This window comes from Paramacrobiotus metropolitanus, unplaced genomic scaffold (assembly GCF_019649055.1).
Source record: "Paramacrobiotus metropolitanus isolate TYO unplaced genomic scaffold, Prichtersi_v1.0 Parri_scaffold0000019, whole genome shotgun sequence".
Lineage (NCBI taxonomy): Eukaryota > Metazoa > Tardigrada > Eutardigrada > Parachela > Macrobiotidae > Paramacrobiotus > Paramacrobiotus metropolitanus.
Window position 1 is genome coordinate 1,060,299 of NW_026570239.1, and position 71,260 is coordinate 1,131,558.

Here is a 71,260-nt window from a genome sequence, read left to right on the forward strand (position 1 = left end):
GCATATTGGTTACGTTAATGAGTGCGCTCATTATGGGTACATCATGTGCATAAACATAAGGATACATTAACGCTTTTATCGCTGTAATGATTTGTTGATGTTGCAGGATCACCCTTGCGGCAAAAACTCAACGTCATCGTCAATCAGCTGCAAGACGACGGAACACTGGACACGTTGTTATATAAACACTTTCCTTTTTCCAACTTCCATTGTCAGTAATAGCACTCGAATAAAGCCGAATTGTTTGATATTAAAGCGTTACGTAACCGGCTATACGATGAATGCATGCGGCGTATCGACTGACTCGGACAAGTACGTGTGTAGCCGCGAGCCATTGGCTGCGCTAACTGGACACACACTCACACAGAGAGACGGATTTAAAAACTCAACCGCGTACGACTTTGTACGAGTACCTCGTATAATAAGTGACAAAATTTGCAGCTGAGCAGAGAAACACGAATAGACAGGAAAAAAACTACGCGTACGATTAATCCGCTGCAATTAAAATGCGTGACAAATAGGCGCCGTGTATTACTGACCTGTACACGCGGTGCAGCATGGCTGATGAAGCGAATCATGCCATGAGAAAACGGTTATGTAGTAGAGCGTTCTTCGCTGCCAGATCGAGGCCTTTCAAGATCAGAACAGTGTTGGCCAGCGATACAGTCATTAAGAATCCGACAAACGGCATCGAACGGATTTGTGTCGGAACAATAAGATTCGCATAGGTTTTGCTGGGGAAATTTGTTTTCCGTGTTTGGCGGACGCTGTGCACCCGATCAACGAGCGAAATGTGCGGAAGTCCGTGTGGTCAACGTGGTTGAGAGTCTGATCGTTATTCCTTCAACACGGTGAGAATAATTATTTTATCTGTTTAATTTCCTGTTTAGGTTTCTTAGTGTTTCTGCACTTTGTTAATGTTCGTTTATTTATTATTTAAAAGTTTTAAATATTTTGGCCATTCTTTCCATTACTTTTTTATTTTTTTGCATCATAATTTCATAAGTTTCAATTTTATTCTGTTTTTTTAGAGCGATTATTCACTTGCTCGTTTAGTCAGGAAATTAAATTCAACGATAAAAAATAAAAATTCGCCATATTAAAATTAAAATTAATTAATTTATTCATCTGGGTTGTTCGTTGTATCGAAGCGTACTCGTGCATAAAAAAGAAAAAAATATTTTTTTATAATGAGTGGGCAGTATTGCCAATAAAAATCTCGAGCAGTAAAAGTTTTCTATGTTTACCACGTGACATCTTTATGAAATTTAACAAAACAGTCGCCATTGTTGTTTTGCCAAGTAGGTTCACAAGCGTCGTAAACCGCGCCGGTTATTACATAATAATCATAATTAACGGGAAAATGTTGCGACTACACGCATGCGCGATAAAAAACCGTTTCTGCTCAGGCGAAAGTGTTGATGAGAAACCGGTAGGGTATTATTAATTTTGCGATGCAGATGGCGCGCGTCCGCCCGCGTCCGCACGCCGCACTGTGCGCCGGCGTCGTCCATCTGATTGGCCTACTTTGCCTGCCAACTGCACTACATGCTGCCGCGGAGGCGGTGGAGCGCTTTCGCTTGGATGACGTTATTCGAAGATCTGATCCTCTGGATTGCAAGCATCCCGCGGTGCGCTTCGAGGAGCCCTGCGATTGCTACAAGTACGTTAGAAAGAACTGACCGAGAAGATTTTTTTAATTTACACTCTACATTTTCTTGTAACTCTTTTCTTTTTTATTATTAAAATTCGTAATAATTTTTATCTTACATGCTTGACAGTGACAACGTTTTTTAATCGCAGATTTTTTCAGAATTTTTTCATCGAATTTCTGACTCATGTAGCATTCGTACGAGCAGTTTCCAGCCTTAATATTTATTTAAGGGGGGATCCATAAATTACGTACGCAGCGAACCAGGGAGGGAGGGGTCCAAAAAGCGTGACAAGCTGTGACGGCCTCGACGAACCCAGGGGGGAGGGGGTGGTCAGCTCCATATATTACGATTGAACGAACCAGGGGGGAGGGGTCAAGCAAATGTGACGGACCGCTACGAAGGGGGAGGGAGGGGTGAAAAAATCGTGGTTTTCTGCGTACGTAATTTATGGATGCCCCTTAAATGTGCTTCGTGCCGTAGAAATGCCCATAAATCGGCGATGCACGCAGCAACACTAATAGTGTATTAAGTTATCGAAGGAACCGTAGTGTAAGGGCGGTGCTGGGAGGCAAATTGAGTAACTGTTTATGATTTAAGACGATATTGGCCGCAAGAATAAATTAATCAACAATATTATCCATTTTTTTATCTTAGAAATACTACTCCAAACGAATAATTTTCAGCACGCAATAGACAGATAAAAATGTATATATGTAAGTCTGGTGCACGTGCTGCTTATAATAAACAAGAGCATTTCAGTAAAAGATTGTACGCAACATTATAGCGAGTTTTTTTATAGCGCAAACATTATAGCGTTACATTTGCGCAGCACTTTTATAAATTTATTCAACCATGATAGATTTTACGCAGTACTTTGTGTCTGGGATTTTTATTCTGAAATTATGCAAAATCTAATTAAGAGCGTTTCGCTTTAAATAAATTGGATTTTTTAATATATTTTCGATTCTTTGAACAGTTTGTTTCTTTTAGTTTCTTTTAGTCTTAATGGATACGTAAGTTTCCAGAGGAAGGTTTCAAATGTCACGTATTTGGCCATTTTCAGTCGTGATTACCGCATTTTAAACCGTGGAGTTGCTCCGAACTCGTCGTCCGAATATCACACTGCCGATAAAGCTGCTACGTAGAGCAAAGAAACGTAGTGCAATGGCTTTAAAAGGCTGGTAGACAATACAAAGGAACAATACGGACTTCAATTTTGCCAGCGTAATAACGAATTTGTAATGATACACCAAATTTTTTAGGTCTTTGCAAAGTAAGCCAAAATTAGGGCAAAAAAAGGATCAGGGAGTTCAAATACCGAATCTAAAAACTTTTTGTATACAGTAATCTTAGTGTAGTTATTATTTGTGTATTTATTCATTAAAACACTCTAGAGTCGTCATTGATTATTCGGTATTTACGTTATGAATTCTGTAAAACCCCACATTATACTGACTTGAGTAATTTATTCACTTGTATACAACAGGTTGCGCGATGTGACGCCGCTCACGGCTGTGATCCACTGCGACCGTGTGGCCTTCCGCTTCTTCCCGCCGCTCCCGCTGGACGTCCCCCTACATCTAGCTGTCTTCCGGCACACCGGTTATCAATCCCTCCCGCCGGAGCTCTTCACCGCCGGCTTCCGCCACGCCCACCTCACCGCCCTGGATCTCGCGCACAATGCTCTGCTTTCCCTCCCCAGCCACGCCTTCTCCGGGCTGGAAGACAGCCTCCTCTTCCTCAACCTCTCCAACAACAACCTCGGCTCCAGTTTCCAGCCGCAACTCGATCTCCCGGAACTAAAAACCTTAACCAACCTCCAGTTCCTGGATTTATCCGGAAACGGGATTAAGATCCTGTCGGACGGTTTCTTCCAGGGATTGCGCCAGCTCCGGGAAGTGTACTTCCGGGATAATGAACTCATGGATCTATCTGCGTTCGCCGGACGCGATTTGGCTGGACTGGAGGTTCTAGATGTGACCGGAAACCGGGTGTTCCGGGTGGAGTCCCGGAAGTTATCCCAATTAATCGGGTTGACGCGGCTGGTGTTGCGGGATAATTTTATCGGGCAGCTGGGAGGTGGAGCGTTCGCCGGGACAAAGTTGCGTAGTTTAGATTTGAGCGGTAACCGGTTGGCTTTCTTGGAGGATGACGTCATGGCGGGCGTGGAAAGCACTCTGGAGGAACTGGATGTGTCCGGGAATGCACTGCGGACCCTGCCGAATTTCAGTCAGTTGGGGAAATTGCGTATGTTGAACTTGTCGAATAACCAACTGGAAGATTTGGAAACCGGTATGTTAATCAAAATCATATCTAATTTACTTTTGTAATAATATCTTTTTACGCATTTACGTTTTTTTGAACGGCTGAACTGCGCATATTTCTTCATTGAATTATTTCTGTAACGGTTTCGTATTTTACTTGAATGATTTTAATAGCGGATGTGTCAATCAAAATATTCCAGCTAATTTTATAAGTTTATTGTCTTGCGTACCTTTTACGCGACTGGATTTTATATTTCTATCTTGATCCACTTATATTAAAATTACGGGTTTTCATGTGTTTTATTTGATAAAGTTTTGAATCGGTACGTTAATCAAATTATTGCTGCTAATTTTATAATAACTTTTTCTGTATTTAAGATTTTCTCAGGGACTGGATTATCTATCAGTATATTTATTTCTGGTTTAAACTACGTTATTCTAAATCACTGGTTTTAACTAATTCCACCTGGGAAATTTCGAAACCGGTATGTCAATAAAAATTAATTCTTACTACAAATTGAATTTTGACGTGTCCAGATTAAGCTTTCCAGAGTCAACAATAATCGTGTACGTCGTACGAGTAGATATCAACTAGCTAAGCAGAAAAATATGTTTAAACCCAGAACGTAGTATAACGGCTCAAAATGGCGACGATAAAGATTGGAATTATAGCCGATGGTTTCTTCATAAATTTGGAATTCTTAAGAAAATTTTTTTTCTACATATCCTGTAATAAGAAGGGTTTATTGCAGCGAAAGTGAACATACCATTATCTCTGCATATTTTGGACATTTCCGGCAACTTTTTCACCAGACTGTCCGTCAGTGATTTCTCCGCCCTTTCCGGATTAACGGAATTTTATCTTTCCCGCAATTTTCTCGGCGTTCTGCAAATTCAATCGGGCAACACTTTCCCGAATCTCAAAATCCTCGATCTCACCGCCACAAATATTTCCACATTATCTTCCAATTTTTGGACGGCATTCCCTAATATTACCGATTTGGAACTGAGCTACAACAATTTTCCTAGCGGATTTGCAGGGCAATCATCCAGTCTCCAACGGTTATCCTTACGGAAATGCAAAATTCAAAAACTGGATAAAAAATTCTTCGAAAATTTCCGTTTATCCAGTCTTGACCTTTCCGGCAATTTCCTGGACAATTTACCAAATCTTCCAACAAACATTTCGGATTTAAATTTATCATGGAATAAATTTATTGTAATTCCATCTCTAGCGCAGACTCCACTGATTAATCTGGATGTAAGCGGGAATTTTATTAACAACGTTTCTCTGGATAATCTTCCCATGGCGTCCCTGGTGACCTTTAACATTAGCCGCAATAAATTGGACACTTTGCCCTTATTAACGTCGGAAGAGCAGCACCGTGATTTCCTGGGCGACACACGCTCGATGCCGGCGCAGAATAGCGCCGTGACCTTTCCGTTGCAAATTCTTGATGCTTCGTTTAATCAGATTCAGAGTTTAGACCGTGTGTTGACCGGATGGTCACAATTGCGGAAATTGTATTTAGCCGGCAATCGGATCCAAATGATCACGAGCTTTTTTCTGAGTGACCTTTCCAATTTAGAAGAGGTGGATTTGGCGGGAAATGGGCTGAGTATGCTGGAGAATCGGACGTTTTTACGCTTAGCGAGTCTGCAACGGATTAATTTGCGGAACAACCAGATAAAGGTCATAATGTGTTTAGTTGATAAAGTGTAAACTGAATTAAAAAATACGACTTTTCATGATAAGCGATAAAACGGAATAAAACAGCATGCGCCGAGCGATAATAATAATGGATTATTATTCATTTTTTCTAATAATAATCGTTGTAATTTTGTTGTATTTGGTTTATTCGATTTATTGCAGTTTAAGTTTATAAATATTAGATTGTTCATACCTCGTATAGCGATACATGAAATCAGCTAGAAACGTGTTTAATTAGCAAGGAAACGATGCGCTATTGCGTTAGCTGGAATTATTCGGATATGGTGATAAGAGCAGCAGTCAAGTTACGTAGTGCACGGGCATTATACCCATTTTTCTGAACGCTGTTCGATCACGAACTTCGATCCTTAAGCGCAATCATAATTATGCGTTTAATTGCTGGACTAGGACTAGGAATACTTGATCTTTTTTTACAACATGTTTTTATGCACGCTGAAAGATCCAATTATGGCTTTAAATTCTAATTAAGTTTATTATTGATGCAATAATTAAAATAAGAAAACGCACTGACCGATTTACATTTATTGAATAAAAATTGTTATTTATTTTTGCAATAATAAATGACTGTTTCTTAAAACTTAATAAATAACTGGTTTTCAAAGCTGATTAAGCAAGTTTTTATGTGCATTACTTATTCTTTTGCGTTTCGCTTCCACAGGTATTCAATGGTTTCGCGTTCGATATGTTGACCAAACTACAACACCTTGACCTTTCGTCTAACCAACTCCAGTCGGTCCATCCCAAAAATCCCTTCGAAAAATTTCCCTCTTTAAAAACTGTAATTTTATCGGACAACAACCTGAAAGAATTCGCGCTTCGCGATTTTGTCGCTAACAGCAGCATCGTCCGTCTGATAATGGAACACTGTCACCTCCTCCGGCTTTCGATCGGCACCTTCGACAATATGGAGCATCTACGCGAGCTGCGATTAAACGACAATAATATCGCCGAAATGCAGGAAGGATTATTCAGCAGCACGCCGCAGCTGCAAATCATCGATCTGCAGCGAAACGATATCAGTTCCCTGTCGGAGAATGTGTTCCGGCAAATACGAAGGCTCGAGTTGCTGGATTTGGGATACAATAAACTGGAGAGTTTAAAAAGGAATACCTTCGCGAAGGAGAAAATCGACCGGTTGGAAAATCTGAATTTGGAAGGAAATCGGTTAACGGTGAAACACAATCGAGATTAGCTACTAATTTACCTCTGTTACATATGCAAATTTTAAGTAACTGCAAAAGCTCGCATTGACCGAATTTAGAAAGGCAATCAAATAATGGATTAATTATGATTAGATTGTTTATAATTTTTCAAAAAATATGGGTAAATAAACTGCATAATTGTAAAGTAACGAGAACGAAATTAAAAATTGAGGATTTAAAAAATATGTATAGAAATATCACAGTTACCTAATGATTATTTGTTATGAATAAATTTTAAATTAAATATCATTTTTTCCGTACTGCTTTAATTATGACAGTCAAATTTTCAATCGGCAGTGTTTCCTGATTTCTTAGGATTGTTAATTTTTCTGGGTGTAATTATTTTCACAATTATCTTTTTAATAAACTAAATATAATTATTTTTAAATTGATAAATTATTTTTTAGGCGGTTAAGAAATTCTGAGCCCCTTTATTGTTACAGGAAATCCCGATCAATGCCCTGTCTGACCAGGAATTCAACCTGATTTCGTTGAACCTAAAATCCAACAATATCGCAATCATCCCTTCCGGTTCCCTCATCAGCACCAAACACTTGAACATCGCGTTCAACCCATTAAAAGCCGACAGCATCCGGCTGCTGCTCTCCGAACCGAAGTTGACCTTTGCGCTGGACCTATCCGGTACCGGCTTGAGCGATCTGCCGCCGCTGCAACTGCAGTTTTTATCGGCACTGAACCTCTCGCATAACCGACTGACCAGCTGCGGCGATCCCGTGTCCTGGGATCGCGCGGCGCTGTTAACCGTCCTTGACCTTTCCTTCAACTGGATCTCCAGTATGCAAGAATCACAGTTAACGGTGGTCTTACCGAAACTGGCGTTTTTAAAGGTCAGTTGACAAATATTCCGCATCATGATGAAATCCTGCATACAAAAAAATAAATCATGCAAAATTGTCTGGTTGAGAACACAAAATGGTGCAGTACTAATAACGTGGCGCAATAACCAAGAGCTTAAATAATCTTATATACTTCGCTTTGCCCATTATTTTAATCAGTACCGCTTTAGGGATCAATATATTAATCACTTTTACTGCATAGATGCAGTGCTGGTCTTACTGCATAGATTGCAAACTGATAAGCTGCGTAGGCTGTATAGACACTGAATGGTAATGCATAGACTGCATTTCAGTCAGCCGTGGTTGTTCATGTAGCCGCCCGCCACAAAGGCTCTCAATTCGGTAAAGTGATTAATATATTGATCCCTAAAGCGGTACTGATTGAAATAATGGGCAAGGCGAAGTATATATTGACTGTGAGAATTTTGTTTATCGAAACCGCGTTTTTCCAGTTTTTGAAATTAGTTAATTCATCAGACAGACCGCAAGAAGCAAAAATAAAGAATATATAAACATTTTATCATAGGTAGAAAATCCAATGAATTTTCTGCATCCATTTTGAGAATGTGCTATAAAAATTACAAGATATGATGCTCATACGAAAGCTTTTTAATCGTTCGTGCCAAAGCGCTTCATGATAACAGCTCGTGTGAATGAAGAGAAACGTAGTGTACTGGCTTTATCTTATTGCAGAGTTCCGTGGCCCAGTGTTGATAGAGACAGTTAGTTATTGGAGGGATACTGTAAACAGAAGTACAATAATAATTATCAGAAAATTGTTTTCTTTTTAAATTCTAAAATATTGAAGGATAAAATCCGAAAGAAAAACATTTGAGTATTCAAATACTTATTCAAGTATTCAACAATTGAATAATAACTAGGAAACCGTTATAGGCACCCCCTAAAACTAAAACTTCAGTTTATTATAGGCACCCCTTTTAACACCCCGTTTATTATAGGCATCCTTTTTGATTTAATATATATCTGTATGTATGTACACACCACAAGGTCATCTTTCGCGGTAGTCAGATCATTCACTTTCTTCCAAGCCGTTTTGGACACCGTCTAATTTTCTCAGCCTGTAACACTTCGGCCAACCATTCCCTGTGAGCTGAGGCTTTCGCAATACAGAGCTCGCCGGCGATACTCCAGAGATCAGTTCAGCAATGTAGGAACACACCATCGGGCGGACCCCGGCAACTGAAGCTGGACAATCGGAAACACTGCGGTGACCGGATTCTGTTCGCCACCGTACAGCATAGGCAGCTGCAGTTGGACGTGCGGCGACAGCGGAGCATTCATACTGTTATACAGGCGAACATACTGTTGTACGGTACGGTGGCGAACAGAATCCGGTCACCGCAGTGTTTCAGAACTGTGTTCTGGGATGGCCTTTTGTGCGACAATACAAAATGGTTTGAGCCATACAGGGCCTGGATACATTCCATTCCTGCCGCGGATCATTCTGTATGCGCCTTATCTCCTCCGCATTTTTTGGAATATGTAAATGATATTCCGTTCAAAAAAATATTACACCTATTAATTCAAAAGGGGTGCCTATAATAAACGGGGGTTTTAGGGGGTGCCTATAAGGGTACCCTATTAAATATATTTATTTGCGTTTTGATCGATTGTTTAGTAAATGATTTCTAACAGAAAAAATTATAACGGCGACGTAATCCCGGTGACCTTTAGATTTAAATATTTTTTAATGTAGCTTGTTGTGTAGGTTCTGAATTTAAGCAACAACCTCTTACGCAACATCCGCGAGAACGACTTCGCCGGCCTGATCAACCTGGACACCCTGGACGTCTCCAACCAGCCGCGCCTGGAGACTTTCGACATCAGCAATTTCATGCAGCTACCACGTCTGCAATCGCTCTTCATCTACAACTACCCGCGTCTAATCAACTTCCCGTTGGAAGATATCTCCTACCAACCGCTCTTCCTCCGCACCCTCCACGTCGAAATCAAGAAACCCCTTCTCAAAGACGACCTTGACGGTTTCCTCACCCCCGGACTCCGGAGCCTCACCATCACCGGGAAGTCGCTCCGGGAGGTGTCCCCGCGGGCGTTCCGTTCCCTAAACCCGAGCACTATCTCCATGTCCTTTGAGAACACCTCCCTGGAGACCCTTCCGGCGGCGGCAGTGTTCGGGCGCTTCCCTAGGAATTCTATGGTGGACTTCCGGTTATCCGGGAGCCAGTTGGCCGGGATGGAGCTGGCGGGGCTGCTGCAGAACGCCGAGGTGGAGCGCGGGGCGTGGCTGGTTGAGGGGAACCAGCTGGATTGCACGTGCAATGTCAGTCTGTTGCAGCCAGTGTGGAGGAGTGTCCGGGAGGCGGGGCCGGGTGTTCCGAATGTGGTTTGTGATGCGCCAGCGGGATTTAGAGGGAAAAACGTCCTGTTTGTGGAGACAACGGAGGAGACGTGTGCGCAGATGACAGAGCCGACGGAAAGGTCACCGGTGATAAAGAATGCGGCGAACGGGAACCGCGCGTCGAAATCAGGTGAGCAAACTTAATACATTCTTACATTTTCGACATTAATTAATAACAAGTAAATGTTACAATTACTAACGGGCAATAACTGCGGCTGTTATTTTATTTTTGTTTAAGGATAACTTAACGGTTGCTAGTTTTAAATTACTCGTACATGCTTTAAATTATTCTGGATATACAGCATAACAGAATAAAAACCCTAAGTTTAACTTTAAACATTCTAAATTTAATGCACTATTACACGTCTGAGTTCGGTAAAAATACTGTTAGCTACTATAATTACTCACCGATAATCACTGTTATTTTTCGTTCAATAATAAATTTCGGTTTGTTATTAATTTTTTATGAGGATTTTCAAAATGCATAAAAATACACAACCAGGCAACAGTGAAGGAAATTGTAGTTAAATGGCTCTGGCATTCCAGGTAAAAGTGTGCCTATAAACCAGAATGAATCCGAGCAAAACATTTATTTGGTCTATCCACATAAATTTACAGTACAAAATATCGCCAGGTACATTTTTCCTCCAGAAACAAATAAATAAACAGATGCGACGGAATATTATTTTGACCATTATCTGTAGTAATTGGTTTATATTTTTTGTTCTTGTATTCAACAAAAAATTGCTCTCGGAATCAACATTGCAGCGGCGTAATTATGGTGACCTTTAAAATTTTCAATAATGAAAACGTTTTTAGGTAATAAATTAAAGCAACATTTTCTGAAGTTTTCCTTTTTTTAGAAAGGTTATCGTTCGTATCGTAATATAGAAGCTTTATCCTCTTATAAATTTTCTTTCTTAATTTTTAATGTATTTCCTAACTACTGCACTTGTGCGGCTGTGCCGTACATCTTGTTCACAGTATTATGTAAATTATTTTCTTTTACTTCACTTTAACTTTTTCTTTGTAAATTTTTGCATGCCCTTGTGCTAATTCTTGCCACCGGTAAAATGAACACGACAAACTGAGAAGTTAAACAGTAAACAATTCATCGTCACTAACATCCGGCGGCGAATTCTCCGCCATTGTTTTATAAATCCACTCTAAATAATACCCCACATCCACAAACACCGAGGGATAGTTCTTCTGCGCACACAACATAGCCCATGACACCAACCCTCCTAACACCTCTTCCCCCTCCCTACACCCCTCCTCCCCCTGACCACACCTCCAGGTCACCGGGCCCCCGCTATCCCCGCCGCAACTGGACTTCCCGGGAGCGGCGGCGCAGAACATCCCGGGCAACACCTTTCCGTTGTACGATTCCCAGCGGTTGCACTCCGCCGTGTCGACGATCTGCAGGTCTACCGCCCGCAGCCGGGTGCTGCCGGCACTCCCGTAGTAACCGCTCCCCCACCCGCTGACCGTCACCTTTCGGGAGGCGGTTGGACGGTCGGTGGGGGCGGGGAGGGGCAGGGGTTGGATGTAGGGGGTGAAGGTGATGGGGTGGCGCGTGCGCAGGAGGGCGATGTCGTCGGCGAAGGTGGCGCTGGTGTAGTTGGGGTGCGGGAGGATGGTGGAGATGGCGTAGTCGACGGCGTGTTTTTCCGCCACGGTGGTATCGTGCTGGCCGGCTCTGACTAAGAGGGCACCCGCTTCGAAGGCCCTGCGAAATTCAGTTCTGGCTTATATAGCAAAAATTGTTATAATAATAAAAAAAATATACTTTAAAAAATTTGAATACAAAACAGTTAAAAACATCCATAAATAAAAAATGAAAGAAAGTTTTATGAAGATTTTTATAAACTGGTAAAGGAAATGCTTTGGAAATAAAAATAAAAGATACAGACAGTTCAAAAAAAGTTGTATTAAATAGCCATGAATTGAGTCATTAAAATAAATTTTTACAAGATGCAACGCTACTTGTAAACGACTGGAACAAATACAGGATGCGCCCCTATTCTACGAATTTCCATACTGTTTTTCATCCGTGGCGCTATGCACGCAGTGTGCCGCTGTTAAAATCCAACGCTCTCCGATTATCACTCCGCCACATCCCCAAATAGGCGCGACATTGCCGTCGTTGTACACAAAAGGGAAGCGGATGTGTACTTGGTAGGGTCGGGACGCTTTCGCCACCACAGCGCCACCGACAATCCGGAATGTCGGCGAGGCGGCCGTTAACTGGAGGGCCGCTAAAAGTGCCGGTCATTAGCGACATTTTTTTAGCAAGTTGCTATACTTCGCTTTGCCCATTATTTTAATCAGTACCGCTTTAGGGATCAATATATTAATCACTTTTACTGCATAGATGCAGTGCTGGTCTTACTGCATAGATTGCACACTGATAAGCTGCGTAGGCTGCATAGACTGAATGGTAATGCATAGACTGCATTTCAGTCAGCCGTGGTTGTTCATGTAGCCGCCCGCCACAAAGGCTCTCAATTCGGTAAAGTGACTAATATATTGATCCCCACAGCGGTACTGATTGAAATAATGGGCAAGGCGAAGTATAATAATAAGAGACTTAAGAAATCTAAGAATCCTAAGCATATCCAAAGAATTTTAGGAAGTCATTAAGAAACCCATGAGAAACGTAAGAAACCATAAGAAAGCACGAGAAAAGAAATCGCACATTTGTTTGCAACACGAAAACCATAAAAACATAAGAAAATTTGAAAATTTTTAGAAATCTAAGAAGTCAAAGAAATCTGAAAAACTTAAGAATACATAAGAAAGTATAATGAAAACATAAAAAGGCTTAAGAATACACAAGAAACCTACGAAACCTAAGGATCCTTAGAATGCATGAGAAACTTAGGGAATCTAAGAAACATCAATGCGTACCCGACAAAACGACAACAACGGATAATACAGACATTTCCGGTTCCGATATGCGACATCCGCCGATACTCGCGCCAGCTACGAAGTCCAACGCAGCGTGTGCATCGTGACAGTAATTGCGGCTTTAAGTAGGGTAACCAGTCTAGTGTTTTGTGGTTGTTATTTCCGTATCCGGCATTCCGTGTTTCACACGCTAAGTTGCATTGTGGGAATCAGCCGATAAGCAGCGATACCGGCGGAGAATAGACAGATTGTTTCGGAAAACGGAGGTTTTATGTGTTTATCATACGTCCGATAATGTTTACCTTGCGGTATTTATACGCTGAATTATTACACGGCTGATCAAAAATTAATAGAAATAGTTATTTGCTAATATGTGACGAAACAAGTGAGCAAGCAAAAACCTAGAATACTGCTAAGTTGTATGTATAAAAAAATTCGGAAAAGCTTGAACAACCGTTTACAGCTTCAACAAAACAACAGAAAAGGACGAAACAAATTCCGATCTTTTACCAAGATCATATCGTTTTTTTAGAAACTATCATTAACGGAATACTAATTGTAAAAAACCATGAAAGAAACATATCGGTAAAATTATTAAGCTGTTAAATAACAAAATGTTGAAAATACATTTATTATAAAATAAATTTTCAAGGTCCGTAAACAAAATTTAAAAAATTTTGATTCCAAAATATAAATGTTTTAAAAACATTTTTACAAATATTTTTAATTTTAAAGATGTAGTTTTTTTTAATATTTTATAAACATATATTTGCGAAATATTTTCAAAAAATTATTACAGTAACGTATCAAGCGAGCGAATATAATTGTGTTTCCAGGCTGTTAATTATTTTTTTTACAATTTTACAATTTTTAGGCGGCAATCGCGACGATCGTCGACACTTTCAGCCGAGCGTCACCGAGCCGGAGATCATCTTCGAGGTGACCAGCCCCGCCTCCACCACTCCGGCCCCTCCCACCTACCGCATGGAGGGCATGATCGCCGGCATCATTCTGGCTACCCTCCTCTTAACCGGCGCCATCATCCTAGCCATCGTCTGCTGGAACCGCCGGGAGAAACAGCGGCGCCGGGCCCTCCTTCTCCAATCCTCCCGCCACGGCTTAGCCTGCGAGTCGCAGTACGCCGTCTTCTCCAACCCCGACATCGTGGCCCACCCCACCTGGTACCCCCCGCCCAAACCGGTGTTCGTCGTCCCGCTGTCCCCTAGCTTCGACCCCCACGGGGTGGCGGGCGGTGCGCTGTACCTGGCGCCGGACAGCGTCAGCAGCGCCCCCTCGGTGGACTATACCGTGGAGCTGGGGGAGCCGACCAGTGAGTCGGAATTCGGGGTGATCGACGCCGGGGAAGTGGAGATGGATAGTCGGATTACGTACTCGTATATGGAGGCCGGGGACACGACGGATGAGGGGCCGTATAGTGAGGATTACTTCCCGGATGATGATAGTGTGGAGGCGTCGTACAGGCAGGAACAAGCCTATACGCGACGTTACCAAATGCCATAAAACATTTTATATCGATTACCAATGTCGGTTGTATGTTCATGTAAAACTAACGATTCTTGCGTGTAGAGTTTCCTATGGTGACCTTTAGTCCTTTACTGCTCGTAGATGTTGAACTGACCATTCTGTGATAACTGTGTTGTGGGTTTGATACTCGTGTAATTTTAATGGAGGTAGTAATTAACAACATTACCGGTAAATTGTTGGTTCCATTCGCGTACTGCGTGTGCACATTATTGCGGACGTTGCAGTGCATTAATTACGATACGCCTATATGCCGGTATAAGTACTCTAATTTCCAAGCGGCGGTGATCGCCGAGCCGGTTGTTATACCAACATGTACGCGCGATACTTTCTTTTACATTTAAACGTATACAAGCGTGTAGTTGCTGTTTGGCAGTTTGTTTGTGAAATGTGATAAGGATCATTTGTTGATTATCGCCCATGTGAATCTTCAGCGGCCAAGGCGCAAAACCGCGGACCCGGCTGCAGTTGCAGTAAGTACCATACGTTGATCCGGCTGACTTCCGGTAGACTGGTAATACATCCACCGCCACATTAACGGTTGGTTAGTCGCTCTGGAAAGCCCTGCGTAGACAGAGTCATTAAAAGATCAATTTGCCGACAATTTCAAATTCATCAAGCAGTAACGCTTATGTGCAGACTGCAGAATAATTTTCATTGAGCTTGACAAGTCTGTTGTCTGTTCGAAACGGGATTTGTTAAACGTATATTCAACGCGTAAAACCACAATAATGCGACTGATGTTGTGTGCCTTGTTAGCGGCAGTCCTGTTGATACTCCCGCATCCGATGGCATCCCTTCCTTTGTCGCGACAAGTGCGCGATGTTGTGGACACGGTAGGCATTAATTACGTCTTCTACAACATGATCATGACGTCCATAGCTTGGTAATTTTAATTACGTGCATCGTGCACCATAGGAGATTTTTCTTGCGTATTCTTCCAATATTCAAAACTGTTTTCCGCGAGGGCGCTCTTCGATAGCACGGATACATATAAATAAGTTATTTTATTCCCGTATATAAAATTAAAACGTTTCGTACAATATGAGCTGCAGTGCTGATGTAATCGGAATGCGCTTTTCTCCGGACGTGCGATTTCTAACAAGGCGATTTGAACATTATGCAATATTGATGCTTAATGATTTCCTTGTTACCGGTAAATAAGAACAATAATTTGAAAATATTCATTCTTTTATTTTTTTTAATTTAGTTGTTATCACGGAAATTTACCATTTAAACTTTAATTTTCGCACCGGTAATGGATAAAATGTTGCACTCTGTACTTAATAATTTTGACGTTGTTTTACAACCACCTCAATTTTTGCTTAAGTACAGAGTACTGCAACATAGCAGCTGGGCAAAATTGTATAAAAATAATTGAATCAGGGACAAAATTGGTAAGTGTCCTGCTGACCGTGTTGTCAAATCTGCGCTGCTAAGCTAACATGTGAAAAAATTAATTTAAATGTAGCTAGAATCACTAAATTATGTCTAATGTGTACGACGTGCTGGTAAACAGGTGAAAAACGTGTACCAGACGGTGGCGAAGGGGACGAAGGCCGTCTTCCACGACATGATCGGCAACAGTCACGTGGCGGCCGAGAGCTACCGGCAGGCGGCCGACGCCAGCCAGCGCGTGGCGCCCTCCTTCCAGGACATCTTTGTCAACCAGCACAAGACCCCCATCCCCGTCCTGCCGCCCACTCAGCCGACGCCCGCCTGGGAAGCCCACTAGCGCGCTTCGACACTGTACTGCAATGTACTTCCTGTACTGCTTGACATAGAATATACTGTCTAATCTTTTGGAATCAAGCTGCCTACAAAAAATTTAGTTGTGGTGAAACTTTACTATATTGTATGTATTCCGCCGTTTTATTGCAATCCGATCGTGTTGTATTATCCCTACATTATAGTCCCTTCAGTTGCCTTATTGTACCGCCTTACTGCAGTTGCTTTATCGGTACACAAAATTTCGGAAGAGATATCAGTAAAGGTATAATATTATACAGAGTCGGAATATTATTAGTGTTTACCAGCGCAGGCTTTTTGTTACGTTAATAGGCAATTGCCTGAATAAAAATTATACAGAGTAGTCTAGATATCGTAGTGCAGCGGCATTTCCATTTCACTACACTATAGGGCTGAATTCTGCCTAGCTCTTAATATAGTTAAAGCAATTCGTATTTACTCTGCGCATTGAGCAAGGGTGAACTTTTTTTCATTGGGCATGACCACAGTTCCAGCAAAAAAGAAGTAGAAAATCCATTTGTTTTAAGATATTTCGGCGACTGGGAATCCCTGTACACGAATTTAATTAATGCATAAAAAAAGCTGTTACATTGGTCAAAATAGCGTTGAATCGTTTTATGTTGTTGATAACTTTATAATAATTATGAAGCAATAATTATAGGAAACCGTTACAGGCACCCCCTTAAACCCCGCTTGTTATAGACACCCCTTTGCGTACCCTGTTTATTATATGCACCCATTTTTGGTAATACGGTACTTATACGTACATAGTACTACATTGTACGAGTATATGACCCGAGCCGTTCAAGCTCTGGAGCCTTCCCTTAGGTACAAAAAAATTTTACGAATGTGTGCACTATAGAGAAAACGAAAAGAACGGCTCTGGAGCTCGCATATGTTCACTCATAGCCGACAAAACCAGTGTCCATCTCGCATCAGCCTTGCAGCTCGGGCCACGCCCTCGAAGTTCCCCTGAAAAGGGAAAGCAGAGATTTTAAAAATCACTTTCGTGTTAACGCTTGGAGTAATTAATTCTCTATGCCGAAATTGTGGTGTTGCCTAACACCGGAGCACTGACATGTGCTCCGGTGTCGCCACATGTCCAACTGCAGCAACACTTAGCTTGCTGCACGGTGCGGTCACTGTATAAATCCAATTGTCGAGCTTCTGTTGCCGGAGTCCAACCAGTGCGGCCCGATGGTTTTTGTTCTACATTGCTGAAACGATCTCTGTAGTATCACCTGCGAATACCGTATTCACAAAAGCCGCGGCTCAAAAGTCTTACCAGCTGAGAAAATCCAAGGTGATAACGGCTTGGAAGGAAACTATTCGTACAGACTGAGCTGAATAACGCGAAAGATGGCCTTGCAGAATAATTTATGGTACAGTACGTATAAGCTTTCTAAACCTTCAAAGCAAAATTGGACATCTTAATATCTGGGCATTATTATGGAACAATTTATTATTTGATAAATGCGGAAGTCATATATTTTTCTTTTTAGCCTTATTTCCACAAAACCCTAACTGCGACGAAACTGAAGTGCACTTGTAATTTTGCAGGTTATATTTACCGCTGAAGAATGACCACATTTTGGGAAGGGTTTTTAACTGCAGATCCCGCTAACGCTTTTTTAACTAAGCAGATTTTGCGTATAAAATGGCTATGCTGTTCTTTCGTTTGCAAGAGGGGTTGGTAAAGAGGTACTTTTCGTATTCGACTGCATACCCGTATTTTACAAGATAATTATTAGCTGTAGAAATAAGTACACAGAGTGGTGATGAACCTTCAATAAGTATCATGGTACGAGTACTAACTATGCACCAGAACAAAACGGCATTTACAAAAGAAACACTTCCTCTATGCTATCCTGATCGGGGATCGTACCCATGACTCACAAATCGCGTTTCCCCGTTGTACTTGCATAGATATTCGCTGTTTAAAAAACACGTTTGCCCGCTTTTGCCCAGTTGAAGTCGCTATGCCGTTTCCAACCGTTTCCACTATCTTTTTAGTACCGTCTCCATAAGGTCCGTAAATTTCGAAGACTGCCGCAACAAAATCGTATCTTGTTTGCATCCAAGTGTGTTTCGCTAGTTTCTTCCTTTCAGCGAGTTCGGCTGCTGTGCCGGCGTTCACGGAAGTGCGCTCGATATAGGAGGCCGCCAGCGTATCCACGCAGGTAACGTCTATGGCCAGCGGTTTTCCGCGCGCCCACGGTATTAGTGTGATCAGAGTACACAGAGTTCATATATCAATTATCGGCGGCCTGTGTTTAGTGAGGTACAGAGTACGAGTACCTTGAGTTTTACTAAGCTTAACCCGTCGATAACCTTTCCATCGAATACAATCCTTTGTATGGAATGTTTTGTACCTTAATACTTCGCTCATAGGAATTTACTTTCTAGCAGTGTCATTTGCCTTTAATAATGCGATTTTCAGAGCGACTTGCCAGGGCATTTTTGACACCAGGCAGCATTAGAAGTAGCCAGTTATCTGAAGCTTGCTGGAATTTTGTGCCAACATACATCCGGCAGAATCTCCTAAGGGATGACATAACGGCTTAACGTTCAGTAGGCACTAAGCAGTATCGCTTGCGTGTCTGGCACAATTAATTGCCTGAGGATGTCCTAGTTCCTTAAATTGAAATATCACGAAACATCATCGATGTGGAAATGATTTCTGATGATGAAAAAAATGGAAGTCATTTCGTATAATGTTTCATCATTTCGTATAATACGAGGAGGAGCTACCTTGGCCCGATCAAAGGCATACGCACGACCGTAAACCGATCACTGCTTTCATGTGTGTGCAGCAGCCTGCGAAGCAGCCCGTAAATACTTATGTAATTTAATCAGATGTTAGTTATCCGATTCGAACGCCCTTTCTCCTTTGTCTCTTTTGAAACTTTTCAACTAAATATTTCAAAATTTTGGAAAAAAAAGGACACTTACAGGTATTTTTATATTTTTCTGCAAGTGGACCACGTGAGGTTTTCGTAAATGCAGGCTAGCGTTGTTGTTGGCTGCGCCATGTCTGCGAGAAATTCCACCATCCAAAAGTTTCTTGGTTTACAATGGAATAGCTCCTAAAAATGCCTACAAATTTCTGCTTTCTTAATATTTTAAACATTGGTTGGAACTTGGAAAGTTTAAAAAAGGGTGCAATAGCACGGGGTGTAAAAGGTTGAATGATCGGCAGATGTGCGTGCTGCTGAGTCGTTGACTCCCGTACGCTGCCATCCTTGGGCGGCCAGCCGTGATACATAACATTAACCACGTGGCTCAGCGTTTACATGCACGGGCACAGTGATCGCCTTTATGGTCAGGCATACGCCTTTGATCGGGCCAAGGTAGATCCTCCTCGTACTGAAGGGAGTGAAGTACTACGGTATCACAATAATTATCAGTAGGTTCCACTAATCAACTGCCGGAATATAGCAGTACTGTAGCGATGCGTACGTAAAACGATGGTTTTATTCTACTTTTATTCGCTTGTACATTCTAGAACTTTCTTTTTTGTGTGCATAGGTTTTCTTATGTATACATAAATGCGCTTCGCGCCTATAAGTCCGTGCTTGGCGATACTTTGGGAATCAGTTCTCGCGTTATCAATTTGGCAGGTTAAGAGTTTATAATAAATTATCGTTGAGATTCAGTTTCTCGTTCGCGTAGATTCGTGGATTTAGCTATGTCACATAAAGATATTAGCTCACACTTTGTCGTTGTGTAAGGTCGGTAGGATAGATTATTGCGATAATTATTCCTATCGTACTGGTCTCTCCGTCACCATTAACGTTGATACTGGTAGCCATAAGCCAGTGCAAAAAAATTTCGTTCTCGCAATAATACATTTTAAACATGCGTTTAATTCCTCGTCCAAAGCTTCCAGAGTTGCCAATTACGAGGATTCCGGCGGTGATGTCTTCGTGTTTCGACGCAGACTGACAATATACACTAACGGATCGAAGAGCGCCTGAACGGAGTGCAGAAAGGAACAAGTTTCAAAAACAATTGTCGCCGGTCGTGCATTGAAATGCCACATTAGAAAACATATTTGTAAAGGTAGCCAACACACCAGAATACTAAAGCATGTCAGTGTTAGCACAAGAAACGGCTTCACTCGGTCTTTGGGTCCCTGGTTTCTACCCGGATGAGGCTGATGAAACGGAGCAGCGGGGAAGTTTGTAGGGATTGAATTTACGGTCGCTGCACCAACTCCAGGCTTTCTGACTTTTTTCTTGTACCATCGCTTCTTTGCCAAGACTGCATATATGACAGTGATACTCAATATGGGGATGAGACGATCAACGATGTTTTCGGCACGGTTCCAGTCGAGCATAACACCTGTGCAAAACAGTATTACAGGCTTTGCAAAACGTTCTTTTAATCAAGTGCAATTACTGTTAATATCCGTTACTTTATTTATTAGTGTCATTTTTGTTACGGATTTTTATTTCGTTTTCAGAATTTCGAGAATTAAAGTTTGGAACGTCAAAGGTCGTCCCTAGGCTGTGGACGTAATATCGAAACTAACGTTGCTAACACTTATTCGCTTACTGTATTACTACATTACTACAGTAACGACTTGTACTATACAAAATACTGGACATATGAAGTTTTATGTACGGTACATGTATAAAAAAATTTCAGCCACATTTAATTTTCCGAAGTACGAGCTAAATACGTTAGCGGCACGCATAATGTGGCTGGTTTAATGTTTTTACTTTTTTTACAAAATGAATGAGCCAGCGTATTTATGTTTCATGTTTTGTGCTTTCTTATGTTTCATTCTTATATTCTCTTTTTTAAAGCTAAAGATAACATCAGAATGAAACATAAGAATAAAACATAAGGAAACACAAAACAGGAAAAATAAGAAGGGTGAGACTATAGGCACCCCTTTCACCCCCGTTTGCTATAGGCACCCCCTTTTCCACCCTTTTTTACTATGGGCACCCCTTTTCAGTTAGATAATTCTCGCACCCCCTTTTTTTTCGAACTATAGGCACCTATTTATAATTTTTTTCCCAGGGGACTGACAAAGATTTTTGAACGTCTTTTTTGTTGCACAAATTTTGTTTTGACGATTTGCCATAAGTAGAAATCAGGGATTCACATAAGAAGGTGCACTAAACACTATCCGACAATGGGCCGGTTTGGCTGGTCCACGAGCATATGTAGATCGAATGCGTACGGCATCGTCCACGCGGACGACAATATCCCAAATATCCCAGGCTTTCAAATCGTCTGACTACGAATGTGTGTCTTTGTGTGTCTTTTTAATACTGTTAGAAAGTAGCTTAAAATGCGGAAAAGGCCGGGTAACTGTCCTTAAAGTTATTTTCTTGAGTAGCGTTTGTGTAGACGAGGTCAATTTCGGATCGCGGATTATCTTCGAATGGGATACGGATGGGACACTTCTCACAGAGCTGTCGGACATTATTACTACAAAGCCGTCTCTGTTGCAGAACTCATATATTACGAACTCATACAAGAAAAATTTTTGTTGCAGATAGCGCAAGGACTTTCTGAAAGTCCTCTAAGGTCAAGAAAATTGAATCTCAAAACATAGCATCAGACAATAAGGGGGTCCCTATAGCTTTCGCACTCGACGGAGTGCAGGGATTAATTAAACGAAAAGGGGGGCCTATAGACTAAGTGGGTGCGAAAGGGGGCGCCTATAGATAACGGGGGTGAAAGGGGGTGCCTATAGCCATTTCCAAATAAGAAACTAAAAAAAATAAAACATAAGAATCAAGCATAAGTAAGAAAACATAAGAACAGAAGAAACCTCAGAAAACATAAGAAAACGTCATCTAAGCTGTATTATAGTGTTGGGTAGTAAAAGTCCTTGCCAATATACTTATTTTTACTATCTGCTTTTGGAAGTTTACTTATTTTTACTTAGTATTCAAAATTTTTCGGGACTTTTACTTACTTTTACTTACTATTTCAATTTTTCCAAGGACATTTACTTACTAAATTAAAGTAAATTTACTAAATAAATATAATTTAGCATTGACAGTTTCGAAATGCCCTAGTTTCAGAGCGCAACAGACTACTGAAAATAGTGCAGATAAATTTCTTATGCATTAATCGAGCTATACAGGTGCATACTGAACAGTAAATATTGCTGCTTTTTAGGGCGGCAGGCTGGCAGCCGACTACTGCGCACTCTCACTTTACCTGCGAGTGGCGGCTCCTGCCACGCCAGTTTTACGTAACGCTCATAAAACAAATTAGTAAATAATTTAGTAAATGATTTTTATTTATTCAACGCTGAACCTTAATATTTACTTACTTTTTACTATTCCGGCAGCACATTTACTTACTTTTACTTACTTTGTTTCCAAAACCTTACTATTTACTACACTTTTAATATTAGGCGGACTTTTACTAAGTAAATGGCCGTTATTTAATTTTATTTAGTAGCACAACACTACTGTATTAGCCTGCATAACCCAAGTTACGTAATCCAGGTTTGAGTAATCCAAATCCAAGTGTCAGTAATTCAAATCAGAATCCAAATTACAGCGCGGGCTAAATTAATGGTTCGCCATTCACGCAATCTTATGATGGCTAAATAATACGTACCGTAAAACAGCCGGCAATCAGGATTTGATTCGGGTCGATAATAGTACAGCAGTTCCACGATGAATGCTGGCATCGGGAATATATGCGGCCAACACACTGCTGCGCAACACATGCACATAGCGGTGACCTTACTATGGCGATGGCGGTAGGAGATGGGATGTTGAATGGCCCACCAGCGGTTAATCGCAATCAGAGTGTGCAGGGGAACCGGCACCACCGTAGCCATTCTAGCGAGGTACAGAGCGAAGACACACACCGACCTCCCCATTATCCATGTCCCTCCCTTCCAGTCACGAATCAGGCTGAGGGGCCAGGCGGCGAAGAAGAACACTAGGTTGGCAATATACAGCGCTAATAAGTAGATAGTAAAGGGTGTAATCTGTTTAGGACGGATGATGTGATAGATGACGACCGCGGCGTTCAGTCCGATGGCCGCAACGGTCATGATCAATTTGATCCAGTTGGCTGTATCTGTAGTTGACTGGAGGTTGTAGGCGGACTGGGGGTTATAAAAAAGCGAGGATACATTAGAAGAATTCGCACTTGTACTAGTATTAATTTGCAGCTCCATTGATTGTACGTATTTGGAACTTGCATGCACAATTGTACATCTTAATTTAGAGACAAAAGCAATTTATAAGAAAGCGCAATATTGTTGGAGTTCAAAGATGTCAGTCATTCTGCAGTCATTCTCTTGCAGTATAAAATGTAGGCGCATCTTCTCGCTGTAGAAATTGCTATGTCACCGGAAAAACTTTCTACTGTTAAGCGCTTTAATATGACAACCCTGGCATTCCAGTTAGATAACCATACTGTATGTCCTTGACAGTTTTGCTGGTACCGGAAGGAGTGCGTGCTTTTGCTCCGCTGAATTTCCTAGGAAGATCCTATATTTAGCTAACAGGGCTGTTCATTTTCTTAGAATGGATAGTACGCGGAACCACTACCCGTAGATTCACTCATGAAGATTTGTTCGCTCATGATTAATCAACAATGTAAAACACCTAGCTGAATCACATCCGTTCACAGTACACTATGTACGCTGGTAAAGGTGGTAATTGTAAATTGCTCAATCAATTAAACGAAGTTGCTGCTATTATACTCTTGCTTGTTGTCATCGTTGCCGTCGATCCTTTACCGTTAAATTTTAATTGAAATGGATTTTTCGTTTACATGATCTGCTCTAGATCCAGCATTATACGTCTTTTATTGTCCGATAAATAATGTTTTCATTCTACACCAAGACAGATGCCCGAGCTTCATTCGTTTTCTTTTGCGATGAGCTAAAAAATTAAGCACGAATGCCTTACTAGAATTAGATACTCCTGTTCCGGCTGAACTGTGCTTTGGGCTTCATTTTTCAGGTTTTCTCAGTTAATTAACTTCGGTATTGTCGTATAGTCATGTAGATGAAGTTCCGCGTCTGCCGGAATCTGCGTTAGTTCACTTCGTTGCAATCGCGCTTCAGGGCAATATTACACAAATCGTGCAAGATGTCTACCTAAAATTTTGCCGATGTCAGCATAGTTCCACAAAAGAATTTTTATTGCATCGTTTGGCTAAGAGGCGCCGTCGTTAAGCAATCGACACGAACCGGTTTTTATGAGCTTTCTTCTGCAGGGGTAAACAATTTATCAAATCTCAGCTTTGTCAGATTAATTTTCAAATTAGCGAGCATCCCAGTGATTGCTGATTTATACACACATCCAAGAATTATAATGCACACTTTGACAAACTGTGTCTGGTCTGTTTTTCTTTTGGGACTACTGCGCTGCAGCGCCGAGAGAAGCCTAGGTGGTACAATCGGCTTTCACTTTTGCGAAATAGTGGTATAGCGAAATATTTGCGAAATAGTGGTATATTGCGGTATATTGCGGTATATTGCGGTATATTGCGGTATATTTGCGAAATAGTGGTATAGCGCCTAGGTGGTAAAATCGGCTTTCCCTTTTGCGAAATGGGATTTTTTACGCCAGGTTAAGCATTTACTTGTTGACAGATGGTGGAATCCAAAACGACAATGCTGGGATGTTTACGCCGCTTCCAAATTTCAACACAGAAGTGATGACACGTGACCAGTGTGAGTTGCAGTTCACCGCCCACTGCGGAGTCCGTTTCAACGTCAGCGGCTCCCTCGCGTGTGCCCAGAACCAAGGACTGGCAATCAACTGCAGCAGCGAAGCCACAAGCGAGGAAGTAAGGAATCTGGCGATAGCGCTATCCAGACCGCCACTCAAGGCGGTCTTCATCAGTCTGAATGACGGACCCCAAGTCGCATTCGAGAACGTGGCGCCGGTGCGCGAACAGACGGTGGTCTTCCAGCTGCACAACTGCCGATCTCCGCGCGCCACGAAAAAGTTAGCCCAACTCCGCCTGCCGCATTTACTGGAATTCAGCGTCCATCTCTGCCGCGCCCTGGACGTCAGACGAGCCGACTTCTGGCAGTCCGCCAAACTGCGACTTATCCAGTTTGTCAATACTACGCTGGAGCTCCTCGAAGGAGGCACTTTTGCCGATTTGCCTGGATTGCGACTGTTGTCGTTGGAGCGCGGATTATTCGAAATCTTGAAGTACCCGGAAGACATTCGGAGCTACATAGTGAGACTGCATTGCGGTTGTGAGTTTAAACAGTTCCGACGCTGGTTTAGCGCCAACGGACTGATGCAGTATGCGAACGAAGGGCAGATTTACCGCATCGAATACGACTCGTGGCGCAACGAAGATTTGGGATTCGACGATGTCTTCCTGCCTATCGACTGTACCGAGGCACCACTTCCCAACAAAACTCTTGTAATTCGGAGTGGTCTTTACTCGTTTTCGGTTAACGAGGACCTTTGTGAGTTTGGCATGCTATTTCTGACATTAAATTGAGTGTACATGCTCGAGAGTTGTGCGAATTGTTTGCAGACAGCGATCCCTTCCCATCGCGCTGTGAAAATCAAACCAAACCCGATGACGAGTTCCTCCGTCTATCGAGCCAGCCGATGACCAACAATGAGTGCGCCGTGCAACTGCTCAACCAGTGTTCGTCTTTGCAGAGGGATTACAGTTGGTGCATGGAGCACTGGCCACACGACCCATTCGTGGATGTCGACTGCACTGACGATGAACGGGTGCGCGAGATACGCGAGGTGGCCAAGGCGCTGGCACATCAGCCGCCGCGACCGACATTCTGGGCATTTTACGGGGATCTTCCCGTTGTGGCATCCGACATAGCTCCGATTCGGCGGACCATCGTGTTTTTTGAATTATTCAACTGCATCAGCCGGCGTTCGACGGCGATACCTGGGGATTTTGGTTTGACCAGTCTGCTGCACTTCATTTTCTGGCAGTGCACCGATCTTGACGTGCAGCGAGATGATTTTAAACGCCTAAAGTTTCTGCGCACAATGACGTTTGTCAACACCACGATTCGTAGTCTGCACGGCGATGCTTTCAGTGATTTGTTGGAACCGAGCTTGTTGAGTCTGGAAGCCTATGAGTATCACCCATTCGGTTCTAAACGGGCAGAGGACTTTGACCCGCTTTATCGCGAGTATTTGAGGCGACTGCATTGCGGCTGCGATTTCGCTGGGTTCCGCCAATGGTGGACGAACAACACTCTGCTTCTGCACGCGAGCGATATCGGATGGGCGGAAGTGTACGCTTTCCGCGGTTTTGCCACCAGCTTTCCGCTGTCTCGTCGAGACATTTATCTGCCGATTGACTGTGCCTTACCAATTCCGCGCAGTGTCTATGACATTAATTACAATGAAACCGCTTTTTCACGACACGCAGAACCATGTGAGGCACAGTAATGAATGCGGCCATTTATTGCGAGGATTTTCCAGCCGATTATTTGATTTATTTCCAAATTTTCCGCTGCTCATGTCAAACTGAGCAGACCATTTTAATTATTTTTGCAGTTATTACTGTCATTGACTGAAGTATGAACTCTGAAATGTGGAATCCAGCACTATCCAGGGCACACCGACAATTTATTTGTTGACCGCTATCCTGCTAAGCGACAACTTGATGACGACTTCTTCATGAACGACAAATTGTTTACCCGACAGTTTGTTGAAACGACAACTTGATGATCAACTCGTAGCTAAAGAAAGTTTGCTGACCCACGACAATTTGCTGACCTAATAAAACATAAAAAAATAAGAAAATCTAAAAAATAAGAAAAAGGCATAAGAAGACATACAAATACATAATATTGACATGCTATGCGGAAGTCGCACCGCGACAACCGCACCAGTTGATCAAACCTGCTCAATCGGTAGAGTGGGAATATGCTCTGGACTCCGTAAGTGATACTACAGCCTACAGTGCCTAGGTACGAGCGGGTTGCTGTGCCTAACGAAAGTTACCGAAACAATCAGGAACTTCCCAAATGTCTAATCACCAAACCGAACGAACAAGCAAACAGAACAGAACAACATGAGATATAAACTTCCTTCTCACCTAGAGTCACACGACCTTTGAGCTAGAAACAAGCTCACAGATTTAGTTGAAGTTAGAAACTTCAGACTGATAGTTAGACCAGAATCGTGGATGCAATTAGCGATCAAATACGTTAGACAAGAACAGCACATCGTACGTAACGGAACAGACAACACGTACGTCATAACACGTACGTAATACGCGCAAACTACGCATAGCGCGTTACCCCCACTGCTACAGAATCAACGATTGCGTTAATGAAAGCAAAAAACAAAAAAACAGAAAACAAAAAATCAAAGAAAACTCTAAATCCAGGAAATACCGTAATCCTGGGGGATCCGTTTCATCATTTGCGTGCGGAATCCGGGGTGTGACGTGGTTCGAATAGAGGCCCAAGTTGATTTTCCGTCCAACTTCCAAGTAATCCGAAGTTCCTCGTTCCATGCGCGTCCAGTTTTATCGTCAGTCCATCCAAACGTTTCGTATCCAGGTGAGGTTTTCACCCTCCTTTCCCTCTGAAGAGCTCGAGGATCCGCAATCCGGCAGGTCAAACACATCAGAAGTGGCAGCCATTCTGAAAAACACTGGTCACAGCCAATCAATCAAACACACAAATTAGAACGGATAAATACCGTCCAATTATCAGCATCTTCAGTGCACCAAAACGTGGATATCTAATTTTCACTAATAACTAGCAATTATCCCCACTGCCGGTTTGCACTTGCAGTCGAACGATCAGACACAGTCAATCACAAACAGGTCACAAGAACCGATACGATTGCATGGTTCTCCACAATGATCTAACAAAACATAACCAGTATCATCCAAGATAAATCTTCGGATGATCGATTCGAATCTCAACTGGAATATAAACATCCAGTTATGAAAATCAAACAGTAATCGTTACTACTGCTCTGACTGCAGATTCAAAATGATATTAAAGTCATTTTCACAGAAATCAAACGCTGCACCGAAGTACAGCGTTAAAACACGTAGCTACCACACCGGCGGCTACGGCGCACAACACAATACTGGATTAATAAGTACTTTTTTTCAGTTTTTTAAAACCAGTCAACCAACTGCCAGTACGAGTACAGTATACGGACTCCCGTCCAGCACCTAGCTCGCACTTAGGAACCGTGCCTTGCGCAACCATCTAAGGTCACTGCGGTACGCACTGCGGGCAAGCACCTGGTTCTCATTTAGGAACTTTGCCTCACGGGATTCTCTGAGAATCCACGTGGTCAACCAACACAACCACACAAAACGCCAAAAACCAATACCATTTACCAGACGATCCAGATCCCAGGGTTGTTAAAATCCGGTGGGCGCCATGACATGCTATGCGGAAGTCGCACCTCGACAACCGCACTGGATGACCAAACCTACTCAATCGGTCGAGGGGGAAAATGCTCTGGACTCCAGAGCCTAAAATAGTGGAATTTTAAAGATTGACGCCCCCCTTGGGGTGGGCAGGGGGGCCAGGGGGGACAAGAATTTTTGAACTTTGAAACCCGAAAGCATGCAAAAACAATTTTGTGCAAGTATATTGTGAGTACCAAACGCAAAGGTTACCTTTACATAGGGTTAGCGCAACGACTTGTTTTATTGTATTACAGTACATTAATTGAAATGAGATTTAATCAACTGAAACTTACTGCCAGATAAATTTGCTGCCAGTTGTGTCCGGGTATCACATTAGGACATAATGAGCAGTACGTGTCATTCTGTTTTCTCTCTGCTTCGCCAGTGAAAACCGGATACTTACGTGGTATCAACGCCTGACCAGCATTCAGGGTTGCCACTCGTTTGAAACAATACGGCTCCGTATTATTAAGACGATGTAACATAAAGACGATGTTTTCTGATGTAACAATTAAGACGACAGCGCGTTCTCTCGTAATTCAATGTAGTAACAAATAACATTTTTATTTTAATTTTTTTTTAAATCGCAGACCCCCTCATCTTTTTTACTGCATTTTTCAACTTTCAAAAGATTGACAGTTTTTCCCGTAAAGTTTGACAAAATTTTTTAAAGATTGACACTTGTGTCTAATAATTGACGCTATTTTAGGCTCTGCTGGACTCCGTAAGTGATACTACTGCCAACTTCCGCTTGGTACGAGCGGTTTGCTGTGCCTAACGAAAGTTACCGAAACCGAAACACTCAGGAACTTCCCAAATGTTTAATAACCAAACCGAACGAACAAGCAAACAGAACAGAACAGAATGAGATATGAACTTCCTTCTAACCTAGAGTCACACAACCTTTCAGCTAGAAACAAGCTCACAGATTTAGTTGAAGTTAGAAATTTCAGACTGGTAGTTAGACCAGAATGCCAGCTTTATTGGTCAAATCAAACTTAAGGCAAAATAAAGAAAGAAACACAAAAATTACAACAAGAAAATTTCGTTACAACAAATTACAACAAGAAAATTACAACAAGACCAGAATCGTGGGTGCAATTAGCGATCAAATGCGTTAGATAAGAAAAGCACATCGTACGTAACGGAACAGACAACACGTACGTCATTACACGTACGCTATACGTGCAAACTACGCATAGCCCGTTAATTTAAACAAAATAAAGAAATAAGAAAACATATGCACAACATTAGCATAACATAAGAAAACATAAGCAACACAGTAAAACACTTAAAAACATAAGAAAATATAAGAGTGCAACCAACATAAGAAGCAACAAAAAAACAAAATATTTAAAAATGGTCAAAGCTATGCGCAGGAATTTTAATTTGATGTCAAAAATATAATACGAGCTGAGAATAAAAAGATTTGCGTAAATAAAGGATTCACACAATTATGTAACATCGATTATGGACACCCTTCTCAACAAAGTTCTTCCACACTGCTTATATCAATGTTTTAACATCAAATTCGAATTCATCGCTATTAATTTACCGAGGAACAGCGAAAAAAAACGAAACTAAAAATTTTGCCCCTGACCCCATTGCTACCGCCCATGATACTGTGGGGGGCTTAGGGGGTTGGCAGTCAGAATTGCACACATTGGCTTAAAAAAATAGCACATGGTCGATGGGGGTCTCGAATAGCCCCGAGAAAAAAATTATTTTTTTTCTTTTTATTGGCGGAACTGTATCTGTATCTGTAGCCATGAATAATTTATTCATGACTACAGATACAGGTTCAGCAATAAAAAGAAAAAAATTTATTTGTTTTGTGATTTTTGCCCCCAAGTGTTTTTTAACTTGTGATATAGTTACTTTCAGTTTCCACCACACTAGCAATTGGGATCTCTGTTTTAACCGGTTTGTCCAGCAGTTTTGCTAGTAAACAAAAAAGGGGCCTAGGTAAAACATCCTGCTGCGCTAGACCTATATTATTAATTCATCTTATTGTCAAGATTTTCAACACTGGGGTCGCTCCCTTGGCAACTGCCAACTGGTAATCTGGCATCTGCCAACAAGACGCCGCACGTAAATGCTGACCCAGGTGGCTAGCCAGAAGCTGCAGAGAGGGAAAATATCTGCTACAGACGGCGAGACACTGCGCAAGCAGCAACTAACGAAGGAATTGGTATTTGCCAAGGTTCAGTGCCGTTTTTATTATAATTATTAATATTTATGGTTTACGCGCTATGGTTGTGAATTAGCACGTTCTGCAGATATATTATCTGTTTGGAGAATATCTAGTACCTTCAAATGTCTTCTGGATGCAACAATGGGCAGCAACCAAATGTGGCAATATCGCAATATACGCATATGGTCAGATTTGCATAAAATGAACTGATTTTGAGTGTTTCATATAAAGGTGTCCACATGCATTGGCGTAATGCACGTTTGAAGCAAATCACATGAAGTAGAGCAAAATGTTATGATTTAAAACTGAAGTAAAACGTTCCGATGAATGTTTTGTTATGGCGGTTTGAATGGCGATAGTCGACTACATATACTTCATGCCATGAAACAACTGGCACGGCGCCCGCCCGGTGTACAGTGCATCGGCAATCCACCCGCCCACGGTAGCGGTAGGCAGCAGTAGTAATAAACCTTAAACGACCGGCTTTTAGATGTGGGACGCTGATAAGAGCGTCCCGGGAGGACGTCCCGTTTTTTAAAAAATTATTTAAAAAATTCAGAAAAAATCGTATTAACCAGAAAAAATTCACCAAAATTATAGATAAATATGCAGATATTACCTGGTAAATTCCATTCAAGTATCGAAAATAAATGTCGAACGGAATGTTATCGGCTAGTAGTCAATGTGGAAATCAAGGTATTCCGATCGCATGTTCCGCTGCTGATACTGTATATGTAGCAGCACTGCAGCAGTAAGTATTTCTCAGATGGAATAATATCGAAAGGAATGAAATCGCTTATTAATTAAGCGGAAAATTAGTCAGGGTGTTCCGATGGTATGTTTTGCTACGAACACGGTATAATATGTAGGAAGCAAGCATTTCTACCATGTGCGTGTGCATTAACAGAAACCACAACAAAATGTCACACTTTAAGAAAATGTTCTCTGTCTGGCGTGGTAAGGGACTTTGATCCCGTACCACTTTTTCTCCTGTAGGTGCGCGTGGCAAGTATACTGTGTGTGCGTGTGGTACTCCATCAAACACGCACACAGTTATAATACACATGTAGAACGCCGGAACCCACGCATTCCTTCGGCTGTCGATCCGGAAACCGTACTACACACCCAGCATCCGTTCCCGCGTACAGAATTCTTGCTTGCCATACAAAAAGATGTCTACTAACGAGGTGAGACAGCGCTTTTACTTATTACTGTAATGTCAACTTAAAGTGAATAATGTCTTATATTAATAATGTACTGTAGTATCGTGAATAATTAAATACCATTTCGTGATGTATGTATATTGTATGTATACGTCGTTAGTGCAACAACATATACATACTGTAATGTCTACATTATTGTATGTACAATCATGCGATACTGCTGCTGGGATAAATTTTGACCATGTATTTGGACAACGCTCATAAGTTTATCAGTATGTGAGGATGAAATTTTAACGTGCTATGATACGTAGAAATTTTACTTGCTGATATTAATACTTAAATTTTGTAGCGGACTGATAGTGTATAAAAAATATTGAACGGTTCGTACTGGCATGTAAATTTTTCAGCTGTGCGTACTACTACGCAGAACTTTGTACGCTTATTTTAATGCGAAAAACTTTTCACGCTTATTTTAATGCGAAAAACTTTTCAGTCGTATTTTAATGCGAAAAACTTTTTGCGCTTATTTTAATTCGAAAAACTTTTCAGTCGTATTTTAATGCGAAAAACTTTTTACGCTTATTTTAATTCGAAAAACTTTTCAGTCGTATTTTAATGCGAAAAACTTTTTGCGCTTATTTTAATTCGAACAACTTTTCAGTCGTATTTTAATGCGAAAAACTTTTTACGCTTATTTTAATTCGAAAAACTTTTTACGCTTATTTTAATTCGAAAAACTTTTTACTCGTATTTTAATGCGAAAAACTTTTCAGCCTTATTTTAAAACAAAAAACTTTTCGATCGTAATGAAAGCCCAAAAATTTTTGTATTCTTATATTAGTGTGAAACTTATTAGTGTTAATTTTAACTGAAAAACTTTTTCTGCTTTAAATATACTGAAAAACTTCTATCGTCCAGTTGTAAGTTAAAAGCTTTTTAAACTTAATTTAATACGAAAAACTTTGTACGCTTAGTTTAATACGAAAAACTTTACATCCTTATTTTAAAACGAAAAAACTTTTCAATCGTATTTTAAACCTAAAAAATTTTATATTCTTATATTAGTGAAGAGAAATATTATTATTATGGAACCGCTAACAGTTTTTTATCCTTAAACGTTTTGTTAATTTACTTGTGTTTTTTTTTTACGTTTGTAGGGTTTGAAAAAGGAATGGCGCAAGCTAATGACGGATGCCCCGTATACGAGCGCCCTTGAGGCGGCGCGTAGGCTTCTGGCGACTGCCGCATCCGGGAGTGCCGATGAACGTAATCAGTTGTACGAGAATGCGGTAAGGATTTTAAGGGGATTTTTTTAAAAAAGGAAGAAAAAAATAATAGGAGTTGACCATTATTATTGCTTACCAGGTGTAGTTTTGTTTTGCAGCGTGCAGTTCTGAACAGCACGCGTGATGTTGAGGATTCTGCGGCCAGCATTCAGCGAAATGCGATTCTTTGTGTGGACGCGTTGAGCGCTTCAGTGAGAAAAATCCAGCACGAGCTCAGCAGTATGCGTAAGGAGTTAGCAAAAGGACTGGAGGAAACCGAGGAGGCTCAGTTCAACAGAGACGATGTTATGGTCGTTCTCCGTAAACGTACCGCCCATCCGAAGTTGTTCTGCCGGGAAGAATACCGCAAGCCAGATCCGCTGACCAAAAAGCGGAAGGTCAACACCGGTAAAGCAAAAGCCAAAAAAGGAAGGATGGCTCAACAATGTATCCTGAACATATTGACTATACAGATAACGAATTCGAAAAGGCAAGTTCTATATGTTTTGTGAATGGATTTATGGTTATGTTTTATTGTTGTTTTCTTCTTCTATAGTTGGTGATGGACCATGAAAAAGGATTCCGGGATATGTTGATTAGGAGCTTGTGCCAGGTTCCAGTTCAGAATGGGTTCAAGGAGTTGGCTTCAATGGCGGCTGACCTGAAATCTGCCTTCGACACTTGTGTACGCGAAAACCTGCTAGCCGATGACGAAGTTCCAAAACGTACTTGCATCCAAGCGATGGTGGATTGCTACGTAAACGGGTTTAAGGCCGAGGACGTGAAGAAGTTCCAGGAGGCAAAGTACGAGGCGGTGGTGTTCATAGAAGACTTAAACGCTGAATATGTGTCAGCATTAGAGGACTTGGATTCTGAGTAATGGCGATTAGTTTAATGATAAGTAATGTTTTCGTATAAAATCGTTGAAAAAGAATAACAAACTCTGAACTAATGTACCAACGTTTATGCCAAGTAATTCTATTTCGTTTAATCAAGATATCTGCATAATTATATTGAAAAAAAATACGGCCCTGGGCAGAAAAAAACTTAACAATTAATACTATATCAAGCCAATCAAGTACAAACTAGCATTGCTACACAGCTGGGAATATAAAAGCACTCTGCACAACGCACGAACTGCTCATTTCGAATTTTTATAATTCATTCGCTTAATAACTCACTACAATGAAGCGTAGCATTCAACTAGAAGGTTCTCCTTGTAAATATTGCAAGTGTTTTCATGACAGCGATGAAGAAGTGCAAAGTGTTGCGGAGGCGTGTCCCAAGTGTCAACCGGTGCCGAAGGAGGTGTTCAAGGATTTCCAACTCCCAAGAATCTCCAAACGCTTTCTCCACTGCTTCGATCACCAGTTGGAGGGTGTACTCAAGTGGTACGCCACGTCCCACCGGAAGCGACCCAATTCAGCCGGAGAACCAGGCGACATTGGCTGTGCGATGTGCACATGGAGTGATGGCGTGGAGACGGTGTTTGCCGGCAATGCAGCGGATAGTCTTGAAGCGCAAGGCGCCAGGGATATCTGGACGTCGACACCACTCACCAGGAACTGGTTGCGGCAGTACACCGAACCGGAAGGATGCGGGCTTCCATTTTACCACCAGGACCTGATGAAGTACATCGTTTCCTTGATGACCCCCATTGACTTATATCACCTGAAGCGGGTTTCATCGGCGTTCAACTTCTACGCAGAAAAAGAAATTGCTGCCCGAGCATCCAATCCTGAGGTCACCTTCAAAGCTTCGGATGTGGATAACTACACCAATGAAGGCATCCATCCTCCGTGCGACAGGTTGTACTGTGAAGTTCGAAATTTTACCAAGAAGCTGTTCTGCGTAGTGTCCAACCGCACGAAATGCATCACATTCGACATGAGGGAAAGCAACGGGGCCTACATCAATCACATGCACGACCATTTCTGCACGGTACTGCTGGTTCTTCATGACGTTGCACCGGAGCTGCGCCATATCACCGTTCGGGGAGGTTTCATGAGTGTCAGGGCCATTTTGGAGACCGTGGAATGGATTAACACGCTCGAGTTGGAGGACGTCTATGTCTACGGATTCCGTCATCTTATCCCTGGATATGTGCACTCGGACATGTCGTACCTTGACTGCGGGTGGATGAGAACGGAGAAAACGTATGTATCATTCTTTTAAGGCTTTTGTCATAGAGTCAAGCTGCGTTGTACTAAGTGTTCTGTGCGTTGCAGGTATCTTAGGCAAAATGCTTTGTTCGCTCGTGGAGCAAACCAGCCTCACCATGTCCTCTATGTCGCCGAGGAATTACTGGACACTTTCCATCTGACCTCCAAGGATCCACTCCCCCATCTAAGGATTATGCCTCATCTGCGTACGATTTGGCAGACAATCTGCGAGTACTGGATAGCACGCCTGGACTGCCGCGGGATCGATGCAGTGGAAACCATCATGCGTAAGGTGACATCTAACGCCGCGTTCTCAATCTACAGTGCAGTGCGTATTTGTGGAGACATTAACATTGGCTACCTCAACGAATTTCGGTACTTTATGTTACGCTTAATACTAGCAGCACGCGGTATGGCTTTTCCACGTATGATTAACTGTTTCTGTCAGTTGTGTCACCAGGCACATCAGAGGTTGTTGATAGACGCAAAATCCTGTTTCGGCAATGGAACCAGTTTAGCTATGCTTGATTATGTTTTGTAACCTTTGGTCATAATCTTTGACTTCTGCTAGCGTTCTTTTTTTTCGAGGGTGGTGGGTAGTCCTTGTTTACGATTTGCTGTTAGTAGTTAAGGCGTGTTAGAACTTGACCGATTTCATTAAAAATAACAAGTATATAAAGCTGCAAACGTCGTGTAGCAGGGTATTCATAATTTGAAAGTGTCTCTTAAGTGCATTAGCTGTATACATTACAAGTGGTGTACATTGAATAAAAATGGATGAGCAATCTGACAACCACGAAGAAGAAGAAGATGATTCGAGTAGCATCCCTAGCATTTCAGAAGATAATCTACTACTTGAGCAGGTAGCAGATACTTATTCTCAGAAATGGAAAACTGCACTTGCGGTTTTTCAGTGCCTCATCGCGCCCGAGTTGTTTGATGTTCCGTTTTCACGCCTCTGTGGAGTAATTGAAAACATTTTTGGAGAACTGCTTAACAGAATTCTGGTAGATAAAATACAGCCTTGGTATATGGTACGCGTGCAATTATACAGCGACCATTTACGAAAGAAAATTCCTATTTGGACACCGTTAATGCGGCGGGACGAACTAACTGTGGACCGTATCATGGCGCGCGTTGAACGGGTGATGCAAAGTTCAACCAGCTTTCGCCTGGATGAAAGCTTCAGGATTGAAGTCCAGTACACAGAAACGCCGGATGGTGGAGGTAATGACAATCTAGTGATTCCTGAAAGCGTTAAAAGCTACTGAAGAACAAAATGTCTATTGTTCGTATAAAGAACGACGACAATCTACTGTAGCCGCGGGATGAAGTGGCTCCACAGAGTCTGGTGTACGAGAAAAGGCACGACGTATATACATACGCTGATTTGAATAAAAAATTGAATTTCTGCTGCATTTTTGATTTTCAATCAATTTAACGGGTTTTTTTTCCATTTTAAAGTGAATAATTGCATTTCGGCTGTGGATAGCATTTAAATCAGAGCTCTAATTTGTCGTAATGGGCCGAAAGCAGCGTAGTTATACAGAGGAACAGATTCGAGCATTTCTGATCGGTTTTGCTGCCGCTGATGTGAGCGCACGGAGTTACGCAAATAATATCGGAGTTCCGTGGAGAACTTTCACACGCTGGAAAAGGTACAATTAAATTTTTAATTAATTATCTACTTGCGTGTTCTTGAAAGCAGCCAGTCTACCTGCAGCAGGTTGAGGAAGAACGAGCCTCTTCGGAAGCAGAAACACAAGCGAAAGCCGGACCACTCTGACATAGAGGACGCTTTGTACGAATTTCTCCTGGCCGAGCGGAAGAAGGGTCTGATTGTGACGCGTCTGGAGCTGAAAAAAAGAGCGCTAGAGTTAGCCCAGGTGGAAGGAGCTCCAACCTTCAAGGCTTCAGACGGTTGGCTTACTAGCTTTTTGAAGAGAAAGTGCCTGCGATACCGTGTCCCAACTCAACATGCTCGCAAGTCTGAATTTACAGAAGAAGATCTGGTAAGCTGAATTTTTTTAACATTAGAAATCAGAGCTCTGACCATTTTCTAAAAAACAGGAAGAAGAGCTGGAGTATTTTCTCCGCTTGCACAATTCCATCGTTCTGGATGAAACTCCCGCTGACCGCGTATTCAATTTCGATCAGACGATGATTCGCCTTGTAGCGCCGAAACCGAAAACACTTTCTCCCATTGGAGTGAAAGAAGTAATTGTATAGCTTTTATTCACTTCATTGCAAATATTTATAACAAAAGCTATGATAATTGTGAGAGCTCTGATATTTTTATTAATTTTACGAGTCTGGTTTGTTGTGGTTTTTGGGGTGCCCCTGGGAACCAGCGGGGGGGTGGTTCCTCTAGAAAGCTGACTGTGGACGGCTTTGTAGGTAACTGTTAAACAGCCTCCTGGCGAAAAAGAAGGAATAACTGTGTCTTTAACGATCCGTGCGGATGGTGGAAAATATCCCGCTGTAGTGGTGCTAGGGGGGAAAGAATGGGAAGCTGTCAGAAGGGATAATGAACAAGCTGAAAGTTCCTTCTAATATTTTTGTTGAGAGCTCTTATTCTACTTGGTGGACGGAGGAGATGGATCTGGACTGGATAAAGTATACATTTCCAGAAGATACGCAAAAGCGTGTTTTAGTTCGAGACCAAGCACCTGTCCACAAAAAAGAACCATCGGAGCTCCTACTTAGAGAACGAAATGTCGAGCAAATCTTCGTGCCTGCTGGTCGCACAGGCGATTATCAGCCGCTTGATGTCAGCGTTAACAAAGCAATGAAGGCCTCTTTTCGTAGCGAATATCAGCTTTGGCGAGCAACTCATCATGAAGTAACAAAATCGGGATATCTGAAGAAGCCAGGGCGCCAAGACTTCCTGGATATGATCTCTCGTGCATGGCAAAGCGTAACCCCAGATCTTGTCCGTAAATCGTTTTTCGCTGCTCAGGTGCTTAAGAATGATGACCGAGAACGTGATCATGAGAGCTCTGAAAATGAGTATGAGAGCTCTGGAATGGATAAGGAAAATTTACTAGTACTTGATGAAAGCGATTCTGAAATGGAGATTAGTTTATTCAGTGATAGTATTTTAGAGAGTGATAATACCTGTGAGATAGAAAACGGTCTACCAGAGTAAAAGAGTACTAAAATAAAATTAATAAAAATAAGCTTTACGTGTGCGCTGCCCGTTGGCGGTAAGCACCGTGCTCAGTGCCCGACGAGGGAAAGGCAGCGCCCGGATCTAACAGTGGAGCCACTTCATCGCGCGGCTACAGTATGTTTACCACGGTCCCTCGTAACGGCTAAAGCCTTAGCAGATGAAGATATGCAACTATATGCAACGCTACGTGACACCAGGGCACATAAGCACCCAGAAAAGCAGCATAAGGATCAGCAGACATTATTAGCAAAACAGCTGGTAATAGCTGCAGGCCTGACGGAGCGGCGCTACAACCTGGACGACGTAGAGACTTTTCAAAAGTTACTAAGCGATTATCAAATCATAATTGTTGGACTGGAACAGCTTAACAGTATTATTTTCGCTGGAGAGTTCAGGGAAAAACGCTTAATGCTATTGTATTACGCTAACCATTTTGACGTTTTAACATCGCTGCAAGGGTGGTACGAGAAGAGTAAATGGTGTTTTCATTGTAATCATGGGTACGGGCACGAAGGCGATCACCGCTGTAAAGATACCTGCAAGCTTTGCTTGCGCGAAACGTGTGAGCTTGAAGCCAACTTTGCGCGGTACTGCGCGGGATGCAATCGAACGGGTTTTAGGAACGACGAGTGTTTTAACCACCACCTTGCAACGACAGCGAAAAGCAGAAACCATAAGAAAAAGAAAAGCATTTGCGAAAAATTCAAGGTCTGCCGAGATTGCTCAGCATTCATAAAGACGAGCGTGAAACGAGGATACGGGACAGACCATGTGTGCGGTGAGATTTATTGTTCGGTTTGCCTGTGTTATGTATTACCGGAGCACCATGACTGCTATATTAAACCAGAGAAACTTGACGACAAAATATTGGCCAAGCACAAATCTGCTAGTTTCATATACTTTGATTTCGAGACGTACCCTGACGGTAATGGAAAGCACGTCCCAAATTTTTGTGTAATACAAGTGCAGGAAGATGGAAAGCCCATTGAAACCCGCCAATTTCCCGAGGATATTAGCAACATTGGCAAAGACATTGCAAGTGATGTCTGTGAATTTATTTTCCAAGAAATGCATGCTGGTTTTTTTTGTTTGGCACACAACTTTAGAGGGTAAGAAATTTTGCTTTTCTATGGTTCACACAAACTGAATTACGTTGAAAGTATACAGCTTACAGATGAAGTGGTGGGTTTTGTAGGTTCGATGGCTATTTTATTTTAAAATGGCTGCTTCAGAAAGGTCAAGCGCCTGACGTTATCATGAAAGGTTCGCAGATCACGCACCTGCGCGATCGGGAGTTTGGTATAAACTTTAGGGACACACTAAATTATGTGCCTTTGTCGTTGGACAATTGGGCTAAATCGTTCGCCGTTGAGGAAACTAAAGGTAAATTCCCACATGTCCTAAACCGACCACAATTTTGGAACACCGTTATTGACTATCCGGATATTGAAAAGTTCAACTACCGATTTATGAGTGATAAAGAAAAGCATGCCTTTATGGAATTCTATAATGAAGACAAAGCAATGAAAAGTGGATTGTATGACGTCAACAAGGAACTGGCCGCCTACTGCCACCAGGACGTAAACACGCTACGTTGTTGTGCAATGCAGCTGCGCGAACTTTTTTTCAGAATCACGGATGGACTATGCATTTTTCAATCTGGATTAACCCTGCCAAGTGTGTGTCATTATTTCTGGAGGTCCAGGCTGCTAAAGCCTTTGGAAGTTGAAGTTATCCATATGCCCAGCAACCGCATATCCTCCAACAAAGCCAATTCATGGCTACATTTTATCAGCCAAAGCCAAGGCATTGAACTGGAGCGAGAGTTTAAAATTGGCGCATTATTCATTGATGGGTACCATCTGGAAAGTCGAACAGCATATGAATTTTATGGGTGCGTGCACCACGGCCATCCCATATGCACGAATCCAAGTACGCGCCACCCGCATCAGGACGCCACAATGGGTGAGTTGTACGAGCGAACTGTTCGGCGCGAAGAAATGTTGAAGAAGCTAAAAATCAATATTGTGAGCGTATGGGAATGTGAATATGACAATCGCATTAAAAACGATGCTAATTTTGCTGCTGATATAAAAAACATACGGATTGTTGAACCACTCGACCCGAGAAAAGCCCTTTTTGGTGGGCGGGTGAACGCACTGGTATTGAACTACAAGGTTAAGCCAGGGGAAAAGATAATGTACCTGGACGTCGTGTCCGAATATCCATATGTTAACAAAAATAAGCGCTACCCTGTCGGCAAGCACAAAAGAATAACAAATAACTTCAAAAATCTGGATAGCTATTTTGGAATTATGCATTGCAAAGTATTACCACCTCGTGACTTAATGATACCAATTTTACCGGCCCACTTTGATAAATTAATTTTCACGTTATGCCGGTCTTGCGCTGAGGAAAAGAATCAAAACGTTTGCACGCATGAGGATCCGGAGCAAAGAGCTCTGACGGGAACTTGGTGCACACTAGAATTACAAGAAGCCGTGAAAAATGGCTATGAACTAATGGAAATTCACGAAGTGTGGCACTATCCAGACAGCAGAGAGCGTTTTTTTGCTGATTATATTGACTTTTTTCTGGCGCTTAAAGTCCAAGCTTCTGGCTGGCCGGCTGATATTAAAACTCCAGAGCAGCAAGATGCGTTTCTGGACCACTTTTTCCAAACGGAAGGCATCCAGTTGGACGGCTCCAAAATAAGCTGGAATCCGGGGCTGCGGCAGCTCGCTAAGTTGTGTCTAAACAGGTTGGTGCTGATTCATATTTGTATGTTTTGTGTCGTCGGTAATATACTAGGAGTAGTTGTAGTAGTAGTAGTAGTAGTAATTTATACTACGCTGTTTATAGCTTTTGGGGCCGGCTGGGAACGAGAAACAACCTTCTCAGCACAGTTTTCGTTAACACTGTAAAGGATTTTCTGCACTACTTAACGTCTTCAGAATTCGAAATCCATGATTATGACGTATTTTCGGACGATGTTGTACAAATAATGTACACGAGGAAGGATGCTATGGTTCCGACTAACCCGAAAACGAATGTAGTTCTAGCGGCGTAAGTGATAATGGTTTCAGTATTAGTGCTTCATTTAAAACAGGTAAATTAGAATTGTGCTTATATTTTGCTGTCAGGTTTACAACGGCACACGCAAGGTTACATTTATTGAAATTCATGCAAAGAGCGGGCGAGCGACTACTATACTTTGATACGGTAAGAACTAAAGCATTAGCGTAAAGCATTGTTAAACCAAACGAAACGAGAAATTAAACATTTTTTTTAAAATCGCAGGACAGCATTATGTTTGTTCAGCGTCCAGGTGATGAGCCGTTTGAGACCGGGTCCACTCTAGGGATGTTGAGCAATGAGCTGTCCGAGGACGACTTCATTACACGCTTCTGTAGTACTGGTCCCAAATCGTACAGCTACGTTACGGCATCTGGGCAGGAGGTCTGTAAAATCAAAGGATTCGAAATTAATAAACTAACAGGGACGGTGTTGAACTTTGATTCGATGTTGAAAATCGCCACCCAACCTCTCCAAGATGAGACCGCCTCCGACAGCGCTCTTGGTAACGTTCAGCCCGAGTCCCTTTCCGTCACATATGGTAGTACTATTCGCCGGAAGAAACGGACATATGAAATCCAAGATGTGCCTATGACGAAGCGGTTTAAAAAGACATACGATAAACGACGCGTTTTAGACGACTTTACTACTGTGCCATACGGTTACGTACCGTAACCCTTTGATCATGAACTTGAATGTTGGCATTGTATCGTTGTTGAAAGTAAAGTCCAGAGTCGTGTTGGCTTCGTCGACACTGGCGGCGGCGGCGGCGGCGGCTGATGGTCGATAAGGTAGAAAAGTAGTGACGGTACCAAGAGTAATGCCCGATAAAACCAGAACAAGTGCTAGCAGACTACCAAAAAAAGCAATCGTAGTGACAATGCATATCGCTTGACGCTTTTCCTGAGCAGGGTCCATGGTAGTGCAGGATATATAAACGACGTAGTTTAGACCACTAAAAATAGTTAGGGAAAACGAAACGTGCAACTGAAGTTTAGCCAGTCTTGCTACAGTTTATATAGTAGTCGATAGAACATGTCTGGATGTGAACCCGAAAATGTCTGTTTATCGTCGTCGTCATCATTATCAACATCGCCATCACTACCACCATCACCTGGAACAATCGATGCCCTTCGGCATATTATCTGGCAAGGTGACTGGCAAGGTGGATTGCACGATAGGTTAAAAGGTTGCCTCGTGGGGAGTGTTGTTGCCAGTAGCTTAGGTCGTCTGTTCAATACACCCTTCTACAGAAATCATTTACCAACCTTGAGAGAAGTTCATGAACGGTGTGCTGAAGTGGTCAAGAATCCTTATTATATGCGTTGTGGGTTCAGTGGAACAGTTGCTCTTGTGGTTCTCGAAGTAACTGTAGGTTGCTATACAGTCGAGCGTGATTATATAGCCGATGGACTGGGTAAAGCGTTAGGATTGTCCAACTACTTTGGGGGTAGTAAGCACATGGAGCGTTTAATGAAAGAGTTTCATCGGCGATGGGATGCTACACGCAGCGAAAGCAACTTTGATCTTCGACGAGATGAGGAGACTTACGTTTGTGGGCCTGCAAGAAGTGCGCACGGTGGGCAGGGCTCTCACGGGTATCACGGAGCAGTGATGGTTGCAGGGGTGGCTTTGTTCTACTGCCGCGAAAATAGTTGCTTCCTGAGAGAAGTCAAGAAGTGTGTAACCATCACACATACGCATCGTTTGGGAATGGATGGAGCTGTGCTGTTTGCCTATAGTTTACAGGAAGCGTGTGATAGTGCCCGCACAGCTTCAGTGAAGTCCTTTTTGAAACGGCTAGAGGATTATGCTTCAACTCTCGAACCACCATTTGGAGAGAACATGAAAGCTGCCAATGCGTTATACGTAAACCATAGCGTACTGCGTTCGCCGGCAGACATTATCCGACTGTATCCAAATGTTAGCTCGCGCGCAGCACAGGACTTTATTCCGCTGGCTATGGTCATGGCATTCGTGGGCGGAAACCTACAGTGGTGGTCTGGATATAACATCATGTCACCTTGGAAGCGAATGGTCCAGAGTTGCATTGCCCTTGGAGGTGACACGGATGGTCGCACGTTCATGGCAGGCGCATTGTATGGGGCATTCTATGGACTTTCGTCTGACCAACGTGAGTTTGAGGCGATGCCCAAGATAACGGAAGCAAACAATGCTGGTACTTTAGCAGATGCATTGTATAAAGGGTGTCCACCGGATGACTGAAATCAAGAACAAACATGTTACTGCTTTAACCTATTTAATTGGCTATAAAATGTTTAGGTCGGCTCGTATTTCTGATGTTAGTGCATACAGTATGCGTATTCCTGCCTTCACTTTGACTTAGTTGTCCATTATTCTGCTTGTTTGCTTTGAGTTTAAAGCGTTATCGTACTGTTACCGTTCATTTGTGAATATTTTTTTAATTTTCACCGCAATGGCTGCAACGGGAAGCGTAGATAGTGTGTCAGGTGATAACAGTGACCTTTTGGCTACGTTGTCGTCATCATCATCGTTGTCGACCATTCCGGCATCACTTCAGCCTGTTAGGGCATTAACTGTTACTAGTACTAAAAAGCGTAAGGTCACCGCGGACTCGTATAAGCCCAAAACCGATGCAGTAAGCTTGGCGCGGCGTGGGTTTACCCAGGGGCAGGTTGCATTTCAATACGAAGGTGGGCCCGTAATTAAATTTGGAGGAGAAAAATTCATTGCAATTTTCTTGATGAACAACCGTTTGCGATACATTATTGGGGAGTTTGATAAAAATCAGGAGGGTCAGTGGGTTCCGAGTTTAGCGTCCAAGCATGTCGAGTTAGATGCGCGGCAGCTTGCAAAACTCATGGGTTTACAACTATGTGGACAACTGGAAAGGTTGATCAACTATGACGAAGGTTCTACACCCATTACGGCAATGCATGACCTGGGCGGAGGTTACTTCTTTAACTGGGGATGGTAAGAAAATGATTTATATAGCAACCGTGTGGATTTGTTTTTCTATAGCCAATTATTATTATATTTCTGCGGTTGTTTATCCTCAGGCTTGACGAAGTACCCATTGCCAACATTCGGGTTTACCTTGAAGCAAACTGCCTGAAAGAACCGGGAACGAAGGTGGTCATCGGCTCACCCAGTGAGAAACGACTTGCGATGAAGTGAGTGTTGTGTTCTAATGACAGCAACATGATTAATACCGTATTTACATATTTGTTTTTGGCGAGGTATTTTAGTTGTTTCATAACCGTTTAACTTGTTGATATTATTATTATTATTATTATGGTTGATGTTATAGTTGTAGTTGTTGTTGTTGTTGCAATTGTAGTGAAAAGAACTGGACGGCGTTCTGTGAACTTTTGACAACGGAACCATCCTCAAGCATACGTATGAGGTGCTGAAGGGACGATCCGGATACCCTGCCATGCAAATTTGCCAAGCTGACTACCAGGATATTTTTGAGAAGCTACCGTGGCCTATGATGGAGCGCTTTTGCAAACGCCTGACGCAAGAATGCAAGCTTTGCCACCTTATGGAGGATACGTTTGCTGATCCACTGCAACCTGGAGCTCATGATGGCCATACTGCATGCCGCTACTCGGATCGTATACAACTAACGGACCGTATGCGAAGCTATGTCTGTAAGGATGTGGAGAAGACTCTGCTGGGGCTGTTTATCAAGCAACTGCCGCACCGCTACGCTGACGAAGCAGCGCACTCGCATCATAATGCGGAACGCAACTTGCTGGAGGCATACCACTTCAAGCCGGACGAATTTCTAGTACTGCACGGGGATCGACTATGTGCTGAAATGCTGCAGCGTTTCAAGAAGCAGTTCAAACTGTACTAGTATGAATGTGTGAGTGTGTGTGAGTGTCTGTTTGGTTTTTCAAGCCATCATTTTAGCTCGTTAAGGTAATTGTAATCGCTATCAGTTAGTTTTTCAGTGTATTCGTAAACATTTATTATTTGTGTTAATTGCAAATATTTTTAGTTCGCGTTGGCGGCCCCAAGTCGATTTGTCATTTTAATTGCCACTCGGGCCCTCTGCAAAACCAAAGGTGTGTGCGCGCAGCGCACCTCCCTTTGATTTTGCGAGGGCTATATTGCAATTTATTTGTTAGTAGAATGCTTCAAAATTATATACACGTGTTTTTGCATTGAAAAAGTCATTAATAAAGTTACGAACCATCAAGTCGTTTTGAAATTGATTATCAATTAGATATAGGTTATGAATGATGTAGGAATAAGAAAAGCGACATGCTGATCGCATTACTATAAAAAACATGCAGTGTTGAGCGCAGGTAGTGGACAAAGGCTGTTGTAAAACAGCTCGCTGTTCGTATAAGGGCAACGGTGGTGATGATGATGATGATGACGCAGGCTGGTCGATAAGTTTTGTTTTGAGAAATTTATCAAGTGACTGACTATAATAAGCTACGGGTTTGCCGTAGGAATCGAAAACTTCAATAAATGACGGGCACTCAACGTAGACGGCAATCCAGTGTGTTCCGGGTTTGCTGGCTGGATCAGTGTTTACAATAAACGCAGCAGGTAGGTCGGACTCTGTAAGGTGCTGCTGCTGTAGCTCATCTAAGGCGTAGACACCGCGAAACACGGATCTCAGCGTTTGAGAAGCCGGGTTGTACTGTGACCACATGATATTCCTAATTTCTTGTTCGTTCATTGTGACGGTTTTTGATGTTTAATTACGACGCAAAGTCGCAAATAACCTGGCGTAAATTGGTGAATTCAACTAAATGGTCGCACGTTATCCAGGCCAGCATTTGATAGGCATTAGCTAGTGGTGTGTCAAAAGTTACTTCCAGGCCAACTGTCCCTGATCGAATTAGTGTCATTGGTCCGAGGCTTGTAGCTGTAGGCGTCAGATCAAACGCAAAGATTGTGTAGCCTTTTGCATAAGTATGACGATCCAAAATATGAGCTCCAGCTGGATGATTCTTCTGGTTTAGCACATCCAGAAAGCCGTCATAACACTTTAAATAGCGGTTATTTTGAAAGTCGCACATGTAAGGTATTGTTGGGTACTGCTTTCCATCAACATTAACACAAATTTGGCGAACGCGGCAGTGATCAAACACAAATGGATTAAGATTGGCTGTACCATGGAAGCGGTCCGATCGAACAAATGCAATAAATACAACCTTCGGTAGTTGGCCGTACTTGAGGTCGGAAAAAGCTATAGTTTGTGTGCCGGCAGGAATAGCCCTCGCTTTTAATTCTGCGCGTTCAATATGGTACTTGACAGTTGTGGTCTGTAATTTTTGTGTAACAGCGTTCATGAAATCAGGTGACGGGATATAGCGTCGCACGGTTATTCTGGGATGTTTCATAAATGCCCGGTATTCTGTTGCAGCCGTTGCGCCCGTATTCCAGGAACGTAAATAAAATTCCGGGCCGTTAAAGTATAGGTTGACATGCACGGGGACACCCGTAATCAGTGGTTTCGTTTGTATGCACAAATCGGTGAAAATTTTTCCCGACAGCTGGACGCCAGCACTTAGAGCAAACAGCTCCTTGCGCCTTTCTTCTCCAGTGTTCTCTGTGGCATGTTCCATCCTGCCGGGTGTGTCGAAATACAATCCACCGCTTGTTAGTTGGCTGGCCATGGCTTCTTTCGTATAAGAAGTTAGAACCTCCATTATGGCGCGATATGGATAATAGGGTGAACAATCGGAGATTACCTTGTTCGCCACAGTAAAGTGGATTTGCTTGAACAAACTGTGCACAATAAAGTTGACAGGCGCTACGTTATCGGTATTCTCAAGATTCACCCATGCATTTGCAGCGTTCTTTTTCTTTATGCTGAGTTCACACTCAAAGCACGTGTCAGTGAGTGAAAGCATACCGTTTGATGACGGCGGAATGAAAAAGGACAGGTTACCGCTTAAAGGAGCGTCTTCTGGCGGTGCAGACTCTGGTCCATACTCCTGTGTCTCATAGCCGAAGCGTTCTGTTAACGATGCCGGTACCGAAAACAGGTTCATGTCACTGGACATGGCCGGCTCCGAGTATGGCAGTAGATATTCAGGCATTTTTGTAGTTTTTTAGAAAATATCTGGATACTTGTCAAAAGCGCTGTTGCCAGTACGGTGTTTTCGTCGTTTCGTGGTTTTTTTCTTTTTAAAATGTTTAGGTGCGCGCTTGCGTTTTGTTCCGCTGCCAGTTTGTTGCTTAACAGTCACAAGTTGAGGGGCTTCGGTGGAAGTCACTGCTGCATCTGAAGGCTGAGTTGGCTCTAATATTTTTCCAAGTTTTTCAGTTACCTTTTCAGCAGCACTGGTCGCTACACTTTGAGCGGCCTGCTTTAAATGAGGCTTTGCAGACTCTAATGCTGCTCTTGCATGGGGTAATGCACTACGAACGAGGGGCGCGGTGAATTTGGAAACGCGTGAAAACACTGTTCGAAAAAAGTCAGCTAAGCCTGAACCGCTTTTTAGACCCGAGCTACAATATCTTCCTAATGGTCCATAACCAATTTGATTCTGTTCAAACAGCTCCTCAAATAGACTTGAATCAGGTTGAAAGAGCACAAGTTTATGAGGCGCAGCCATGATCAGCGCTAGAGGTAGAACGCTTTAACGGACAGGTCTAAAATGGAGCTTCACTAATGATTTTCCCGCCTGGAATTTGAAATCTTCGTCCTCAGAGCTTAAGTTGATTTCGACGGTTTCGATGAAGTTGCGTACTAGAGGTACATAATGCGGTTGGTCGAAACGTTCCGTTATGAGATCAAATGGTTCTCCTTTAATAGGCATAGAACGTAAAACCTGTGCAGTCTGATCACCTAACGCTGAAAACTCCACAATGTCCGAATAAACATACATTGTTGTGTTGTTATGTTGCATATTGGCAGATTTTCTGGACGCTACCACCATTGGAACGTCCAGTGTATCAGCATTCAGCGGTTGTTTTCTTTTAAGTAGATACCATAGATAGGGTTTAGGAGTAGAAATAGAAAGACGACTGACGTTTCTACCGAACGGTTCATCGGGCGTCCCGTCTTCTTCTACCATTTCTTCAATGTAGTACCGAAATTTTGAAGGTACACCGTCGTAATCTTTAAAGTCTAAAGGGTCTATATCGTGTCGAGTATCCACAAAGCCAAGTAACCCTTTCAATCGGCCATCGTTCTCAGAAAACCGCAGCTTGCCACGTAAGCTATTAAACGTCACTTCCGTTTTAAGCGTTACAGGATTATATCGTATGTTAAACACTTTTGTTGTACTGTTATTTGTGCGAAGACGCGATGGGGTGACATTACGTCCTTTCAAGTCTACAGAGTTTGGCGACTGGCGCTCAATTACGTCAATTAACGCTTTCAACGTATATAAACCCGGTGGAATGGTAATCGTATGTTGAACCGATGACAAAGAAGATTCAGTGATGACATCGTATTCGCTTACGGTTAACTCTTGTTCTTTTGGTATATTGTAGATTGAGTTTGTGTATTGCAGTTCCACCAAACCCACTTCCCACCTGCCCGATAAAGAAATTGGAATTTTCAGCTTTGTCTTCCACATTTGTGCGCTGTTTTTTGGATACATATCCATCGACGCATCGCTCGGTAGCGTCACGTAAAACGGTGTGCTGTTTCCGACAACACTAGCCATTTGCGTCAGCAACTTTGGATAGCTCTTGCTCATAAAACTTTCCAATTACACTTGGTCCACCGTCGGCAGGTTCCACTTCATAAACAGGTATGCGATGCTTGATTACCTTGTTTACACGGTACAGCTTTTTAGTGTACTTGACTTCAGCGCCTTTCTTAAAAAGTTGCTTTTGCAAGCGGAGGCGCACTGTGTCTCCGTCCTTAAATAACGATTTCTTGACTCCGCTTTCGTGATTATGTTTCGACATTAATCGCTGAAATACCAAAAGCGAGTTTTTTCGATTGACGTCATTTGGCGCCAGCCCATGTGTCGTGTGTGGTGTGCTGTTGTAGCTATGGATAATATCTTGTAACTTGTCATAATATTTAACACTCCCGTCACGAGCGGTTATTAGGCGCATTAAACGTTCTCGCAACGTTCGGATGAATCGTTCTGCCATGTTAGCTTTAATTTCGCAGTTCTCCTCGGAAAACATGATAACGCCGTTCCATTTCATATAATCTTGAACTGGCTTATTGTAAAATTCACGACCTGTGAACATTTGAAGAAAGTTTGAAACACTTATGGCAGCAAAGCGTTGAGAGTGGTACCTCTATCCACTTGTAAATACATGGGCGGTCCATATAAACGAGAAAAGGTTTTTTCCAAAGCAGGCAGAACGTATTCACTGCTCTTTTTTGTCAGCATTTCGCATGCTACCTTTTTAGAAAAACTATCCACAACAACAAGCAGAAATTTTTTATGCTTATTCTGTTTTGCGTAGCGGGACACATCCATCAGGTCAGCCATGTACTGTTCACCGAACTGTACTGAAACCACGGGATTTCTGCGGAATTTCCGCCGAGACGGTTTATGTAAATTGTAGGCATCAATTCCTTGCAGAAGCTTTAGGGCTCTGTCGTGCTGGTTAAGTTCCCTTGACACGGTTTGATGTTTCCGGAATCGCTCCACTCCCCCCAGGCTTGCCACTTGAGCCGGACTCAGGTACTCCGCTTCTCCCATCTTTAGTTAGGTCAACTTGGACACTGACGTCAACTTTGTTTTTGTGTTGACCAACGCTGCTGTTATTAGGGACGTCTTCGTCTTCCGAATTTTTATCTCCAGCACAGCATGACGAAATAAAAGTGAGTTTCATACCCTCTCCAAAGTTCAGATTGACTGGTATGCACCCCGCCATGCCTGCTATTCTTAAATAACTAACCACTTTAAGCGCTTGTGTTGCTGAAGTTTGCGTTTTCTGTTTCCGAAGCCCAGCTGTGGATCATTATACTTATTTTCAACTGCGTAATAGTCCACCCGATCTCGATTTCGTAAATTATGTATTTTGCTTAAAGTTGTTTGAAGTCGCTTTCTTGATTTTGGATAGCCAATTTTGCTCGGTGTGCTCTTATCATCATAGTCTTTCCTTTTTCCTTGTGCCTTAGAAACGGAACTTGCAGGCGTGGCGTATTGGCTGTTTTCACCGCTTAACGGTTGTTCACGCACCGGTGTACCGGCCGCTGCATTACCAAATACATTAGCGGCATGCTTTTTTAAAAGTGACTGCTTTCGTCGAGCTGTAGTTGCTTTCTTAACCATCTGCTTAAATATATGTTTCGGTTTACGGATAGTTTTCAAAGGCTGAGATCCCTCCTGGGCAATATTGGGTTTGGCTTGGCTACCGCTCGTATCATCCAAAGCGTACGGCCGCAGCGCTAAAAATCGTTGCAGACTTGATGAAAGTAACTGTGCTTTCTGATATTCCGATAGGCCTTTGTTAGCCAAAGTTTCTGTTGTCAACTGTTCCAGAGAAAGGATTTTTGAAGCTTCTGGAGGTACCTGGTTAAGTGCTAGCTCAACCTCCGTGCGTCGTTTCTCCGCTTGCCGTTTCGGTATTAGCATATAGGTCTCCATGTTCTTTTTATGTACTTATTAGCGGTTTGCTGTAACTGCGCTTATAACTGCTGATGCTAGTAATGGTAACAAGGCGGGTAAAAATCCTCCGCGTTGTAGCAATATCCGTTTTTTTCTTTGAAGTGATACACTTGGAGATGCTAGAAGCTTTATAGGAGTCTTGCACTTTTTACACGCTGTCAACTGGTGAGGCTTTAAGGGAACTCGTCCTTTAATAAGGTTCAAAGCAAGCTCTTGGATACCCCTTAGATGGTGTTTATCGCAACATTGTTTTAGAAGTGCTTTTCGTTGCTTTGGCTTTGCCCTGTTAAGGGTAAGCAGGAATGGTGCAATATCCTTCGCTTTACTAGACATTTTTTTGGCTCAGTGATGGTAGATGATCAGTATAAATTCTCATAGTTTCTTTAGGAAACAAATGCGATCGCAGCCTTAAATAAGATGGGCAGGCTGGTGTAAGGTCAATTAATAGCGGTTGATAGTTTTCAGAAGTGCAAGCCACGTACGCTTGCGCAAGGCACTTTATTTTTGTTTGTCGTTGTAAAATGTCGATCTGACCAAGGTCCCGGGCGTTTTTAAACAGAACCATGTACTGACAATTCAGTGTTATATCACGCATTGCTTTTGCTTGTTTGTACAGGTTTTGCGTAATATAAATCACGCTCAGATTTTTGTGATGAATTCCTTGTGTGAAAAGATTGCTAGCCAGTTCATTTTTTGCCATCTCATGTGCCAGATCATCCACAATTAGTAAATTTGGCACCTCTTTATCGAAAAAGTCCTCGTCAGTAAAAAGGTCACTCAGTCCTTTCACAAATTCGGTTTCTGGACATTGAATTTTTAAAGTATCGTATCCGTTTTGCCACTGATTGTATGCGTACACTACTCGTCTCGGGGTCGAAGTCATCATTTCCTTTCGTTGGTCAATCAGGCGGAAAACAAAGGACGATTTGCCAACCATTGTAGGACCGCAGATCATCATTCCAAAAGGAGTTACGAGTTTCGGTTGGTTTTCCAACTCCATAAAATTGTTATGAATTATCCCTGTCATGGCGGCAGCAATAAAAAATATAGTGGCAGTTGGCAAACTGAACTGCTGCTTTGATCTTCAAGATATTGCAAACCTTCTTCAAATCGCGTACGATCCCAAGATTTTTTCAGGACTTACTATTCGCCGAATGCAACCATACAAAAGCCACTGTCAATTGTACAGTAATGGTCGGATTACAGTGAACGGAGCTGTTACCGAGCGCAATGCTGAAGAGCTTCTCGAACTTTACTGTAGCGATATGCACATGTTAGGCTATACGGCTGCGCACGTTACTGATTTTGAAATAGTTAATGTAGTAGCGTCCTGGGACATGTATAGATCCTTGAAACTGGATGATGTGTTCAAACAGCTGCACTGCTACCGGCCATGTTATGAACCTGAGCTGTTTCCTGGTCTAAGCGTCCATCTGTCCGAGGCAACTTGTGTACTTTTTACTTCTGGTAAAATTAATATTTTGGGTGCAAAGTCGGAATTAGCGGTGCGTACTACGGTTGCTGAACTTCGCTTGCTACTGTTTTAGTCTGGCACATAAAACTTGATAAAAATAGATGTTTTTTTTTCAAAGTCTTTTCCGCTTTAATAGACCCAATGCTTTGTCAGAAACTACTAAACGTACGAAAAAAAATGGTATTCTTATCAAACAAAATAAGTTCTAACATCAATTTTCTTGTGGCTGACGATCTGGTCTACAGGATGTTCCGCTATGCCAGTCGTGTTCAGCTTGTGGGTCGTCATACGGCAACCAGTTTTCTAATTCTAGTCCACAATGAATACATTTCACAAGGTCACGCAGACCCGTGTAAAAGAAACCCGCTCTTGCAAAACGCGCCGCCGACGGTGTACGCAGTGTCCATTTTCGATGTTGAAACGAGTGCAGACGGTATACGAACCGTCTAAATTCATGCTGAAGCCGATAACCTGCTGCAGCCCGCCCAGGAGTCGCTGTGCTTGGCCTTCCGGTAGGTGCTCCTGGAGGGTCCAACCAAACCAACGTGTATCCATTCAAAGCGCCTAATGGCAGACGATATACCCTGTCCGCAGAAGGCGCTGGAGTCGTCGCAGTTGCTGATTCTGACGGTAGCGGTGGTTGTGCCGGAGTTGGTGTTCATAGCAACGTTGGTTGTGGTGGTGAAATTCCAGTGCCTGGTACTGAAACCGAGTCCGGTACTTGCAGTGGAATGACCCTTGTAGAGCTTACTGGAGAATCCTGCAATTCGCCATCCTCAACCAAAAGAGAGTCTCCACTATCGTAGTCGTCGCTGACTTCAGACATTTTTACACTGCGTGCTGACCGTTCGCATGCTTTCGGTTTATATACCAGCCATAGGAATGGTGGCGTTAGGGTCACCTTTATAGGATCGGTATCGTTCAAGGATCATTTCCCACCATGACTGATACCCATCCCGACGCGATACTATCTTGCAGCAGTATTGTGCAACCTGCATGACTTTCCCAACATACAGTCCTAGGTCAGAGTCGCCGTTCACAGGTCGGGGTAGCGGAAGTCGATAGCGACCTTTCAAGAACTGTGGCTCCCACCAGCTTGAACAATTCGGGTTAACTGGTAGGCTAGAAAAAAAATCTTCTGGCTTCTTAGGCTTTGGGACTTCATACCCCACGTGGAGAGTTTTGCACAACCACCCATCGACCATGATATTCATACCCGGTGCCAAATCTAAATAATAGTTTTTTTATTCGACTTTCTCACGACCTTCTGCTTTTATTTGTTTTACCGTGAATTTCCTTTACAACGTCCCTTACAAACATCTCAGTGTCACTATTAAAGGTAGAATTATCAACTGCCCCGCCGCCTAACACAGGTGAAGCACACAGGAAGAAAACAATCGTCTTGAACTCCATGGTTATTTTTATTAAATAAAAGACGACGTTCTAGAAACTTGCAGGTCGATCCCCTATACTTTGCAACTTGCACTCTGAGGCCTTTAATAGACTTTACACCTGCAGCCGTATCGATATGCCGTTCGTTTTGTGTTGCAGTGCAAAGATATTCTCTGACTAACCTATATGTTTTTTCTGTACTGTAAACAACAAAGACCTTAAATAGACTTTATTCAATATTACCATCAACAACAGCTAGCCAGCACACGCTTCAGTTATTTCGCGCTCATACGCCTGCAAGATGTTACACAACTTCTTTTGTGCCAGTAAAGGTAGCTCCAGTACCATCTCTGGATTATTCAACAATAACTTTGAGCAGTATGTGGTAGTTTCGACTTCCACGTCCCAGCTCAATCCTTCAACGGACTTCAACCGGATGGACGTCTTTCGTGGAGTCAACGCCCTGTTTAGGCTCTTTGCCTCCATCGGTGAAAGATGAATGAATACTAGACGGTCTCCCTGTTGACCTTCAATTTCCATCCAATCAAACTTCCCCTTAAACGTTATTACGTTGGTCTTTACGCTCCCAGCCAGACTCCACTGTAGTTGGCTATAGGAACCTGCAAAAGGCATAATCTCAGCCTCGTACATTACCGCTAATGTGTTGTCGTACATTTGCGCCATGATACTGACAAGCTTTGTGGTAGCTACAGTTGCAACCATTCCAGTTCTTATATAGTAGTTCAGAACAAAGATACCATCTGTCATTTCCGGTCAGCAGTTTTCAGACGCGGTATATAAACCCTAATACTTCCGACAGCAAATTCAGTCGTCTTTCCTTCTCGAACCAACTTTGGTTTATAAAGGGGTTTTGAGTTGTTCTGTGTGAGTTGGACACTATCACTCCAACGACTCTGCCACACTTGGCCCGCCATTCTTCCCCAGAGTATTGCTTGGATATTATAGCTAAGCTAGAATGGATTGTTTGAATCCATCTGACTTACTATGATCACCAAGCAAGACCGTTAACGCCGTAGGTTTTGACCTTTATGGCTTTGCTGTTTTTATGGCTTGCAGACTCTATCGCCTGCCCACTTGATCATGCACACGGTATTACTCAATAACCGTAGCTGAGTTAATTTGGATTGATCGAATCCATTTGGCTTACTACGATTATTAAGCAAAACCGTAACTATTTCTCATATTGCTATACTGGTCTTCTTGACCTTTTCACCTGGAACTGCTTTGTAGTTACGGACGAACTGGTACATAGCGCTGGTAGTAGTGGAAATTACCGTTAATTCTACTGGTCATTTCCATTGCTACCAATTCCATTGGCACCTCACTGTAACCTTAAAAGTATTGGCTTTAAAAAATGAGTGGAGGCCCTGTAACGCGGAACGGCAGCATTGGATATTACCATTTCTTGGTCATGTCCACTGCTGCTTGTTCCTTGTACATCCTGTACCAATCTTGAATGTTTGCCAAGCTTTCATGAGGGCTCATACTTAGCGCTGGTAGTAATGAAAATTACCTCAATTATTACTGGTCATTTTCATCTCTATCAGTTCCATGTACGCCTCCTTGCGATTTGGAACCCGCAGTTCGGACTCAAATAGATGCAGAACTTTATTAACATTTCATCAGAACAGGTTGTGGCTTACTCGTAGCCTAAACACTTTTAAAACATAAGGTCCGGGGTTCAATCCCCAGGTAGCTTAAATTAAAAACTTTCAGAAGCAAGCCACAACCTGTTCTTTTTTTTTAACAAAAATACACTGGCAGAATTTTTTTAATGCCCGAACGACACATTGGGCAACCATCACAATCCTTTACACATGAGTTGCAAACAACAAAATGACCACATGGATACAGCACCTCTGTGATGACATTTGTGTAACAAATTTTACATAGCTTTTCATCTTTCACGTCGGCCAAATGATCTGCTGGAGAGCGTAAGAATATTCGTCGCCAGTGTTCTCTTACTGCCCGAAGATGTTCCTCGCTGTTACCCTTCATTCTCGCATTTCTGTTAATTCCATAAAACTAATGTTTAGCAGTGCAGGGCTAAAACTTTGAACTAATAACCTCTCACGCCTTTCGCTGTCACGGCAACCCTGTTCAAGCCATGGAACGGACCAGGGAAACCCAAGCTCTGACTGGGCCATGATTCGTGCACTAGGACGACGGCGTAAGGCTTCCATGACGTGCTCCCAACTATAGAACTGTAAAGCTTGTAGAATTTTCTCTTCTTCGGCCCCATTGTCTGGCCACAGCAGTGCGTCTTCATCTACAATATCGAATGCTTTATTTCAGTACGGTATTTATTCTTTTACTGCCAATCTAACCTTCTTTAGATGCAATCTTATATTTGTCTTGTTTCCTCTGCCTAATCATATTTATAAAATTTTCTCCCTTCTGCTCCATCAGATATGGACACTGCGGTCTTAAGGCAGCATGAATCTCCCAAGGGTCTTCATTTTCTCTCCAGCAATCTCTTCCCATACCACAATAAAAACAGCGTGTTAATATACAATAGTTTATGAAATAGAACCCCGCTGCAGCCATTTCTTGTGGATGTTGATGTGGACTGCTTGGCCAACGTGCAAAAGTAGCGAAGCGCCTTTCATAGGATTGCATTTTAGGGCAAAACACCTTGGCAATGACGTCCTTACTGTACTTTTCGAATCCAGTAAATTCCTCCTCACTAGGCTCTCCATCATAAGCGTCTGCGTCCGCTTCGGTGTCACTACAGCTGGTAACCTCACTTTCTGATTTCGACATTTTAAAATCCGGAAAATGGATTTTACGTGTTGCAGCCGGGGTGCCCTTTATGTTCCGTGCACTAATGCCCCGCATTTAATATGAACGATAATACACGATTGTACATCAAGTGGCAATTAGCTTTCAAGCAGTTCCTATTTTGGCTATAAATACTAGCGTTCCATTCAAGCTTTCATGTTCAAACACGTTTCTCTATTTAAAACATATTTAACCTATTTTTGCGAATGTTTGTAGGTCTTTAGGAATTTTTTCGAATTTTTTTGAAATTTTTTTTAAAACGGGACGTCTTCCCGGGACGCTCTTATCAGTGTCCCACATCTAAAAGCCGGTCGTTTAAGGTTTATTACTACTGGCAGCGGTAGCGATTGGCCAGAAAGTTTCATTCATGAATGAAGAGGAAGGATTTCCCCTCCCTCTTCATTCACTGATTTTTTGGATGAATTCACGTGATCGTCATCCAGATTTTCATTTCCTACATACTTTGAATTCATTCAGTGCAAGATGATTTCTACACATAGTTGCTGCTGAATGATAAATTTGAATGAAAAAACGTGCATTCATTCAATGCATGTGGACACCTTTACTCAGAATTTTTTTCTGAATCGAATAAGCCGGGACAGACACGGATCTGAAGTCACGTGACTGAGCTACGGGCTAATTTGCATATCAGGTGCTTTGTCATCGCTTTTGTATGTAATACCTTTGATAAACAAATGTTTCATATCTAGTTTTATTCAGAAAAAAATTCTGAGTCGACTGGTACGTGAATCACGTGGATCCGAAATCACGTGACCAAGTTATGAATTTATTCAATCGTTTTCTGGATTTAAGGAGTTTAATACTCCTTCTTGCTGATGACGTCATATATACGTCTAAATGACACGGTCGACTCAGAAATCTTTTTCAGTCCTAAAGGTCAAACTAGGTCTGAAGGTCACGTGACTGAATTACTGTAATGATTATATTTAAACCATAGTGACTTAGCGGCAAATGCAATGTTATTATTTAGCCAACTTATTTTTTCGCAGGATGTTTTAAGTTTCTCAACTGTTTGTTTGTTCACAGCTAGGTGTCTCTTTTCTTTTATCAAGACATAGGGCCTGGTTACAGCCAACAGCAATGTTACTCCTTTCTTTAAGCGATATATGAACCGGTTACCGCCCACAGTACTGTTACTCCTTTCTTCAAACAAGACAAGAAGTAACATCTCACAACAACGTAGCTTCTTTTTTTAAACGAGACAGAACTAGTAACACCCAACAGCACTGTTACTCCTTTCTTTAAACGAGACAGAACTAATAGCACCACACAACAGAAATACTCCTTTCTTTAAATGAGGCAGAACTAGTAACATCCAACAGCAGAGTGACTCCTTTCTTTAAATGAGACAGAACTGGTAACTTCCAACAGCACTGTTACTCCTTTCTTTAAACGAGACCGAAGAAGTAACATCTCACAGCAGAGTTACTTATTTCTTTAAATAAGACAGAACTTGTAACACCCAACAGCAATGTTACTTCGGTTTCTTAGGTTACGTCTCTTAGGTATTCTTAGGCATTCTTAGGTTTTTTGGTATCCTTAGGTTTCTTAGGTTGTTAAGGTTTCTAAGGCTTCTTGTTTCTAAGGTTGTTTAAGGTCTTTTTGGGTTTCCTTAGGTTTCTTAGGTATTCTTAGGTTTCTAAGGTATTTTTAGGGATTCTTAGGTTCTGTAGTTTTCTTAGATTTTTTATGATACCTAGATTTTTCTTAGTTTTCCTTAGGTTACTTAAGTTTCTCAGGTTTTTTATTTCTTAGGTTTTGTTGGTGTCTTAGTTTAGTTTGGTTACTTAGGTTTCTCAGATTTTTAGGTAACTTAGGTTCTTAGGTTTTTCTTAGGTTATTCTTTGAGATTTCTTCTGTTTATTAATTTTCTCAGTTTCTTAGCTTTCTTAGGTTTGGTCGACTAAAAAACTGAGTCTAATGACGTATATTAGTGACGTCATACGAACCTGCTGTCAAAACCACCACAATAACAAAATTGCCAAAAGCCAGCAAAAAAATTCAAAAAGGCGAAACTTGGTCACGTGATTTTAAATCCGCTTCAATTATATATCATTCGGCTCGGAATTTTTTTCTGAGCAAAACAAGCTATAAAATGCCCACTTTGATTGGGCAGTTCTTCAGCAAGGCACCTTTATGCAAATTAGCTTGGAACTCAGTCACGTGGCTTCAGAACATTGTTGTCCCGGTCCATTCGACTCAGAAAAAAATTCTGAGTAGGAAATATAAAGGATCAGCCCATTTTATCCAAATCTGGCCATATTCGTATATTGCGATTTTACCCAAAATGTTATCGTTAGATTGTCCCGGCTCATCGATCTCGTGTGAGGTTTATCCTGGCACCGACATCTATCAATGGAACGCGGTGGATGTGCAGAACGCCAAGGGACTCCTGGAGCGCGGTCTGGTCATCAACACAGTCCAGCTCTGCGTGATCGTGGATTTCGATGTGCCGGGTCGACGTTCGCAGCGTTTTTTATCGGGGGGGGGGGGAATGGAGTCAAAAGCATTCGGAGGGAGGTCTAAATTAAAAATTTTTTATTAGCAAAATTGAAAAATCGTAAAAAGGCTAAAAGAATTTGTCATGTACCTGGCATTCTCGCGAATGCATGTGTAGTGGTTGGCCCCGGGACTACAGTAATCCCTTATACATGGGGCTCATAATTATACTTCTTATTAGAATAATACGAAACGAACGAAAACCGAGTCACCTTTTCCACTTTTCTTCATCAAATAACATCGAAATCAGAATTAATAAAAGTAGCCAAATTCATCACAAGGCAACTCATTAGTGAGCATTCATTCTAATACAGAATTCTATGAAGAAGTACAGAAATATCAGCAGCAGCGCTACACGACCCCTTTTTCCGGGATAAAAACAGAAGAACAGTGGTTAATAAAATTCATAAAAAATATGAGCAACAAGTTCGGAGATTAATAGTCCATCACAATGTTAGTAAGACCAACAAAAGTAATACCATTCTGAAATTGTCCTCTTCGTCTTCGCCCTCCTGTTCACAAACAGGCAAATTTGCCAACGGATCAGGCGCTTCATCCTGAACAGAAGCATTTTCAGCAGCATTATTATCCTGAGTAGGAGCGTTAAGAACCGCGTCATCCTGAGCAGGATTTTCATCGTCACGCGGATCCTGGCGAGAATCAACCCAGTCCAGCAAATCCTCAGCCTCAACGATATAACGCAGAGGCATGTAATTTCCCCAACGCCATTTATGAAGATGCCGGCGGAAATACTCAATACTTTTTTCCTGGCCGGCCCGAGCGCGGCGGAACTTCTCGTCCATCTGCAGCTGCCATTTCGGGCGTTCTTGCTCACGCAGAAACACTGTAGGATAGTTAGGAGCAGCAGGAGGTGGAAGCTGTGGGTGTTGGATAGAAGCGGAATTAACCGATATATTCACAGGTGGCGGTGGTGGTCCACTAATTGGCAGCTGATGAGCAAAATGCTGCATCCAATTTCCTGAGGCAGGAGCCGAAGCACGTATTCCTACATTAGGAGCAACCACAGGTGGTCCTGGAACAGGAGGCAGCGGAAAGCCCAGTGGTGTAGGATCAGCGGGAACTCCAGGTGGTGGAGAGCTAACACGAATTGGTCCACCGCGGTTAGCACCCGGACGAGTTTGAGCCTGAACAGCCTGAAACCAAACCCCCGGTGGCGGGCGCGTTGTCTGGATGTGATATCCAGGCATGTAGTAACCATCCTCATTAGGAGCATCCTCAACGATGTACTCCATCAGCGGTTCCTGAATAGGAAGGGGCAAGCGCTGCGGAGTCCCAGACGCAGAAGTCCATCCAGGCTGATCCGCAGTCACTGGCCCACGTGACGTACTGGCTCCCTCATTCACGGCAAATCCTTCAGAGGAAACACCAGCAGCTGATCCTGAAAAGGAATTACTATTTCCTGAGTAGGAAGAGCGTCCATAATGCTGATAACGCGCTGGCAGACGTGGAATCACAGATCGCATGCCCGGAGACAAGGCGTCAAAAGGGATTTTTAGATTTCACATGGTTTAGGCTCCGTCCACTAGAAACTACCGCGTCACATAAACAGTACGTTAGCAGACTGAAAATCGTTTAAAATGCTTGTACGGATGCACACTTGCAGTGACGTACAGCTGAAAAATAAATCGAATCGAGAGTGCCGAGAGCGTGACCAACCTGCTCTTGGGGAGGCGGTTAGAGCACACAAAAAAGATCCACAGGCAGCATACGCTGGCTGAGCCGTTGCACAGATCCGCGTAAGGCAGATAGTTTTTACGCGTCAGCCAACGACGTTGGGTTACGGCGACTTACGTCGCGAACGGACGTAAATCAACCCGTAACGCCAACTTCTATCCGAACGTCGAACTGCACGTAACTTGTTTTGTGAAATCTAAAATTCGCTAAAGTGACGATCGTCCATCAGTTCCACGTACGCATCAGCAAAACCGAAGTAGGCATTGCAAAACACGCGGCGTGTTTCTACAATAACACGCACAAGATCCTCTGCAGGAAACTGAAAATGTTTGGGAACACAACATCCCAAATCGTTATTCGTCATTTCGTACCGAATATTTGAAAACGATTTTTAAAATAAAATTCAAAGTTCTCCGCGAATAGAATATAGCATGCCACAAATGGCGCCTCCTACTAAAGGAAAACTGGCCAATCACCACTGACTGGCAAATTCCACTCACGGAACGGCTATCACAGGCGTTTTCTTTTTGTTTTTGAGAACACACAACCAAAACGCAAAACAGTTACCCCTTTTTCCGTAATAATAATAACAATAAAAGATGAATAATTATTTTCTTAACAGAATACTGAAATTCAGAAATACGAACCACTGGACTGACGACAGAAATACCGCTGTACTTGACTATTCAGATACGGAATTCCATAAGTGGAAAAATTCTGCTAATAAATATGCCACTCTTCCATATTAATTTGATTTGGCGACATTCCTACTTGTAGGATATAACGAAACATGTATGAATCGAAAAAATTCAACTGATCTATAGTGAGATTTTGAGGAAAACGTAATCCCTGTAAACCATAACAGAGATAAAATTCAATAATTTCGTTTCTAGAACTTAGAAAATATTCAACGTGGACATTTCTTAAAGGACGAACATTACCCGTACGTTCTGCATAGAAGAAAATCATTGATCGAATAAATCGTATTGCTTCTTAATAAAAAAATCGACGCTCATTATCCCACAAACAACGGGAAATCAAGTCAGTTAAACGATAACCGGCAATAATCCACGTATCCAAATAAACATTAGGAAGCATAATTCAGGAAATAAATCCTTAATAGGACTGTACGATAAATATTCATAAATTAACTTTAACCACACACTGATACCGCTTTGGCGCTTTCGTATCGGTGCCCAAACGACTGGTAAATGGCACGATTTGGACCGTCTTTTTCCGGTACTGACGCTTCACCGCTGGCTTCGCTGGCAAGGGGGAATTATCTGACGGCAGATCAAGTGCTGGAATGTCAAGGTCAGGGGCATCGACCGGCTTGGTATCAGCTGGCATATCCGCGATCGGCGCCCGCATCGGCTGCACATTTTCTAATTCAGAATTATCATTCCTAATAATTTCAGGAATTTCGCCAGAAGGCCGCGGATAAAACGGCCGTATATGGCTGACATTATAATTATCAATTTTCTGACGGAAAGAATGCAATAACTGTAATTCATACACATTTCCATTTATTCTTTCTAAGACTTTATACGGTCCAGAATACTTTTGGCGCAATTTATCGGCCTTCAAAACTACATGCGCAAATTCTCGTACCTTTACCAGGTCACCTATAGTAAATTCAACTTTTCGACGATTAACATCAGTCGCGGCGGCATTTCTATCCTGACGTATGCCAATACGTGCTCGAGCGACTTCGTACGCTTCTTGAAAGAAATCCGTCAATTTCTGAGAATAATCAGATAAATTTAGATACGTACTATCTTCCACAAATTTAATAATCGTATCTACTGGAAGTTCATTCTAACGACCAAACATTAACTTAAACGGCGACATCTTCGTGACGTCATCTTCCGTAGAATTATGCGCTGACGCGATAAACGGAAGGTACCCGTCCCAGTCATGTTGGTCGTCTGACACATACATAGCCATTCCTTCGGCTAAAGAAGACATCTGTCTTTCTACTTGAGAATTTCCCTGCGGATGATACGCTGCTGTACGAAGTTGACTAACACCGATTAACTTGTTAATCTCATACAGCAAATTATTTCTAAAATACTTTCCTCGGTCAGTTAGTAACCGCTTAGGAGTACCAAACATTAGTATTACATTCTGTACGTAGAATCTCGCTACTTCGGCTGCTGATTGATATTTTAACGGTCCAGCCCATATATATTTTGTCAAGGCATCCGTAACCACACACGTACTTATTACCAAGTCCTGACACAGGAAAAGGACCAAGCAAATCCATATACACGGTACTCATCGGTCCTTCTACAGGAAGATGCTGTAAATAGCCAGAAATAGGCTTACGCGTCACTTTGCGCATCTGGCATTGCGGACAAGTCTTAATATAACGCGTTACATAATTAACCATGTCGTTAAACCAGAAACGGCGTTTAATCAGGCTTACAGTCAATCCACAGCTTGATGTCCTGCTAAAGGCATATCGTGAGCTGTACGCATCACATCATCCCGTAAGTGCTTGGGAACCATTAAACACTTGATATCAACGCCGTTCTCCCTCCTTTTATAATATAGGACAGAATTACGCAATACACACTGACGGTGATAGGACGCAAACTTGGGATCGGCTGGGTAATCCATTTGCGTCGACAATTTTCTTCGGAGAAGGATCCATTATCTGCTCGTCGCTTAACCACTTATCATCCTTCCAAGGATCCACTTCATCGTCTTCTTCTTGCACGTCCGCTACATGGGCATACACGGGCAGCTTATCCGCAATGTTCGGTTCAGCAGGGCCAATAGGAAAACGACTCAAACAGTCCGCATTGTGGTGGAACTTTCCCGGGCGGTACTGCACTTCCTCGCCAGTGTCGACAACAGCTGTGGATCAGCCTTAATTCCTGATTTATTAATAATATGGCCTAGGAATTTAACCTCATTAACAGCAAGTACACACTTCTTTGGCTGAATTTTTAAACCGGCATTTTCTATTAAAGAAAGAACAATATCCATACGCTCACACCACTGATCAAAATTTTCCGCAAAAATTATAATATCGTCTAAGTAGGCCAACGCCATGGTCCACTTGACTTCTGAAAGAATACCATCCATAACACGTTGAAAAGTAGCAGGGCCGTTACACACACCAAACGGCATGAGTTTAAACTCAAACAAACCATCTTGAGTACAAAACGCCGTTTTACTCCGATCCTCGGGTGCTATAGGAATTGCTCAATAACCAGATTCACAATCTAACGTTGTATACCAGTCACAATCTCCTATAGCATGTAGGATATCCTCAATAATCGGCATAGGATAAGAATCTTTGACGGTTAATTTATATAACTGCCGAAAATTTAAAAAAAATCGAACACCAGCGTTTTTCTTTTCCACCAGAAGAATTCTGTTAGACCAGTCAGATTTAGATCGCTGGATAACTCCCTGAGCTAACATCTTATCCACTTCATCCATGATGAGTTTTCTTCCGGTCCAATAATAACGACGGGGCGTCTGTTTAAACGGCTTAGAATCGCCAGTTTTAATGTAATGAAACTCATTAGGAACATTACCAAACGGCTCCTTTTCAGTAGGAAATAATCGGACATGCTTACGCATTAACTGCTTAACTCGCTGACGCTGTTCCTCATTTAAATCAGGATTTAATTTACATTCAGCGAAACTCTTCTCAAATTCCTCATCTGTCATGAAGACACTTTCCTGACCTATACTGCCAACCGACGCAGGAACATCAGGATTTTCTTTAAAATTCTCTAAACTACCGATCATAACACCTTTCTTAATTATAATATTATTATTCGTACGATTTTCTCACCAGAATGAAATCGTATCATTTTCACATTTAACAACCGCATTAGCCAGCTGTAGTCCTATGCCTACATTCTTGGCCCGGTTTGGCAAAAACATATATTCATCATCTTTAATTCTTTTACGCCCGGGACTTAACTCAACGACTACCTGAGTCCTAAGAGGAACTTGAGCGGGACGGGCAGAATAGAGTGTTACCGGCCGGGCCAATCCACTCTCCGCAACACGTCCCACTCGGCGTTTCAGCTGCACCACTTCAGCTTTCCGGGGTTTCGGTGACTTCTCCACTCCAGAACGAGGCTGCGCATTCCCCACCCCGGAAACTGGGTTGGCCACGCCCGCAGGCACCGGTTGCACAACTAGTGTTGGGCCGGCCCGGCCCAGGGCCGCGGCCCGAACGGCCCGGGCCGACCTCGGCCCGGCCCTTTTGGGAGGGCCGCGCCGGGCCGCGGCCCTCGGCCCGGGGAGAAGGGCCATGGCCCGGCCGCGGCCCGGGCCGTGGCCCGCTGTAAACGTTAAATATGGAAAAAGCTTTGAAAAAACAAAAAATTTCATTGGCATTTACTGAAATTTAGTAGTTTTGGATGAATTTTTCTTAATTCTCACAGCATTAAACGTTTCTAGGCGAAAATCCGTCTATTTTTCCGTTGACATACCCGCTGTAGCCGCTTGCATAATGACATCCGGGAATGAAATCTTGCTGTGATGCAAGACGGCCCGGGCCGCGGCCCGGGGACATGTCGGGCCGCAGCCCGGATCGGCCCGCGGCCCGGGCCGTGCAAATGACGGCCCGGCCCTCTTGCTCGGGCCGGGCCGCGCCGGGCCGGGCCGGGCCGGGCCGACCCAACACTATGCACAACTGGAACATCCGAGGTCCTCTTCTTCACAGTGGAACTCACACTCACACACGAGTCATCACTCTTCAGCCTTTCCAGGCGTTCACGCATTTCTACTGAGAAATCATCAAGTACTCGTGCATCGAGAGTGTTATGCAAACCCAAATCATTAACTGAAGAAGTACCCAAACTCAACAATTCACTGGTCAACCTCTCACACTGTATTTTCTCCTCTGCTTCAACAGAATTAATTAAAGTAGGCACTTGTACCTTAATCTTAGGAAAATAATCCCGATAATCGAAGGTAATTGTCATAATTTTCTTAAAAAAATCCGTTCCCAAAATTAAAGGATAAGGCGTAGTTTCTTCTCTCACAAAGAGACTGTGCTGAAACACAATATCGCACATCTCTAAATTGGCTTTCAAACCAAAACGAAACTTCGGTAATGCTACACCATTAGTGCCAATAACATTCCAATGCTGGTAATTCGGATCTATTTCTTGATAAAGGATTTTAGGATTATCACAAAATTCTTTCGAAATCAGAGAAATCGCAGCACCCGTATCAAATAAACAATTAATATCCCGGTTGCTTAATTTAATGTAAACTACCGTATCTGGACCATAAACTGAATATTCTATTTTAGAAAGCTGCGTCTTATATAAAGATTTCACGAAAATTGTACTCATATACAGTTTATCAGGAGGCTTTCTCACACGCGGCACAGACTCACCTCCCTGAGCTGCGCCTAGGCGTTTTTTTCCGGATTAAACGGCGGTCGATTACCTGTCACCGACGCTGCACGCCTTTCTTCCAAGAACTTACGTCGCCGGTCTGCCATCATCTGATTGCCGGTGCGAATATGATCCGGCCACTCAGACTGCGGTACCGACGGCCAACGGCATTCACTGCTGATATGGCCATTTTCTGCACAGAAGTAGCACTGCGGGACAAACCGACGTGGTCCGGAATTCCGATAACCACCCCAGCGGCCGCTACCATAACCACTGAAACGACCAAAACCACGACCACGTCCTGTATAAGGAGTTTTATAATAAGGCACCTTCGGAACCGCCGGCATACCATTCTGGCCTTGGATAGGCTTCAACGCATGCACTACCGGCGTCAAATCTCCTATCGACTTAGGATTTCGTGCAATAATGAAATTTTGCATTACCGGAAAATTTCTTAAAGAATTCACAAGATACTGTACTTGTCGGCATGGACTAATTTCCGGATCCACATCATCCATCAGGTCCGCCATCTGCTGAATGAACACATCAGCATCCATCCACCCGTCATACACGGCAGAAAATAACTGCATTTCTGCGGAGAATTCACGTCCTTGAGTCCCAAATCGCTGTAGGAGTCTGTCTTTCCAATCCTTAAATGTCCAGGACGCCGTACCATAACGAGCCATCAGCTGGCCGTGAAACTTCTCCGCAGCGCCTTCTAAGGCATAACTGAGCTGCACTGTGCGCATCTGGTCGTCCCACTGATTCAGTTTTGACACTGCGTCAAACTTTCCTAGGAAACTTTCAATCCTTTCATCTTTTCGTCCCGCAAAATGGGGAGTTTTCATCCGCATAGGTGGGCCACGTTCCTCAATAAACTCCACAGATGAGTCAGAGGTAATGGAATCCTTCGAAGGAGTATGCATCACTGAGCAGGCAAGAAATTCTTCTGTACGCGCACGCGGCAGAATCTGGTGCGTCTTTTCTAGCGGAGTCGTAGATTTCTGCCGCTTCATCTTGTCAAAATCCAGTGCTAAGGAATCCACTTTTGGCGCCATCGTGGCCTTCCATTCATACATTTCCTGCATCTTGAAAGTAAAAGAAGACTCGTGCTCTAAGAAATGCTGCGTTACGAGGGCAAAAGCGGAATTGACATCCTGCTGGTGATGTTTCCACCGATCATCATTCTTCTTCTCCATGGCCAGAATATCCTGCTTCAAGGAGTTATTCATCGTGCGCATTGTACCAAGGACGTTGTTCTCGAAGGATGTGAGCACGTCCTTCAATGCATCCGCTACACCATCTGACATTTCGGTGGGTTGAACCGGTGCACTGGGATTCATTACAGAAAGGGGAACGGTACTGGAAATAGGATGCATCTGGGCACTTACTGTATATGTTGAAGAGACTGATCCTGATGAAGGAATCGATGTGCTGTAAGTTGTAGTGACAGTAGGCAGGGAAACTGCTGAGACTGTCACCGGATTTTCGAAACTGGAATTCACAATCCCATTTAATGGATACGATGTCACCGCAGTGGAAGTTCCAGTTCCACTGGAGGAAACTGACACCTGAAGAGAGGCTGGCAATGTCAGGTTGTTCAGGACAAACTGATTCACCACCGGAAGCGATCGAAGGGGAGATCCAATTCCAAATGGAATGGAATGCTGAAATGAAAAATTACCAGTTCGGTTCTTCGACGCCGAAAGCATCTCGTATGGGTTCGCTCCGAATCCTACGTCCGATTCCAGGAATCCCGTATTCTGCAAGTCGTTTCCATCAACTTCTTCTTCTGTATCAGAAAATTCATCTGAGATAATATTGTGATCCGCTTTTCGCTTCTTCTGAAAGACAGAATCCACGTCTGAATCAATATGGGCATTTTGTTCCTCAGCCGTCTCCACAGGAGCTGCGGGTGCAAGAGGTTCATCGGCCAATGTCTCAATTTCTTCCTGAACAGGAGTCACTGCTTTCTTTGGCGAACTGCGGAACATCTTGCTGCTTCTAGCAAAGATAGTGACAGAAGGCTGAATGGGATCCGCAGATGATTGAACGGTCACAGGAGCTATGGCTGCACTCGTAGTCACAGTCACTGGGATACTGAGCTTCTTGACGTTTCTTGTCTTAGGAACTCTCGGTTTCCGCACTTTCTTCACAGGAGTTGTTCTGAGAAGTCCACTACGAGTACGAGGACGATCGCTCGCTTCCATCCAGGAAATACCAGAAAAATTAACTAACTGTTCTCTCCGAAAGGCGATAGAATTCGTACTTGCCAGGAGCGCCAAGTGTAGTGGTTTGCCCCGGGACTACACTAATCCCTTATACATGGGGCTCATAATTATGATGATAATTATATTTCTTATTAGAATAATGCGAAACGAACGAAAACCGAGTCACCTTTTCTACTTTTCTTCATCAAATAACATCGAAATCAGAATTAATAAAAGTAGCCAAATTCATCACAAGGCAACTCATTAGTGAGCATTCATTCTAATACAGAATTCTATGAAGAAGTACAGAAATATCAGCAGCAGCGCTACACATGTTTTGGTTTATAGGTTACTGCCCATGGTAACCGCTGATGTACAGTAACGTATCTGTGCAGTAACGTACTCCTGCACATTCAGTTGTTGTACTCGCTCCTGCTGGAGCATTAGCGTGTCGTATTAACATACTACGTATTATGAATACGTGACAGAATTCATAAAAGCTTCACAACAAAATTATCAACTTTGAAAAAGCGAAAAAAAATTATTGATATAAATTTACTCTAGCTCGGCGGCTCACCTCCGCTAGACTTTCAATCCCTCTTTTCCCGACGGGCAAAAAAGTTCGATCGAACCGATTGTTATTTAAAGCAAAAGCTTTAAAAAATACGCTGCATAACTTAAAAATTTGTGGTTTGACCGGATCGGATCCGATCGCTTAATTGTGCCTCTAATTAATAGGCACAGCTTAACGAAAAGACGAAAGCACAGATGGTAAGGCGCCTGCAGACCGGCTGGGTATACACCGATGGCCACTCGAAGTGGACACCGCCCGAAATCCAGTTCCATGATAATGCTGAACTGGCACAGCAATCCCCTAGAATGGCTGCAGTATTACCAGTGGAGCTACAGCGCGAAATTCTCTCCTGCTTCGCTCCGAATGAGCGGCCGTTCTGGCGCCGCATATGCCCGCTGTGGAACACCATTATCCAGCATGGTGACACCAACCAACGCCTCATCCTCAACTTCGACAAAGCCGGCGCCTTCGTCTCTGCCGTGGGGCTGTGTGTCATCCAGTACTTAACCGCCGCCACGGAGATTGTCGGCATTTCCAACGCCAAGCAGAACTGCTTGCTGCAGGAATTCACTGACTGCCTGCGCTTGATCAGTGCTGCGTACCAGCAACGCGGTGATCGTCGGAGAAAACTGCAGGTAAATGATAGCTCTAGTGGCACTCTGATATCGAGTCTTAGCGGAGTTTCAGGGAGAAAATCATGTGAGCGTAACATGTGACTGCCAAGCTATAATAATTAATAATAATTTCCTCTGCCTTGTTTCAAATCCCATGAGGTACATAGATTGTTGTCCAAGCCTAAAATTGACTGTTTGCTCTTATTCCAGCGAAATTAGGATACTTCCAAGTACAGAAGTACCGAAGAATGTTTAATACTGAAAAACTAAATTAAGTTATGGCCGATTAAAATGATTTAAGGAAGAAATGGCAATCCCTGCGGGTTTGGCGTTTATCAGAATTTTCAAATTCATGCAATTTGTTCGTCAGCAAATGTAAAACAGAAACTGGAAGGTTGCGAACTGTAATTTTGCAAGCAAAAAGTTGTCAATGAAACCAAAAACTCGTGATTTCAAATCTGCACCATGGCGGGCATGGCTTATTTGTAAAAGTCGGCAGATAAAAAGTTGTCTAGCTATCGAAAACTATACGATTACTTTAAGGTTTGTGTAGCCTTAAAGGTCTGCGCCAACCCCCTTATACGAATTAGTGATAACTGTATACCAGCGCTGCATTGCATTCTTTCGTGCTAATAAAACGAGCGAAGCGGTTCATTGCCTATAAAATTAATCATTTTTTTCGGCGGCTCTAGGGCTCATCACAGGACGATTTAATAAAGTGCCCGTAACACAAATGTGCTGTTTTCTCTACACTTCTGGGGCAAACAAGTTGTTTTAACCCAGTAGTTATAGAACAGAACTCCCTTGCTCGTTCAGTGATTTTGATTTTGACGAAAACCAAACTCCCAGATATTGCTTACTGCGTCGCATAATGCGGCCCCGACACCGAGACGTGCCTGCTCGATCGAATGGGCCCGCGCTCAAGCTCTGACTCTGACTCAGACTCTGACCGCTCAAACTCTGACTCTGACTACTCAAAGTCTGACTCTGACCGTCCAAACTCTGACTCTGACCGACTGTACAAAGCCTCACTCTGACCTAAGAATAACCTAAAAAACCTAAGAAACCTAAGAAACTAAGAATCACCTAAGAATAACCTAAAGAAACCTAAGAATAACCTAAGAAACCTAAGAAACCTAAGAATAACCTAAGAAACCTAAGAAACCTAAGAAACTTAAAAAACTTAAAAAACCTAAGGAAAAACGTAAGAAACCTTCAGAATCAGGGTCAGACTTTAAGCGGTCAGAGTCAGACTTTGAGTAGTCAGAGTCAGAGTTTGAGTGGTCAGAATCAGAGTCAGAGTCAGAGTTGGAGTCTAGGCCGATCGAAGGCATATACACGTCGGTTTAC

General features: G+C 42.7%; 5 protein-coding genes across 5 annotated transcripts; 4 read left to right on the top strand and 1 right to left on the bottom strand.

Annotated features, from left to right (window-relative positions):
* Positions 1-574: 574 nt before the first annotated feature.
* On the top strand, positions 575-14,707 carry LOC129586003 (chaoptin-like). The gene is made up of 8 exons (XM_055478977.1): positions 575-851; positions 1,461-1,663; positions 3,142-3,947; positions 4,672-5,612; positions 6,310-6,822; positions 7,297-7,701; positions 9,440-10,220; positions 13,875-14,707. Exons 2-8 carry the CDS (start codon positions 1,461-1,463, stop codon positions 14,519-14,521), a joined length of 4,296 nt encoding a protein of 1,431 aa, XP_055334952.1. The 5' UTR covers positions 575-851; the 3' UTR covers positions 14,522-14,707.
* LOC129586004 (trypsin-2-like) lies at positions 11,086-13,489 on the bottom strand. Its single transcript, XM_055478978.1, has 3 exons — positions 13,001-13,489; positions 12,132-12,348; positions 11,086-11,819 (listed from the first exon to the last, which is right to left on the bottom strand). The coding sequence occupies exons 1-3, from the start codon at positions 13,032-13,034 to the stop codon at positions 11,186-11,188; spliced, it is 885 nt and encodes a 294-aa protein (XP_055334953.1). The 5' UTR covers positions 13,035-13,489; the 3' UTR covers positions 11,086-11,185.
* A 345-nt stretch (positions 14,708-15,052) lies between the features above and the next one.
* LOC129586069 (uncharacterized) lies at positions 15,053-16,546 on the top strand. The gene is made up of 2 exons (XM_055479067.1): positions 15,053-15,378; positions 16,062-16,546. The coding sequence occupies exons 1-2, from the start codon at positions 15,274-15,276 to the stop codon at positions 16,275-16,277; spliced, it is 321 nt and encodes a 106-aa protein (XP_055335042.1). The 5' UTR covers positions 15,053-15,273; the 3' UTR covers positions 16,278-16,546.
* Positions 16,547-24,474: 7,928 nt separating this feature from the next.
* On the top strand, positions 24,475-27,003 carry LOC129586040 (uncharacterized). Its single transcript, XM_055479025.1, has 3 exons — positions 24,475-24,679; positions 24,885-25,721; positions 25,793-27,003. Exons 1-3 carry the CDS (start codon positions 24,604-24,606, stop codon positions 26,680-26,682), a joined length of 1,803 nt encoding a protein of 600 aa, XP_055335000.1. The 5' UTR covers positions 24,475-24,603; the 3' UTR covers positions 26,683-27,003.
* A 9,968-nt stretch (positions 27,004-36,971) lies between these two features.
* LOC129586030 (tigger transposable element-derived protein 6-like) lies at positions 36,972-38,015 on the top strand. The gene is made up of 4 exons (XM_055479010.1): positions 36,972-37,120; positions 37,186-37,474; positions 37,533-37,679; positions 37,860-38,015. The coding sequence occupies exons 1-4, from the start codon at positions 36,984-36,986 to the stop codon at positions 38,013-38,015; spliced, it is 729 nt and encodes a 242-aa protein (XP_055334985.1). The 5' UTR covers positions 36,972-36,983.
* The last annotated feature ends 33,245 nt before the right edge of the window (positions 38,016-71,260 follow it).

What these genes read in the sequence shown, in the direction of transcription:
- LOC129586003 (XM_055478977.1), top strand. Translation starts at nt 1,461, where the DNA reads ATGGCGCGCGTCCGCCCGCGTCCGCACGCCGCACTGTGCGCCGGCGTC. An exon ending in GAGCCCTGCGATTGCTACAA is followed by an intron (nt 1,664 to 3,141) that starts GTACGTTAGAAA and finishes TGTATACAACAG; the next exon opens with GTTGCGCGATGTGACGCCGC. An exon ending in CGAAACTGGCGTTTTTAAAG is followed by an intron (nt 7,702 to 9,439) that starts GTCAGTTGACAA and finishes CTTGTTGTGTAG; the next exon opens with GTTCTGAATTTAAGCAACAA.
- LOC129586004 (XM_055478978.1), bottom strand. Translation starts at nt 13,034, where the DNA reads ATGTCTGTATTATCCGTTGTTGTCGTTTTGTCGG. An exon ending in CGTTGTTGTCGTTTTGTCGG is followed by an intron (nt 12,349 to 13,000) that starts GTACGCATTGAT and finishes CGGCACTTTTAG; the next exon opens with CGGCCCTCCAGTTAACGGCC. An exon ending in AGCGCCACGGATGAAAAACA is followed by an intron (nt 11,820 to 12,131) that starts GTATGGAAATTC and finishes TGAATTTCGCAG; the next exon opens with GGCCTTCGAAGCGGGTGCCC.
- LOC129586069 (XM_055479067.1), top strand. Translation starts at nt 15,274, where the DNA reads ATGCGACTGATGTTGTGTGCCTTGTTAGCGGCAGTCCTGTTGATACTC. An exon ending in TGCGCGATGTTGTGGACACG is followed by an intron (nt 15,379 to 16,061) that starts GTAGGCATTAAT and finishes GCTGGTAAACAG; the next exon opens with GTGAAAAACGTGTACCAGAC.
- LOC129586040 (XM_055479025.1), top strand. Translation starts at nt 24,604, where the DNA reads ATGCACACTTTGACAAACTGTGTCTGGTCTGTTTTTCTTTTGGGACTA. An exon ending in CAGCGCCGAGAGAAGCCTAG is followed by an intron (nt 24,680 to 24,884) that starts GTGGTACAATCG and finishes ACTTGTTGACAG; the next exon opens with ATGGTGGAATCCAAAACGAC. An exon ending in TTCGGTTAACGAGGACCTTT is followed by an intron (nt 25,722 to 25,792) that starts GTGAGTTTGGCA and finishes AATTGTTTGCAG; the next exon opens with ACAGCGATCCCTTCCCATCG.
- LOC129586030 (XM_055479010.1), top strand. Translation starts at nt 36,984, where the DNA reads ATGGGCCGAAAGCAGCGTAGTTATACAGAGGAACAGATTCGAGCATTT. An exon ending in ACTTTCACACGCTGGAAAAG is followed by an intron (nt 37,121 to 37,185) that starts GTACAATTAAAT and finishes GTCTACCTGCAG; the next exon opens with CAGGTTGAGGAAGAACGAGC. An exon ending in CTCCCATTGGAGTGAAAGAA is followed by an intron (nt 37,680 to 37,859) that starts GTAATTGTATAG and finishes ACGGCTTTGTAG; the next exon opens with GTAACTGTTAAACAGCCTCC.